This window comes from Terrapene carolina, unplaced genomic scaffold (assembly GCF_002925995.2).
Source record: "Terrapene carolina triunguis isolate 2854851 unplaced genomic scaffold, T_m_triunguis-2.0 Scaffold68, whole genome shotgun sequence".
Classification (NCBI taxonomy): domain Eukaryota; kingdom Metazoa; phylum Chordata; order Testudines; family Emydidae; genus Terrapene; species Terrapene triunguis.
Window position 1 is genome coordinate 64,966 of NW_020664419.1, and position 70,332 is coordinate 135,297.

At 53.0% G+C, this 70,332-nt stretch overlaps 1 protein-coding gene across 3 annotated transcripts; it reads left to right on the plus strand.

Annotated features, from left to right (window-relative positions):
- The first annotated feature begins 32,809 nt into the window (after window positions 1-32,809).
- On the plus strand, window positions 32,810-60,580 carry TSPAN33 (tetraspanin 33). 3 transcript variants are annotated; one of them, XM_024193106.2, is made up of 8 exons: window positions 32,810-32,973; window positions 50,316-50,373; window positions 51,013-51,140; window positions 52,238-52,312; window positions 53,025-53,120; window positions 54,202-54,330; window positions 56,978-57,139; window positions 57,931-60,580. In XM_024193106.2, the coding sequence occupies exons 1-8, from the start codon at window positions 32,866-32,868 to the stop codon at window positions 58,030-58,032; spliced, it is 858 nt and encodes a 285-aa protein (XP_024048874.1). In that variant the 5' UTR covers window positions 32,810-32,865; the 3' UTR covers window positions 58,033-60,580. The 3 variants fall into 3 exon arrangements, with proteins under 3 accessions (XP_024048874.1, XP_024048875.1, XP_024048876.1); XM_024193107.2 differs by lacking the exon at window positions 32,810-32,973 and adding an exon at window positions 45,009-45,058; XM_024193108.2 differs by lacking the exon at window positions 32,810-32,973 and adding an exon at window positions 45,277-45,340.
- Window positions 60,581-70,332: the final 9,752 nt, after the last annotated feature.

Consider the following 70,332-nt stretch of genomic DNA (forward strand, 5'->3'; position numbering starts at 1 on the left):
TGCAGTTTCTTAAGTGCTAGTTTCTCTGCTCCACCCTGAATTGTAGCTCTGCCTCAGGGTTTATAATTTAACCTCCCCCGCCCCCTCACTTCTTATCTTGCTTTTTGTAGTTTAGCATTGACTTAGGAAATATTTAGTACCGGTCTTTGCTCTAGCCAGCGATGACTGACCCCACTCTGATCCTCAAGAGGCCTGATCCTGTATCAGCAGGACTGGCGTATCTAGGCCAATGGTCTGACCCTGCACCTAGACCAGTGAACGTTCTTCCACATGTGACAAGGTGTGCAAACCTCGCATTGGAAAGGAAGAGGTTAACGAGCTACTTCAGGCCCAGGCAGCCCCACCCTGCTATCCCTGGAGTTTAAGGGAAGAGCAAACAGAATAGAGCGGAGGGGAACTGACCTATCCCCTCAGCTCCTCCTGTGAGAGGTTCAGCTGCCTGGGCCACTGGCTTTGGGACTCTTGGAGCAGGGGACTGGCAGGCAGCAATCCAGGGAAGGAGAAGTACAGCACCTTTGGGTGCAAACCTTCGCTGCTTACCGCAGGGCCCTGGATTGGAACGCAGTGGAGAGGGTGGGCTCGGGTTCCCCTACTAACCCCTAGGGGGTGCCGAGGGTCACAAGCCTACCCTGGTATGAGAGAACCTGGATGGAATCAAAGCCCCAAAACCAAGAGAGTAGAGACCTCAAAACATAGACTCAGGGGAGGCCTAGAGACTCTTGGGGCTGATCCTAGGATTATCAGCTGCTGGACTCTTTGCATATCCCAAGAGGAGCAAGGCACTAGCTAACTGTGGTCGAGCCTCAATAACTAGCATCCCATAAGCAGGGACTGAAGCCAGTGGAGGGTGAACAACTAGAGGCAGACTCGCCATGATGCCATGCCCAGACACAAGAGGGCGCCCTGGTGGTGAACTGCCTACTACACCACACAACAGGTAATTAAGCTGTGGAACTCCTTGCCACAGGATGTTGTCAAGACTGAAAATACAGGATGGTTCAAAAAGGGATTGGACGTTTGTATGGCTAGCAAGAATGTCTGGAGTTGTTACAGTTAATGCTAATGTACATTTTGGGAGATTAAACCTCATGCTTCAGGGTTTAAGACCAACTCTAACTAAAGAGATTAGGAGAAGATCTAATATGGGGGGGGGCCTATTGCCCCACAGCTGCCCAATATGGGGTTCCATGGACCGTCCTCTGAAACAGCTGGTGCTGGCCTCAGTCAGAGACAGGCTACTGCTCCTCTGCTTTGCTGTGGTGTTGCCGTGACATGTGCTGATGTTGGCTCAGGGTGAGGGAACACCGCAATGCCAGCAGGGCCATAGGGGTTTGTCGCACTGTGTTTACCGCATGACTTTTGGGGACACCATCAACGACTTAGATATTGGCATAGAAAGTACGCTTATTAAGTTTGCGGATGATACCAAACTGGGGGGGATTGCAACTGCTTTGGAGGACAGGGTCATAATTCAAAATGATCTGGACAAATTGGAGAAATGGTCTGAGGTAAACAGAATGAAGTTTAACAAAGACAAATGCAAAGTGCTCCACTTAGGAAGAAAAAATCAGTTTCACACATACAGAATGGGAAGAGACTGTCTAGGAAGGAGTATGGCAGAAAGGGATCTAGGGGTTATAGTGGACCACAAGCTAAATATGAGTCAACAGTGTGATGCTGTTGCAAGAAAAGCAAGCATGATTCTGGGATGTATTAACAGGTGTGTTGTGAGCAAGACACGAGAAGTCATTCTTCCGCTCTACTCTGCTCTGGTTAGGCCTCAGCTGGAGTATTGCGTCCAGTTCTGGACACCTCATTTCAAGAAAGCTGTGGAGAAATTGGAAAGGGTCCAGAGAAGAGCAACAAGAATGATTAAAGGTCTTGAGAACATGACCTATGAAGGAAGGCTGAAAGAATTGGGTTTGTTTAGTTTGGAAAAGAGAAGACTGAGAGGGGACATGATAGCAGTTTTCAGGTATCTAAAAGAGTGTCATAAGGAGGAGGGAGAAAACTTGTTCACCTTAGCCTCTAAGGATAGAACAAGAAGCAATGGGCTTAAACTGCAGCAAGGGAGGTCTAGGTTGGCCATTAGGAAAAAGTTCCTAACTGTCAGGGTGGTTAAACACTGGAATAAATTGCCTAGGGAGGTTGTGGAATCTCCATCTCTGGAGATATTTAAGAGTAGGTTAGATAAATGTCTATCAGGGATGGTCTAGACAGTATTTGGTCCTGCCATGCGGGCAGGGGACTGGACTCGGTAACCTCTCGAGGTCCCTTCCAGTCCTAGAATCTATGAATCTATGAATCTATTCATTGAGAAGGTCTTTGCTCAGCAGTGGGATTCCAGATGCTATTGTTTCTTACTTGCACCTGCTAAGGCTCTGGCATGTTAACTTCTTGCTTCCCATCCAGTATAAGATGTTTACTCAGCAGGGATCAACAGTGATAAACAAATGCATTTCTCTTCTCTCCCCCGTCTCCAGCAGCGCTGTTACCTGTGCCGATCATCCTCATCAGATTTCTTTTTGGAGGAGCTGTGGTTCTTTGGCTTATGTTCCTGCTAGGCTGCTTCATGAAAAGTAAGTATCCAGGAAATGGAGGCATTCGACGCTGATCAAGGTAGCGTTCAACAAAACATCTCAGGCTCGGCAAATGCTCTGACATTTCTCAGGGTGGCCTCCAGGCTGCCGGAGCTGGGTATAGGTGTACTCCTCAGTGCAGGGATCACTGGGTGGAATGTTCTGCGCGATGCAAAGCAGACTAGGGCCGGCTCAGAGCTACACAGTTTGATTGAGGTCCGTTACGTTGGTGTACAGCTGCGGATTTTTGTATGTTGCTTGGGCGCATGCACGCTTGGGTGCTTGTGTCACTGCTCTGCTTACTCACCACGTATGGTGGCATCGATGGAAAATGCTGTGCACACCGGGTAGGTGTCCCGGTACGTCCCACACTGCTGTCTGGCGCAGTGCCTTGTGGGACATTAGTGTAGTGCTTTGTGACCATAATGCTCCCCTCTGCAAGGGAATGCTAAACGTTCCACCATTAGCGGGCCTGGTGTGTAAAATACCTTGTTTACGCCAGGGGATCTCAAAGTTTTTCTTGCTGAGTCCCCCCCCCGTCCCCGCCCCGCCCCAACATGCTATAAAAACTCCATGGCCCACCTTTGCCACAACATCTGTTCTTCTTCGAGTGCTTGCTCATATCCATTCCAATTAGGTGTGTGCACGATCGTCGGCGAATTTTTACCCTAGCAACACCCGGTGGGTCGGCTGTGGAGCCCCCTGGAGTGGCGCCTTCATGGCGCTGGATGTATACCCCAGCCGACCCAGCGCCCTCTCAGTTCCTTCTTACCGCCCGGGACGGTGGTTGGAACTGTGGAGCGCGGCTTCGCTGTTCTCCACCTTCCCTAGCGTTTTCTTTTCCCGTAGTTTGTATAGTTTTATTATAGTTACTCTAGTTATAGTTGTAGTTATAGTTGTTGTGTATATAGAGTTAGGTTAGTGGGTTGGAAGGGGTCCTCCCCCTTCCTCCCCACCCGCCGCTTGGGCTCATGCCCAAGGCTCTGGGCTTTAAGCCTTGTTGGGCCTGCTCTAAGCCTATGCCAACGGGCAACCCCCACGACTCCTGCTTGAAGTGCCTGGGGCATTTCACCAGGCCAAAAAGTGGAAGATTTGTAAAGTTTTACGACCCTGGACTAACAAAGATAAATAAATTTATGGAGATATCCTATCTCCTAGAGCTGGAAGGGACCTTGAAAGGTCATTGAGTTCAGCCCCCTGCCTTCACTAGCAGGAACAAGTACTGAATTTGCCCCAGATCCCTAAGTGGCCCCCTCAAGGATTGAACTCACAACCCTGGGTTTAGCAGCCCAATGCTCAAACCTCTGAGCTATCCCTCCTCCCCCTAAGAGTGGGACTTTCGTTTAAAGCAGCTCTTAATGGACCCGGCACTGGGCGCTTCGGTGCACAGTGCTCCGGCGTCAGCAGCAGGTACTGCGCCACGGACGGACTCTATCAGAGACCCATGGCACTGGGCTTCCCCGGCACCACCAGCACAATCGGTCCGGCGCCGATCTCTCTCGCCTGGCCAGAAGCGGCCAGAGACGACGGATCCGCCTCAGCAGTCGGCGGCACCCTGGAGGCCAGCCTTGGAGTCGTGTCCAGCTACGGAGCGACCGAGGGTACAAGCGCCGACACTGGCACCGTCGACTCCGGCACCGAGGGAAGAGCTGTTGAGTCCTGTGTGCACAGGCTCCCCGACACGTACCGTGGTTGAGCGCCAGCTTCCATCGACGCCGGAAACTTTTGCAGCAGCGCGAGACCTCATTGCCCTGATGGAACCGGCATCGCCGCAGACTGTGGTACCACCTCCGATTCGTGCGGTACCGTCTAGGGGCAAGCCAGCCCTGGTACGTCCAGTAACTCCTCCGGCAGAAGCATGGCACCGGTCCCAGTTCCAGATTCGAGCCCGCTCCCGGTGCCATTCTCAGTCCCGACGCCACTCTCCCTCACGTCGGTCGTACTCACGGCACCGCTCCAGCTCACAACACGGCTCCGACTCACGTTACCGATCGGATTCCCAATGTCGATCCCGGCACCACTTAGAGCGCCGAGCGCCCTCCCTGAGCCAATCACAGCACTGTTCTCGCGGACGGTCGTCATCGCGGTCAAGATCCGGATCCCAGTACCAACCCAGACCTCGGCACTGGTCTCAGTCCCGGCACCGCTCCCCAACATCTCGGTGGCACCACTCACCGGCGACTCAGTACTGGTCTCCACCACATCCTGGAGAATCGACGCAGTCACGTTCGCCACCATCTTGGCCCTCACGTTCTGCCTCGCACTCGTCACAGTCCGAAGGGGACTCATGCTCAGGCTTCTCTGCTCCTGACCAGGGCGAGGGTGATGCTGGAGGACCAGGATCCTGGTCAAGGGCCACCTCAATGGGCCTTTTGGACCCTGTGGGCGTACCACCAAGCCCAGGGGGTACCATCAGGGGCCTCCCGCTCAGCCCACTCAGAGCCTCGGGTGCCAGAGGCCACCAGCACCTGTCCTGCACCAGGAAGTATGGAAACTGCAGCCCCGGCTACTGGGCAAGCTCCAGACCCCGGCAGCAGGACCCATCACAACAAGCAGAGGCGGTGGTGGAGCTGGAGGACCCAGTGGTGGACATCCCGAGTGGCTTTGCCCCTTATACACACCATCCACACCACTGCAAAAACAATCTGGCAGATGCCTGCTTCCATCCCTCCAACAGCTAGAGGAGTGGAGAGGAAATATTTTGTTCCCTCCAAGGAGTGTGAGTAGCTATACACTCACCCTCAGCCGTGCTCACTAGCAGTGGCCTCGGTAAATGAAAAGGAGCGGCATGGGCAACAGGCTCCAGCGCCCAAATCGAAGGACGCTAGGTGCCTCGATCTGTTGGGGCGGAAAATTTACTCTGCCGGGGGGCTACAGCTCAGGGTTGCGAACCAACAGGCACTCCTGAGCCGCTACAACTATCATTCATGGAACTCCATGTTAAAATTTAAAGAGCTAGTGCCCCCAGCAGGAGCGGCGCCAGGGTTTTTGGCGCCCTAGGCAGGGGTCCTTCCGCGCTCCTGGTCGTCGTCGGCAATTCTGCGGTGGGGGGGGGGTCCTTCCGCGCTCCGGGTCTTCGGGGCACTTCGGCGGCGGGTCCCGGAGCGAGTGAAGGACCCGCCGCAGAATTGCCGCCGAAGACCCAGAGCGCGGAAGGACCCCCCACCGCCGAATTGCCGCCCCCCCAAATCCTGGCGCCCTAGGCAACCGCCTAGGTCACCTAAATGGAAGCACCGGCCCTGGCCCCCAGAGTCCAGCGACAAATTTGGGGCCCTAGTGGAGGAAGGCAAAAAGGTGGCTAGGACCTCCTTGCAGGCCTCCCTGGATGCTGCAGACTCCGCTGCCAGGACCCTTGCATTGGGCATAGCCATGCGCCATTTATCGTGGCTTCAGGTGTCAGGGCTACCTCCAGAACTGCAGCAAACCCTGCAGGATCTTCCATTTGAAGGGCAAGGCCTGTTCTCGGACAAAACAGACTCTAGGCTCCAGAGCCTCACAGATTCCAGGGCTATAATGCGTTCCTTAGGGATGCACACGTCGGTCACCCAGCGAAGACCCTTCAAGCCACAGCCTCAACGGCCCTACCCACCTCCTTGGCCGAGGCAGGATTTCTATAGAAGGCGCGGGAGAGGGGGCAGGAAAAAATCCACCGGCCACCAGCCTGGTCAGAACCAAGGCCCACCTAAACCACCGGCGGGGCCCAAACAAAACTTTTGAAGGTGCGCCCGAGGACGGCGTACCAGTCATCAACCAGAATCTTTCCCCTCCATTCTGGAATCGTCTCTCTCTTTTCCACCGTGCGTGGTCCCTCATAACTACAGACAGTTGGGTTCTTCGCACGGTAGAAAAAGGGATATTCTCTCCAATTTTCTTGCTTCCCTCCTTCCCATCCTCCCTCCTCGTCCCTCTTCAGGGACCCCTCTCACGATCATCTTCTTATACAGGAGGTCCAAATGCTATGAGCCATGGGAGTGATCGAGGAGGTTCCATGGGAGTGATCGAGGAGGTTCCATGGGAGCGATCGAGGAGGTTCCAAGGGAGCTAAGGGGCAGGGGTTTTTACTCCCGTTATTTCTTAATCCCCAAGGCCAAGAGTGGGCTTCAACCTATCCTGGACTTGCGTGGACTCAACAAATTCATGGTAAAGTTGAAGTTCCATATGGTATCACTGGGGACCATTATTCCTTCCCTAGATCCTGGAGACTGGTACGCCGCCCTCGACATGAAGGACGCGTACTTCCACATAGCAATCCATCCGGCATACAGACGCTTCCTTCGCTTTGTGGTCAACCGCGAACATTATCAGTTCACGGTCCTTCCCTTCGGCCTTTCCATGGTCCCCAGAGTATTCACCAAATGTATGGCTGTCGTGGCAGCCTCCCTTCGTCGGCAGCGGATCCAACTATTTCCGTATCTCGAAGATTGGCTTATCCGTGGTCATACCAAGGAACAAGTGCAGTCCCACATTCAAGTTGCCATAGCCATGTTTCGTCAGCTGGGCCTCCTGCTCAACATCGAAAAGTCAACACTGGTGCCAACCCAGAGAATAGAGTTCATTGGGGCAGTCTTCGATTCCAGACGGGCCCGAGTTCTCCTTCTGGAGGCCCGCTTCCAGTCATTGGCGAACCTCATCCGCAGCCTTCAAAGTTTCCCAACCTCAACGGTGAAAGCATGCCTGAGCCTTCTAGGGCACATGACCTCTTGCATGGACGTGACCAGGCATGCCAGACTGCGGCTCCGCCCACTTCAGGACTGGCTATCAACAGTATATCGCCCAGGTTGGGACAGTTTGAGTATAGTGGTCACCGTCCCAGAAGCGGTCCTATCCTCTCCGCTGGTGGATGGTTCCCGAGTCAGTATGCGAAGGGGTCCCCTTTCATGCCCCTCAACCATCCTTGTCCCTGGTCACAGATGCGTCGTCCCTAGGATGGGGCACCCACCTGGGGGACCTCCGAACACAGGGTCTATGGACCGCAACCGAATTATCTCTACACATCAATATACGAGAACTGATGGCAGTGCGCCTGGCATGTCAGACTTTCAGGTAGCGTCTACACGGTCGTTGCGTTTCGGTCCTCACAGACAACACCACAGTCATGTTCTATATCAACAAGCAAGGGGGAGCCCGATCGTCCCCCCTCTGTCGGGAAGCCATTCACCTGTGGGAGTTCTGTATAGCCCCCTCTATCCATCTGGTGGCGTCCTTTCTCCTGGGGGTCCAGAACACGCTGGCGGATCACCTCAGCAGGTCCTTCTGGTCTCAAGAGTGGTCGGTTCGCTCAGATGTCATCCACTCCGTCTTCCTGAGGTGGGGGTTTCCCCAGGTCGACCTGTTCGCCTCACGCAGCAATCAGAAGTGCCAAATGTTTTGTTCTCTCCAGGGGAGATCCCTGGATTCGCTGTCAGACGCCTTCCTGATCCGGTGGAAGGACCAGCTGTTCTACGCCTTCCCTCTGTTCCTGCTAGTCCACAAGGTCCTGCTCAAGGTACGCAGCGACAGAACACGTCTGATTCTGGTCGCCCCAGCGTGGCCCAGGCAGCACTGGTACACCACGCTGCTGGAACTATCGGTAGACGCTCCGATTCCACTCCCGCTCTGGCCAGACCTGATCTCACAGGACCACGGCCGCCTCTGTCACCCCGACCTGCAATCCCTGGTTCCATCTCACGGCGTGGATGCTGCATGGCTGACTCGATCGGAGTACTCTGCTCACACTCAGTGCAGCAGGCTCTGCTAGGCAGCAGGAAACCCTCCACTCAGGCCACGTACTTGGCCAAATGGAAGCGCTTCTCCTGCTGGTGCTCTCAGCACAACACAATCGGTGCCTCTCATCCTAGACTATCTCCTATTCCTAAAACAGCAGGGCCTGGCGATATCATCTGTCAGGGTGCACTTAACTGCCATCTCGGCTTTCCACCCAAGGGAACATGGTCGCTCTGTCTTCTCCAACCCGCTGGTTGTTAGATTTCTGAAGGGTTTGGACCACCTCTACCCACAAATCTGACAACCGGTCCCGGCGTGGGACCTTAACCTGGTCCTTTCCAGACTCACAAGGCCCCTGTTCGAGCCGATGGCCACCTGCTCGCTCCTCTACCTCTCTTGGAAGACAGTCTTCCTTGTAGCCATCACTTCAGCGAGGCGCGTATCTGAGATCAGAGCCCTCACATCGGAACCGCCATATACGGTTTTCCACAAAGACAAGGTGCAGCTTCACCCCTCACCCTGCCTTTCTTCCCAAGGTGGTGTCAACTTTTCATGTGAACCAGGACATTTTCCTCCCGGTCTTCTATCCGAAGCCGCACGCTACACGGCGGGAACAACGGCTGCACTCCCTTGATGTTCGTAGGGCTCTCGCCTTCTATATTGAGCGTACAAAACCGTTCAGGAAGACGACCCAAGTATTTGTTGCAGTGGCTGACCAGATGAAAGGCCTCCTGGGCTCCTCGCAGCGTATTTCCTCCTGGATCACGTCCTGTATCCATTCTTGTTACGACCTGGCTGGCGTCCCAACCACGCATCTCACTGCCCATTCCACAAGGGCCCAAGCTTCTTCGGCTGCTTTCCTGGCGCAGGTTCCAATTCAAGAGATTTGTAGAGCTGCTACTTGGTCGTCAGTGCATACTTTTGCCTCCCACTATGCAATAGTCCAGCAGTCCAGAGACGATGCTGCATTTGGCTCAGCAGTTCTGCACTCAGCGATATCTCAATCCGACCCTACCTCTTAGGTAAGGCTTGGGAGTCACCTAATTGGAATCGATATGAGCAAGCACTCGAAGAAGAAAAGACGGTTACTCACCTTTGTAACTATTGTTCTTTGAGATGTGTTGCTCATATCCATTCCAAACTCGCCCTCCTTCCCCTCTGTCGGAGTAGCCGGCAAGAAGGAACTGAGAGGGCGCTGGGTCGGCTGGGGTATATATCCAGCGCCATAAAGGCACCACTCCAGGGGGCTCCACAGCCGACCCACCGGGTGTTGCTAGGGTAAAAATTCTCCGACGATTGTGCACGCGGCGCATGCACACCTAATTGGAATGGATATGAGCAACACATCTCGAAGAACAAGTTACAAAGGTGAGTAACTGTCTTTTTTTTCTGCACACAAAAGCCAGGGCAGCATTAGGGGGTAGCAAGCAGGGCAATTGCCCAGGTTCCCACACCACAGGGGTCCCGGCAAAGCTAAGTTGCTCAGTCTCCGGCTTCAGCCCCGGGTGGCAGGTTTTGGGGCCCCGGGTTTCAGCCCTGTGCAGCAGGGCTTCAGCTTTTTGCCCTGGGCCTCAGTGAGTCTAACGCCGGCCCTGCTTGGTGGACCCCCTGAAACCTGCTTGTGGCCCCCCAGAGCGCCCTGGACCCTGGTTGAGAACTGCTGATTTAAGCTAACCTCAGCCAGACCTGGAAGAGTGTTAAAGGATTTTATGATGAACACATCTGGGGTATATAAGCAAGCTTGGTAACCAGTACAGATCTGGTATGGAAGTACAAGACATGGTGTCAGGAGTAAACTAAGAACAGAGACAAGAAGGAACAAAGCACCAAAGGTTGCAGTATCTCATCAACATGCCTCTGTTCAATGCTCCAGAGCACTTCAGCTTTGACAAACCTTCAGAACGGACAGACTGGAAGCAGGATTTTGCAAGATTTTGCATTGCCATCAAGCTGCACGAAGAAACTGGAGATATCTAGGTATTGTCTTTAAGTTATGCTATGGGAAAGCAAGTAGAGCATATCTTTAAATCTTTTGACTTTACTGAAGACAGTTACAAAGATGGCTATGAAAGGGTTCTGGCTATGTTTGCTGCATACTTTACACCTCAGAGAAATGTGGTGTATGAAAGAGCACGTTTTCTCCAGAAAATTCAAGAACTGGGGTGGGAATGGGGGGGAATGTTGAATGTTTTATAAGAGTTCTGCATGTATTGGCTGAAAACTATGATGTTGGGGAATGCAAAACATGAAAATATCAGCGACAGGCTGGTTATTGGGTTAACAGATAAAACCCTTTCACAGCAGCTACAACTGTAGAGAGATTTAACTCTAGCCTCGGCTATACAGAGAGCAGAGTAGTCTGAGATGATGAGACTGCAAAACCTAGAGCAAACTTGACAAACATTGAAAAACCTGAAACTAGCTTAGAAACTGTAAACAGCCACTTGAGTGATAAAAGTAATTATTATGAACCCCCTGAGGCAAGGAGGGAGCACTCCCAGGCTAAGAGGGACCAATTCCAGCCTGTGTGCACAAGGTGTGAAAAAAGTCATATCCCAAGAGATGATGCATGTCCAGCCAGAGACGCAAGGCATAATACATGCATGAAATATGGACATTTTACAGCTGTTCGCTGCACCAAAGCAGTCAGGAAGTTGACTCATATTACAGACAACTAAGGGTCATTTTTTCTGGGATCTATCACGTGTGATGACATACAGCCTGCCTGGAGAGTGAAACTGAATATTCCTGGCAAGACTATTGACTTTAAAATTGACTCAAGGGTTGATGTGACAGTCATCTCAGAAAGGATTTACAGTCACCTTCAACCCCTCCCCGAGCTGAAGTCACCTGACACAGCTCTGACCAGCCCTGGAGGTATACAGAACTGCCTGGGCCAGTGCATCACAGAAATGACTTACAATGCATAGCTTTTGTCTTTCTGTGCAGGGTTGTAGTAGCCATGTTGGTCCCAGGATATTAGAGAGACAAGGTGGGAGGGGTAATAGCTTTTATTGGACCAACTTTTGTTGGTGAGCGAGACAAGCTTTTGAGCTTACACAGAGCTCCTCTTCAGGCCTGGGAAACATACTCAGAGCATCTCAGCTAAATACAAGGTAGAACAGATTGTTTAGCATAAGTAGTTAAAATATTTCAAGGGACCAGACAAGGTGAGGTGGCCTGTTAACACCCCTCCAGTCATTGGGGAAAGGAAGGGGGGAACGGTAGTTGCAGGGGGTTGTTAGTGGGTTACAAATTGTTGTAATAAGCCATAAATCCAGTGTCTCTATTCAGTCCATGATTTTTAGTATCTGGCAAAATGAATTTGCTCCCAGGCTCATCTTTTGAAAGTGTTGTGCAGGTTTCCTTGGAGGATGAGGACTGAGAGGTCAGATATAGAGTGATCACTTATAGGGTGATCAGATATAGGGTGTTTTTGACTTTTATCATTTTCCTGTGTGAGTTCATGCAAGAGCATAGTGATTGTCTGGCTTCACCCACATAGTTCTCTTCGTAGCAGGCCTGCCCGGACCAGCTGTGGCACTGAGTTCCTTGCACACCGCTTCCCAGCCCGTCGACCCCCAGGCCGGAGGAGGCGGAGCAGATGTCCCAGAACTGGAGTAAGCAGCTGCCCAGCTGAGCAGGAGCTCATGGAGCGGTTCTCTGCACAGCCGCCACTGGGCTACCACTGCGACTAATTGGACCTGTGAGATGGGTTGTGCTCGGACTATGAGATCTGAGCCTCAAGAAGCCGGCCAGTTATTACTTGGAACTATGGGGTTGAGGACAGGCCAGATTTTAAAGGTATTTAGGCACCTGACTCCCATTGAAATCAAATTCCTAATGCAGTGATCTGGCTCACTCGGTTTCTTGTATGTAAAATATTTATCTGTAGGGTTTTCCTGTTTCTTTTGACTTCCCTTTTCGCTAAAGCAAAAGATCCATCCAGTTCCCTATTCCCAAGGCCCTCGAGGGCTGACGAGTGGAGAAGACCCACCTGCAACGGTGCCCTGCCAGGGTTTATTTTAATTTCCCCGAGCCAGAAATAGGAGCCCAGCGTGTATTCGGTGTATTTTAGAGAAGGGCCCTCGGACAGGCTGAACCCAGCCCTTGTTGTGGCCCTTGGTACCTGGCAGGTGGGTTGCACATAGGTTGGTTCTCCTGTCAGATGTTAACGGCAAAGCATTTCATGCCGTTGTCCCTGTGCTTTGGTGGGTAGCTGGGAAAACTGTCTGATGGGGGTTTCCCAGCTTATTTCTGAGATGCAAAGTGTGCCGTACTAAAGGCCAAATGCAGGTCGGGGGTAAAAGGCCCAGGCAGCTCCCACGGGATTGTACCTATTGCTCCCTGAATATTGGCCTGCAAGCTTGGTTCTTGAATCAGCTTTTGCATTTGGCTGTGTTTGGAGCTGGTAAACGTCTGCGTTCTCGTTGCTTCTGTTGGCAGCGTTTGTTTTGAGTTAATAATCCCTTGCCTGGCTCTTCCTTCCAAGGATCTCACAGCACTTTACAAACACAAATTTGATTTCCCTACGTGCCGGTGAGCTACAGATGGGGAGGCAGTGCTCTTCGGTGTTGGATGGTTTGTAGGACTCCTGAACTTGATGAGCAGCAAGGGACGTCATCACTAACACAAAGGACTATTGCCATCTTCCGGCAGAAGGTAGCCCAGCCAAGCGCAAGCCAGTATGAGGCAGTGAGAGTGTCTGAGTGGGATGCTAAAACGGGGGAGCTGCCATCTTTCTAACTAGACTCAAAGAGCTGCAGTGAACCAGAGGGCTGTTAACGCAGTGGTCCACTGAGATAGAGAATGAGCAGAGAATGCTCCCTCTGAACTCCGACTTGTAAGGTCTATGTGATGACTGGAACCTCCAGGAGAATCCAGCCTGGTTCCTGGTTATACCCAAAGAGGAGACCTTGAGGGCGTCGGGGTCACCAGGCCTATGGAAGGAGGATTGAACCAAGACAAGGGAAAAGAGCATGCAGGGCCTGAGCCCCCAGGTGGACTGCCATTAACGTCTCAAGAGAAAATCTCATGAGAGCAAATCTTAGGACAAACTAAGTCATTGCACCGTAATGGTGCAGAGATCTACCCGGCACAGCTGGGAAAGGGCACCAGAGCTGCCTAGGGGTTGCTCAGACTTCTGAAGTCACGGGAGACACGCGGAGTTACACCGAGCTGAAAATCTGGCCTCATGTTGTCCTTCCTTTGCCTAAAATGGGGCTGAATTCATCCGGTGGTTGCAAGGGGTGTTCTGCCGCTAGCCAGACACACTCCAGGATCTGTAAGCCCTGGTCCCATGCTAATTAAGGATCATGTTTCGAACCGGCTTGGTCCGCTCTTGTGCACTAAAAACTAGTGCGGTTCTAAGGCTGTGGCTACACTACGTGGGTTTTAGCGGCACGGCGCTGCAACGGTAACACTTCCACTAGGCCACCGGATGTGACAGTTCTTTCTCTTCCAGCGATAGCCCCGGTCATGGGCAGTCTTGTCACCGAACAACACGGAGAACAGCCATTTGTGGCTGTGGCATTTAATATCGCTTGGCAATTTGGCTGAAATACGGTATCGCCATGATGCATACGCAGTCAAGCCTCCAAATCGTCCACAGGTAGCCAAATGTAGTAAACGCTTGCCCACACTGGCCTGTCCATTACATTGTGCACTTCATACTATTCCAGGGTCAGTAATTGCCAGCATGAAAATTCAAACGTATCAACACTCAGTACAGTACAACATTTGCACTATGACAAGCCTGCAGAAATCAGCTGTAAATTGGAACCCACAGTACGGGATACAGTTGATCGAATAAAAGATATGACCTCATATTCCCATGTAGTTAGGGGAAACCAGAATTATACCTTGGATTAGTCCAACCAGGCTGCAGGTTTTCTTTTGTGATGATGACAAATCTGGACCGGGGATGGGAGATCAATTTTCACTGGAGATCATATTGCGTGATTGGATCAAGGCGACCTGAGAGACTGGAATGTGTGGTCCAAATCAATTCCACCTGACCAAGAATGGACAAAGCAGAGCAGAAACCAGAGACGGATGGCAAGAACCAGGAAGAATGAAACCCTGTGGAACATGAGCCAAAGTGCTACATGGAAACCGATGCCAGGCTCATAACAGGAGTAGGGAAAATGAATCCCCGTTGTTATGGAGTCATCACAGACGAATTACCTCAGCCATTTGGTTCTGCGTGTGTGAACTCCATCACACGCTACTCTGAGTTATTTATAGACGGCGGCTGGATTGGGGGATTTCTCCCTTGCCCCTCTGCACTGATTCTAAAGGAGACAGTGATGAAATGAGAACTGAAGCCAGGTCTACACTACAGACCTACCTCAGTATAACTAAGTCACTCAGGGGTGTGAAAAATCCATACCCCCGAGTGACATAGTAATACCAACCTAACCCACAATGTGGACAGCGCTGTCAATGGGAGAGCTTCTCCCCTTGACACAGCTACCGCCTCTCGGGGAGGTGGATTAACGATGCTGACAGGACAGCCCTCTCCCATCGGCGTAGGAGCATCTTCAGTACAGCGATCCAGCGGCACCACTGGATCGGTGCAGAGTGGTTTTAGTGTAGACCTGCCCTGAGCAGAATTCCTGTTTTGTTCCAAGCGCCACCTGCTGATCAAGAAATAGAACTGAAAATATTTCCACTAATCTGACCCAAAAAGAAGTATTTCTTCACACAACGCACAGTCAAACTGTGGAACTCCTTGCCAGAGGATGTTGTGAAGGCCAAGATTATAACAGGGTTCAAAAAAGAACTAGATAAGTTCATGGAGGATAGGTCCATGAATGGCTATTAGCCAGGAAGGGCAGTGATGGTGTCCCTAGCCTGTTTGCCAGAAGCTGGAAATGGGCGACAGGGGATGGATCACTTGATGATTGCCTGTTCTGTTCATTCCCTCTGAATCACCTGGAATTGGCCACTGTCAGAAGAGAGGGTACGGGGGTAGATGGACCTTTGGTCTGACCTACTATGGCCGTTCTTATGTTCCTATGTAATCTGCATATTCCCCAATAAAGGCATGATGAGAAGAAATAGCTAATAGTTATTGCTCTGTTTGTTTTAATTTGTTTCCTATTACAGTTCTGGTATAACTATGGTTCTATGTTGGAACTTCATATTTTGGTTAAAAGATAAGCTTTAAAACAAGTAACCATAACATGCAAAGAAGTCAGGGAAAGAGATACAGATTTAAAAGGCCAACCCAAAGAGTCATGGTAAACTTCATCTTGGGATGGACACTGCGGTTGATTTGATGTCTGCCTTGTATGAGACAAGTTGGAAAGGAGGTGCATGTTGAGAGCTGTTGATTCTAGCCACACAGAGTATGGGAGTTTTCAGTGAAAATCTCGGAGAAAGCACGTCCTGCCTGAAATGACTTGTTTGGAATCCAAGACAAAGGCTCCCTCCTGAGTTCTATGTTGTCCCCCAAATGCTGCTTATTCCAGTCTGAAGCTTCCTATTATCATGAGTTCATGGACATCTCATTCTGACTAGTGATCCCTCAGAGTCCTGAATCCATGCACGTATTCTGATTGCACTCTGGTCTTGCCGGCTGCCTAGGTATTCCCACGTATTTTGCTGAGGTTCTCTGGAATCTGCACTGGAAGGTAACAACTGCGCATTGATTGACTATTAAGAAGTTGGTCAAATACCAGAGAAAATATTTGTTGGAGAAGTTATTGTGTAAATATGGGTCCCAATCCTGCAAAGACCATTTGAGTAGAATCTGATTGGCTTCAGCGAAGCTCCTTGCAGGGTCCACCTGTGTGACGCTCATTGCAGGATTGGGGCCGTGTTTGAGCCGCTCCAGAGTTGGATGAATACCAGAAAAATTGAATTCTCAAATAAATTCAGCCCCCAAACTGGCAAAAATTTGTCACCTCCTGGACTGGACAAGGACTCTTCAGCCAGGTCTAGTGAAAAGGTCTGTGGCCTAGTGGAAAGAGCACTGAACTGGGACTCAGGAGAACTGGAGTCTGTTCCTGGCTCAGCTTCCTGAGTGAGCCTGGGCAAGTCACATCACTTCACCGCCCCGTGCCTCGGTTTCTCCATGTATAAGAAAGGTATAAAGCTATTGGGCTCCTTGGCAAAGCACTTTGCGACCTACTGATGAAAAGCTCTACCTAAGAGCTAGGTATTGTCTATATAGGATATAACACACACCCCTTGTGACGGGGTGTACAAACCTCACACTGGGCAACAAGCTGTTAAGGAACTACTCTGGGCCCCACCCCTCCACCCCTGGAGCAAATGCTCCATCTGGAGGAGGCATTAGAAGGCAGGGGAATTGCTCATTTGGGGGCAGACCAGGGAAGAGAGCAGACCTGCAGCTCCAGCAGAGGAGAACGAAGGGAAGGCAGAATCTCTCCCTAAGACACCTGCCCGGAGGTCCCTCCAAGGAAGGACCTGCCTCAGAGACAGCCAGAGAGGGACGCACACCCCTCTCCTGCTCCTAGGAACTCTGGACTTTGGGAATCCCCCTTATTTGTTGTTTGGACTATCCCAGCAGGGGAAGCCTTTGGCCTGAGCTGGTCCAGGAGAGGCGGGGCCATACCCTGGAAGGAGAAAAAGAGCTACCAGTGCACGACAGCACCAGAAAGTGCCTTGTGGTGAGCAGACACCTTGCACAGATGGTGACTTTGGGACAATTGCGGGGGCGGGGAGAAGAGATAAGAAGTGAGCCAGGGGGCACCCTTGAGCAGCCTCAGCCATCAGATCACAGATAGCCCTCAAAGGGCTCTGGGTGGGGGCCCAGTGGAGTGGGAGGTGGCAGCCTTAGCCTTGACCACTAGGTGCCACTACCCGACCAACCAACCCCTGCGTGAGGACCGTCAGACCCCTACATATACACCTATTGCAACGACGCTGGGCTGGGGCTGGAGGGAACTGAACAGGCCAGTTGTTAAAATCTGATACATTTAAAACACCAGAACAGGTGCACAAAATGTTAGAAACCACTACAGGGGCTGAAGGGCCGGCTGCGGTCAGGACTCAACACCGCTGATGGCGTGAGTGGGTCGCTTTGCCGAAGTTCGTTTTGCTCCCTGTAAAGGTGCTTTCGCCACCAGAGCGGCACAGAACAGCTGTACCAGGGCTGAGAATGTGGCCCATCATCTCTACCAGTAGCACTAGAAGGGGATTTTGCATGTGTCCAGCTTCTGTTGATGGTCGCTCACCATTTCAGCCATCAACAGCAGCCGTCCTTCTGAACAACACGGCAACTCCTTTAGGGCCTGATCCAAGCCCAGTGAAGTCAATAGGAGTCTTTCCATTTCTGGAAAGCCATAAAGCCAAATGGCATTGGCTGGCCCCACAGGGATCCTGTGTTATTTAACATCTGTATCAGTGACCTGGAAGAAAACATAAAATCATCACTGAAGTTGATCCAATAAAAGATGTTCCCTCACCCGCCTTGTCTCCCTAATATCCTGGGACCAACCCAGCTATGACTACACTGCATCCTGATCCATTTGGCAGATGCCACAGACATTGGGGGAGCGGTAAATAACGAAGACGACTGGTCAGTGATACAGAGCGATGTGCCTTGCTAGGTAAACTGGGCCCTGTGACGAAGTGGGAATGTTCTTAATGTTTTCTCTGACTGCTGGGTGGGTGCCTCAGTTTCCCCTATGCATTTCTTGAGTGTCTAGGGGTGTGTGATTGTTGCAGAGCCCTAGGGGGCCAGTGTGATGGTGTCTGCAAAGAGAATGGCTGACACCCTGTCTCCTGGCAACTGATGGCCTGGGCCCCTCCTCCGCAAAGGTGCCAACTGAAGGTATTGGAGAACAAAGAGATCAGGTGACCTCCTGGCCCGGGAAAGAGACAAAGGGAGAGGAGGGGCTGGAGAGTTTTCAGTTTGGAGCTGGCTGGGAAAACGGAGGGGAGCCCAGACAGGGCTCGGGCCCCCCAAGATGGACCTGACTGAGGGGGTCCTGTTGTCTGTACCTGCAAGACCTATCTTGGACTATGTTCCTGTCGTCTAAATAAACCTTCTGTTTTACTGGCTGGCTGAGAGTCATGGTGAGTCACAGGAAGCCGGGGGTGCAGGGCCTTGTCTCCCCCAAACTCCGTGATAGGCCCAAGCAAACAATATGAGTTTTAATACGGCTAAATGTAAACATCTACATCTAGGAACAAAGAATGCAGGCCATCCTTACAGGATGAGGACTCTATCCTGGGAAGCAGCGACTCTGAAAAAGCTTTGGGGGTTATTGTAGATAATCAGCTGAGCGTGAGCTCCCAGTGTGACCCTGTGGTCAAAAGAGCTAATGAGATCCTGGGAGGCATAAACAGGGGGATCTGGAGTAGGAGCAGAGAGGTTATTTTACCCCTGTATTTGGCACTGGTGCAACCGCTGCTGGGATCCTGGGTCCAGTTCTGGTGCCCACAATTCAAGAAGGATGTTGCTAAACTGGAGAGAGTTCGAAGAAGAGCCAGGAGAACAATTAAAGGATAGATTCACGGCGCTCAATCTATTTCGCTGAACAAAGAGAAGGTTAAGCTGGAATCAAGGGGTGACATGATTACAGTCTGTCAACCTACCTGAGGAACAAATATTGAATAATGGGCTGTGGAGTCTAGCAGAGAAAGGTCTAACGTGAACCAATGGCTGGAAGTTGAAGCTGGACACTCAAACAGGAAATAAGGTGTAAATTTTTAATAGTGAGAGTAATTAACCACTGGAACAATTTACCAGGGGTCGTGGTGGATTCTCCATCACTGACAATTTTAAAATCCCGACTGGACGTTTCTCTAGAAGATCTGCTCTGGGAATTATTTTGGGGAAGTTCTATGGCCTGTGTCATGCAGGAGGTCAGAAGAGGATCACAATTATCTCTTCTGCCTTAGAATCGATGAATCTCTGAAACCCGACAGACATAGGCTGTGATCCTGGCACTGGCTCTACTCGGGTTTGGGACAGTAGTCTGGAAATCTCAGCCCATATGAAAGTTATGTTTTAAATGTGGCATAGAAAGAACTTTCTCCCAGCAGGCAGCTGACCCACCAGGAAATACCTGTACCTTCTGCGGGCGGATCTGTGGTTCCAGGATCGGAATCCTGAGCTATTTCAGGACCCATATGTAAATCCATGGTAGAGATCACCCTCGAATCAAGGGATTGCCAATTATGATGATTTTTCTAACTAAGGGACAGTCAGTAAATGTAAAAAGCAACAGAGAGTCCTGTGGCACCTTTAAGACTAACAGATGTATTGGAGCATAAGCTTTCATGGGTGAATACCCACTTCTTGGTGCCTCATCCTCTGTAAGTTTCTACCCTATGATACTGTCAGGGTTCCCTTCCCACTCTGAACTCTAGGGTACAGACATGGGGTCCCGCATGAAGACCCCCTAAGTTTATTTCTACTAGTTTAGGTTAAAAACTCCCCAAGGCACAAATTCTCCCTTGTACCTTGGATTAGGTAACGCTGCCACCACCAAGTGATTAGACAAAACTCAGGGAAAGGACCACGAGTTTCTGCTCCCTCCTAATATCTCCCCCAAGCCCTACAACCCCTTTCCTGGGGAGGCTTGAGAATAAACAAGATGAGCACAGGCCAACCTTGGGTTTTTTTTAGGACACTGAAAAAACCAATCAGATTCAGATTCTGTCTCCGGCAAGCACCCAGAACAGACAAACAAAGCCGTCACCCCCCCGATTTGAAAGTATCTTGTCCCCTTATTGGTCCTTTTGGTCAGGTGCCAGCCAGGTTACCTGAGCTTTTTAACCCTTTACAGGTAAAAGGATTTTGTGCCTCTGGCCAGGAGGGATTTTATAGTACTGTATACAGGAGGGCTGTTACCCTTCCCTTTATATTGATGACAGAGACAGTTACTATCGAGTTAGTAGAAAGCAACCTTGGGAGTGTAGCTATGTAACTGCTCCTTTAAATTTCAAATAGTCTGCTGGGGGTGTGACGGAGCAGGGAGCGGGGCAGATTTGACTTGGGAAGGTTGCAGGGGGGGCTTGCATTGGGGACGGGAGGCTTCCCTTGAAGGAAGCTACCTGAGCTGTAACCTGAGCCAGGAGGGGGTTGGGAAAAGTAACACCTTCTGCCCGGGAGACTGAACAAAGGAGGGAGGGGCTGCTAGGGGAGGAGTTAGTTAGTTCTTCGGAGGGCTAGGCTGGGTGGTGCAACGCAGGGAACCCCGAGCTGGGGTCTAAGCTCCCTGAATCTCCCAGAAGGGCCTAGTCGAGGGGTCCTGGTCGTACCTACACGCTCTGCTGGAGACTGTATTCCTGTCATCCAATAAACCTTCTGTTTTACTGGCTGGTTGAGAGTCACAGTCAATCTCAGGAAGAGGGGTGCAGGGCCCTGAGTCCCCCCATACTCCGTGACAACTGGTGGCAGCGGTGGGATCTACTGCACCCCGTGGACGGCGCTTCCTGCAGTAAGTGACTGGGGAGAAGTAAAACGAAGGGGGATTGACGGGGACCAGGCGTGCTGAGGAGTCAGAGAGAGACGGTTATTACCCCTGGGAGTGTGTGACCAGCGAGAAGGACGTTTGCAGTAACAGGGTCCCCCGGGGGATCGCAGCGAGTGGTCCCAGGGGCGGAGGAGTCTGCAGCTCGACCCTGGCAGAGAGGTGGTGACCTCGAGAAGGGCTGGCACACTAGGGGTCTCCCTGGAAACTGTGGGGAGCGGTGAGCGCACAGGCCTGTGACTGGCCAGCAGGAAGATGTATGCCAAGCGGCTTAAGAGCGACCTGGTGGAGCTGTGCAAGCAGAGGGGGGTGCGCATTGGGAAGCTCACCAAAGAACAGCTCATTGCCCAGCTGGAGAAGCAAGATCGCGCGAATGAACTGATCCCTGTCTCTGAGGGAAGCAGCCTGGCAGATGCAGCGCAGGCCCCAGTGTCTGTCCCAGCTGGGAGTGGTCAGCCGGCTGCTGAGGGCTTCCCGAGACCCCTCCTTCCTATGCCTAGGGGAAGGGTGGGGAGGAGCCCAGCAAATACCGAGGGCGCCGTGACCCCCCCGGCCAGCAGGGGATCCTCCCGGCCCCGCTCGCCGGCCAGCAGGGGATCCTCCCGGCCACGCTCGCCGGCCAGCAGGGGATCCTCCCGGCCGCGCGCGGCATCCGTGGAGCGGAATGAGCTGGAATGGGAGATGGAGCTAAAACTGAGGGAGCTGAAGGATCGTGAACAACAGAGACAGCATGAAGAGAGACAGAGGCGTCATGAACGGGAGGAAAATGAGAGACAGAGGCGTCATGAACGGGAGGAGAATGAGAGACAGCGTCAGCAGGAACTGGAGCTGGCGAGGCTGAAGGACCGCGCGACCCCGGCTGCGGTGAGTGAGGGGGGACCCAGGACTGCACGGAGCTTTGATAAGTGCATCCTGGCCCCACGTAAGGAGGGGGAGGACATGGATGACTTCCTGGATGCATTTGAGACGGCCTGCGAGCTGCACCAGGTTGATCCTGCGGACAGACTCCGGGTTCTCACCCCCTTACTGGACCCCAAATCCGTGGCATTGTACCGCCAACTGGACGAGGCGAAGAAAGGGGACTATGAACTCTTCAAAAAGGCCCTGCTACGTGAGTTTGGGCTGACTCCTGAGATGTACCGGGAAAGGTTCCGGAGTCAGGATAAAACCCCTGAGATCTCATATCTGCAACTAGCCGTACGCATGGAGGGATACGCCAGCAAGTGGGCTGATGGGGCCCAGACGAAGGAGGACCTGGTTAAACTGCTGGTATTGGAGCAACTGTATGAGCGGTGCCCATCCGACCTGAGGCTGTGGTTGAGGGACAAAAAACCAGAGAACCCGCGACATGCCGGCCGGCTGGCCGATGAGTTTGTGAAGAGCCGGGCAGGGGCTGGCAGGGAGGAGCCCCAAAGGAGCAGGCCCGCCGCGATGCAGAGAGAGAGTCACCCGGGTACCTCCCAAAGGGGGAATATGGGGAATCCCCTCCCAAGGGGAATGCCCAGCGTCAGGGACAACCGACCGGCTCGAGGGGACCCACGGGACATGAGCTGCTATTACTGCGGCCGAAGAGGCCACATTCGGGCCCAGTGCCCCAAGTTCAAGGACAGACTGAGCAGACCGAACCCACACCGGGTTAACTTGGTAGAGGCCCAGACGGACGAGGGGCCGGCTTCCCAGGCAGGGGGGGCTGGCAGCTTATCAACTGCTCGAGAGAGAGAAGGGCCCCAGGCCAGCTTCTCTGGGGGGCTGGATGCTCCGGACTCAAAGTTCTCCGTTTATAGGGTGGGCGCGGGGCTGCCCCTGCGGAGCGAGTGCCTTGTTCCCCTGGAGGTGGATGGGAAGGAAGTTTATGGATACTGGGACACGGGCGCAGAGGTGACACTGGCCCGGCCCGAGGTGGTGGCCCCAGATCGGGTGGTACCCAACGCCTTCCTGACCCTGACAGGGGTGGGCGGGACCCCATTCAAGGTTCCCGTGGCGAGGGTACACCTGAGATGGGGGGCCAAGGAGGGCCCCAAGGACGTGGGAGTACACCACCATTTGCCCACTGAGGTGTTGATGGGGGGGGACCTAGAGGACTGGCCAAGCAACCCCCAGACCGCCTTAGTCGTGACCCGTAGCCAGAGCCGGCGAGGGGCACTACGCCCTGACCTTGGGAAGGATGTCACATCGGAGGCACAGAACCCTACCCTGGGGGGGAGGGAACACCCAAGGACAAGGCTCGGGGTGGCTGTGGCTCCTGACCCCGCCGACGAGAGGGAGCAGGTTCCCGTCCCTTCCCCAGCTGCCGAGTTCCAGGCCGAGTTGCAGAAGGACCCCTCCCTGCGGAAGCTAAGGGACCTGGCTGACCTCAGTGTGGTACAGACCATGAGGAGAGGTTGCAGGGAGAGGTTCCTGTGGGAGAAGGGATTCCTATACCGAGAGTGGGCTCCCCCAGGGGAAGTGGAGTCCTGGGGGGTCAGGAGGCAGCTGGTGGTTCCCCAGAAGTTTCGCCACAAGCTACTGTACCTGGCCCATGACATCCCTCTCGCAGGGCACCAGGGAATCCGGCGCACCAGGCAGAGGCTGCTACAGAACTTTTACTGGCCTGGGGTCTTTACCAACGTCCGACAGTACTGCCGATCCTGTGACCCCTGTCAGAGGGTGGGGAAGGCCCGGGACAAGGGGAAAGCGGCGTTGAGACCTTTGCCCATCATAGAGGAGCCTTTCCAGAAGGTGGCCATGGACATAGTGGGACCTCTCAGCAAGACGACCCGGTCAGGGAAGAAATACATTCTGGTGGTGGTAGATTTCGCCACCCGCTACCCCGAGGCAGTGCCCTTATCGTCCATCGAGGCAGACACTGTGGCAGATGCGCTGCTGACCATTTTCAGCCGAGTGGGGTTCCCCAAGGAAGTCTTGACGGACCAAGGGTCCAACTTCATGTCGGCCCTACTCCGGTGCTTGTGGGAGAAATGTGGGGTCCGGCACAACTGGGCCTCGGCGTATCACCCCCAATCCAACGGGCTGGTGGAGAGGTTCAATGGGACGCTAAAAATGATGCTGAAAACATTTATGAACCAGCACCCGCAGGACTGGGACAAGTACTTACCTCACCTGCTGTTCGCATACAGGGAGGTACCCCAGGAGTCTACCGGCTTTTCACCTTTCGAACTGTTATATGGAAGGCGGGTAAGGGGGCCCCTAGACCTGATGAGAGCCGAATGGGAGGGGAAGGCCACTTCCGATGGAGAGTCGGTGGTGGAGTATGTCCTGACCTTCCGGGAAAGACTTGCCGAGCTCATGGGCCTGGCCAGGGAGAATCTGGCCCGAGCCCAGAGAAAGCAGAAGGTCTGGTATGACCGCACAGCGCGGGCCCGCGCCTTCGCCACCGGGGATCAGGTGATGGTCCTCATCCCAGTGAGGAAAAACAAACTCCAGGCCGCCTGGGAAGGGCCCTTCAAGGTTGTCAAGCAACTAAACGAGGTAAACTATGTGGTGGAGCTGTCGAACCGGGCACACCACCACCGGGTGTACCATGTGAACATGATGAAGCCATATCACGACAGAGGGAATGTGGTGTTGGCTGTGTGTGGACATTGGGAGGGGCAGGGAGATGACCCTTTAGTAGATCTATTCCCTGGGACAAGAGCTGGCTCCCCCCTGGAAGCAATTCCCCTCTCTGATCAGCTGAGCCCGGCCCAGCAAGCTGAGATCGGAGGGGTGCTGCATCGGTACCGACAGCTGTTTTCCAACCAGCCTGGACGCACTAATCTGACTGTCCACCGGGTGCAGACAGGATCGCACCCGCCTATAAAATGCCCCCCCTTCCGGGTCACAGGGAAAACTGCTCAGGACCTGGAAAGAGAGGTCGATGACATGCTGGCTTTGGGGGTGATCCAGCCATCTTCCAGCCCCTGGGCCTCGCCGGTGGTGCTGGTCCCCAAAAAGGACGGGTCGATCCGGTTCTGTGTGGACTATCGCAAGCTCAATGCCATCACTGTAGCCGATGCCTACCCCATGCCCAGGCCTGACGAGCTCCTAGACAAGCTGGGAGGCGCTCGGTACCTTACCACCATGGATCTTACAAAGGGCTACTGGCAAGTGCCGCTGGATGCCGATGCCAGGCTGAAATCGGCCTTTATCACCCCTCTGGGGCTCTATGAGTTCCTGACCCTGCCTTTCGGCCTCAAGGGAGCGCCGGCCACCTTCCAGCGCCTGGTGGATCAGCTACTGAGGGGGATGGAGAGTTTTGCTGTGGCGTATATTGACGACATCTGTGTCTTTAGCCAGACCTGGGAGGACCATGTGTCCCAGGTTAGACAAGTGCTGGACCGACTCCAGGAGGCTGGGCTGACCGTAAAACCGGAGAAGTGCAAGGTGGGGATGGCTGAGGTATCCTACCTAGGCCACCGGGTGGGGAGCGGCTGCCTAAAGCCGGAACCAGCCAAAGTGGAGGGGATCAGAGACTGGCCCACCCCGCAAACCAAAAAGCAGGTCCAAGCCTTTATTGGGATGGCGGGGTACTATCGAAGGTTCGTACCCCACTTTAGCTCCATAGCCGCCCCCATCACTGAGCTGTGCAAGAAGGGGAAGCCAGACAAGGTGGTCTGGACCGAGGAGTGCCAGGGGGCTCTCCAGGAGCTGAAGGAGGCTCTGGTCAGTGGCCCAGTTCTAGCAAACCCAGACTTTGACAAGCCCTTTATGGTGTTCACTGACGCCTCAGACACTGGACTGGGGGCGGTGTTAATGCAGGAGGATGAAAAGGGGGAGAGACACCCCATCGTGTACCTGAGCAGGAAGTTGCTACCTCGGGAGCAGAACTACGCGGCCATCGAGAAGGAATGCCTGGCCATGGTGTGGGCCCTCAAGAAACTAGAGCCATATCTCTTTGGGCGACACTTCACCGTGTACACCGACCACTCTCCCCTGACCTGGCTGCACCAGATGAAAGGAGCCAACGCCAAGCTCCTGAGGTGGAGCCTGCTCCTGCAGGATTATGACATGGACGTGGTCCATGTGAAGGGAAGTGCCAACCTGATAGCGGATGCGTTGTCCCGGAGAGGGGGCCCTGAACTTCCCCAGGTCACTGGGCAGAGTGACCCCGCTCAGTTCAGTCTCGAAGGGGGGAGAGATGTGACGGAGCAGGGAGCGGGGCAGATTTGACTTGGGAAGGTTGCAGGGGGGGCTTGCATTGGGGATGGGAGGCTTCCCTTGAAGGAAGCTACCTGAGCTGTAACCTGAGCCAGGAGGGGGTTGGGAAAAGTAACACCTTCTGCCCCGGAGACTGAACAAAGGAGGGAGGGGCTGCTAGGGGAGGAGTTAGTTAGTTCTTCGGAGGGCTAGGCTGGGTGGTGCAACGCAGGGAACCCCGAGCTGGGGTCTAAGCTCCCTGAACCTCCCAGAAGGGCCTAGTCGAGGGGTCCTGGTCGTACCTACACGCTCTGCTGGAGACTGTATTCCTGTCATCCAATAAACCTTCTGTTTTACTGGCTGGTTGAGAGTCACAGTCAATCTCAGGAAGAGGGGTGCAGGGCCCTGAGTCCCCCCATACTCCGTGACAGGGGGCATCTGCCATTTTGTGTTCTGTTCCCATGCAGCCTGTTGGCCGGAGGATAATAAACACACTGTGCTCTCTCTCACAGAGGCTGTGCATTTGGTCTTTCTTCTTTTGTTGTTTTCCCCTTTAATCTAAAGTAAATCATGCAGGCTCTTCTCCCATTTCCAGCCTGGATTTTCCACTGCCTTACACCTTGTGTTGTCAACCCCACCATTGCAAACGATGGGCCCAGTGAGTATAAAGTGCTATAAAATCCACACTGTCCATTCGTGCCCAGGTATAAATGACAACACAAGATGCAGGACAATGAAGACTCAGGCCCCCTAGCACTGAGTGGCTGACCTGACCCAAGACACGAGTCCAGTGTTGGGTGGGTTTCTCTGGAAATAATTGTTGCTATGACTACAACTTAAAGCAATGTAAAGAATTTAGCTCTGGCCCTGCTCTACATGTCAGTTGTGTTGTCATTAGTGAATGTATGGGAAACCCAGAATCCTGAAATCGGGCATTGGTTAGCAGGAAGCTTTCAGTTCTTATAGCCCGTTGAACTTTTGGGGGGTAATTCTAGGGTGGACAGTCTAGCCTGATGGAGACGAGCTGTTTCTCTCCCACCCACTGGAATCTGTAATGAATGCTGGGTTAACAGTCCCACGTGACAGCGGACAAGAGGCTGAAATATGGATGATCTGCAGCCTTTAGTCACGGATTTATGGCCCAAAATGTGAGACAAAAGATCAAATGAGGAGTTATCGTTTTGCACCAGAGCAGAGCCATAAACCATCCTCGGAGACTTTCTTTCGCTGACTCAGGTTGGTTCAACTTCATGCCTCATCCTTCTCTCCCCAAGAAGCTGTCGAATCAGCGGCGCCCGGATTCACTTGGCCCTGTGCGAAAATACACCAGCCTGATGTTATGCTGACAGCAATGGAGAAATTTTTAGCTCTAAGCACTTAGAAAGGTAATTAAAGAAAACCATTAATGCAGCTCTGTGCAAGGTTTAATTTTACTCCAGGTACAGTAATGGGAATGACTCAGCCATGTATAGCCTGGAACAGCGTTTTCAGGTGGTGAGGTAACCAGTCCGTGTCATCAGGAGAAGTTGGAGTGAGAGCCTGTTTAATACGTACTGAGACACTTTTTGGTATAATAATAAACAATGAGCCAAAGTTCCTAGATTTAATCCCCAACTGACCTTACCCCAACTCTCCACCTATCTTTTTAAAGTGATCCTCACAAGGTAAAAATGATAGCCTAAAACCTCCAAATTCCTTGTCTGTTACTAATAACACCCCAGCTTGTTCAAACGGAGTGTTTTTTAAAACCTAATTTACTTTGCAGCATGCCTCTGCAGTATTGCTAACTCCAAATCATCAGTCAGACCCCGGACATCTTCAGATGGGCTCAAAAATCCTGAGATTTCAGAAAATAATAAATGTGGGGTTCTTTTTATTTGTCTTCTGATGTTGGAGACTTCAGGGTTCACGCCCCCTGTGGTTTTTCTCTGAAGCCAGGAGGGCTGGAAATTTACTTTTTTTGTTTAATGAAAGCTGAGATTTTCAGATAGCAACATGATTCCAGCAATCGAGGGCTTTAAGAAATACACAGTCCCCGAGCCCCCACCCTAATTGCAAGACTCTTAATAACACTGCAAGAGTTGGCAATGCTGCATCTGCAGTTTCTTTACTCTTTTGCTTTTTCTCAGCTGGGATACTGAGTCCAGAATGGTAAATTTCATGTTCTTTCTCAGACCAGTTTCACATCCTGATTCTCAGGCACTGGCATAATGCTGATCCATTTCAGTGCCCAGCCCCGCCGGGGACGGTTGACACATAAATGTACTTTACATTAAAAGGAATATAAAAACATTTCTCTTCACAATGAGCTTTGTGCCAGTTGGACAACATCCATGTTTAGGCCACTTCTCCTTTATTAAAGAAAAGGCTAAACAGGATTTCAGATTACAACAAAGCAGAAGTCGTCCCAGCCAAACGCAGCCCTGATACAGCAAAAATCCCTGTCATAAAACTGTTAGTCTTAAAGGTGCCACAGGACCCTCTGTTACTTTTGTCATAAAACTGCCTCCCAGAAGTCTCTGCAGCAGGGACTTCTAGTAAAAAATTCCCACTGGAGCAGCTGACCTGGCGATGACATCATCGGGAATATTTTGCTAAAATCCCCAAAAAAGGCCTACGTGACATGGCTGTACAAACAGTGTCCCCAAAAGGAGACTCTCCTTTAGCTCAGGTCAAGGGCACCAAAACAGGGGGACCAGGGGGCCATGCTAGCCATAGGTGTGAGTGATGGGGGGTGAGGGGGCAGAGAGGAGCGAATGGGGGTGGGGCCTCAGGGGGCGGGGCCACGGTTCGGGTGCCTGTGCGCCCACCCTATACCTTTAGGGCGCTTCTGCCACTCCTGGCTCAGGTGCCAGGGCCCTGAGATTTTGGAGCAGGACAGTCTGTGGCCAGCATCGTGGCAACTGTGAAGCCCCAGACAGCAATGGAGGTGTCTGATTCCAACTATATTCATAATAAAGAATGATGGAAGAGAAAGACAGAGAGTATGGAATTACATTTATTTTAAAAGTTTCCTAACCCTTAAAAAATCCCCTTGGGTGCTTTGTCTTAGGCTCTCAATGGCTCGAGCCCAAGAATTGCTGAAGTCAGCAGCCTCATAGCCCTGTTGTGATTCTCTCATTAACACAGTTCAATTAAAAAATAAAGTTCTACGTCTCAGATCACTTTCCAGGCCCTGCGTGAAGCGTTGGCCTTGCAGTGAAATGAAGATCTCAGACTTATTTGTACCAATTTTGTATGACATATCCTTCTGCTACATCCTAAATGCGGCTGTGTCTTAGACGTGGGAATGTACACATCACAACCTGCAGCATGTTGCAACAGGTTTGCTTAAAAATCTGTTGTTGATTCTTTACTGATTTTCTAACCCGTTTCAAGGCGCAGTGTCCAGTGCTTGTCTTTATCCTGTTGCAGAAACTCTTTCCCTGATTTTGGAAAGTTCAGAGGTACAGTTTGCCAAGAAACGCTCACGTGTCCCACTCCCTTACCCCAGTTTTACACCCGTGTCACCCCATTGACTTCACCGGAGTTCCTCTGCTGTAGACTGGTGTATATTGAGAGGAGACTCAGGCTCTGTTTGTGGGTTTCCTCCATGGCAGTGACGGACAGGGACATGTAGGTTAGAGGAGTTGTAATAATTTGCGGCCACAACAGACCTCATGGCTGTCAGGTGCTGTGCACACCACCACCATGTGGACTTTGCAGTTGTCGGCAGGCATGAAATTCAAGTTATTCTGCTCCATTAACAAGGGAGGCTAATCGTTAGCAGCAATATGCACAGCAAACGTGCCTAAATTGGAGCAGAATCATCATCTGCGATGTAGAGATGCAGATGGCAGAGACAGCGGGGCTAGAACACCAGACTGGAACCTGTATTCTTTGCACACTGTTACTCCACATTTAAGATGATGGTAGCTTTGGTCCCCATGTAAAACTTCCAGGAGAGGAATTTGGCTCACGGGTCTCTTAGGGTACGTCTACACTACCCGCCGGATCGGCGGGTAGCGATCGATCTATCGGGGATCAATTTATTGCGTGTAGTGTAGACGTGATAAATCGATCCCCAATCGCTCTCCCGTCGACTGCTGAACTCCAGCTCGGCGAGAGGCGGAAGCAAAGTCGACGAGGGAGCCGCGGCCGTCAATCCCGCGCCGCGAGGACGCAAAGTAAGTGATTCTAAGTCAGTCTAAGATACGTCGACTTCAGCTACGCTATTCTCCCCCCCCCACAGTGTAGACCAGGCTCCAGTGGCCAATCTCTTGTGTAGAAGAGCACTCTAAATAGCAGATTATCCTGGGGATGGCCGGTGGCTCTCTGGCAGCTTAAATGAATGGGCAATCTGTGGAAGCATGTGAGGATCAAAAGAGGGCGATCTCTTACTCCGGGCATCACCAGGAGTTGCCATTTATTGCCAGTCATGGTGAAGTTTGATGTTCTTAAAGCCCTAGCTCCTAGAGGCCTGTGATTATGTGAGAATCTCATCTGTTGTTCTTTTTTCTTTTAAGTACATTTCTCACCTTGGTCATGATTGGAGAGAAAATCTTGCAGACATGACCCCCAGAAGCTCAGAAGAATAAAAAGACCCCAAACTGTATTATTTGTAATGATTTTTAAGCCAACCTCGTGACTTTTTGGAGCCTGAGGCGTGATTTTTTGAACACTGAGGATTGGGGATACCAAGGCAATTCCATAGCACCCTCACTGTATCGGGGTGACCACTGCTTCTGTTAGACTGTAGGTGTCGCAGCACAGGGATGGTCTCTGCCTGTGTCCTGTACAGCAATGGTTCTCAACCAGGGGTACACATAGTGACTGGCAGGGACATGTAGGGCCGAAGAGGAGAAGCAGAAGGAGGGGGAGAGAGAAGAAGCAGAGAGGGAGGCAAACGAAGGGGGAGAGATCTTCCAGTGGGTACATCAGCTTATCCAGATATTTGCCTAGTTTTACAACGGGCTACATAAAATGCACTGGCGAAGTCAGTACAAACTAAATTTCATACAGACAGTGACTTGTTTCTCCTGCTCTATCTACCATACACTGAAATGTAAGTACAGTATTTATATTCAAATCCATTTATTTTACAACAGGGTGGATTTGATTTAAATCATGATTTACATCACTAGTCAGGAAGACTCGATTTAATCTTGGTTTTCTACATAAAAGGGCATTCTTGTTGGTTGTTATAACCTTAATACATATTCTTCACAACTCAGAGATAGATGTAGGTTTCATTTTTAGAAGGTACACACTATACATTTTTAAACAGTGATTTATTTTGAAAACTTTTCAGATTAGTTTTACAGCTATATCAGAAAATGAATGATTGTTTGGTTATTTCATTTACCAAAGGTAATTGAAGCAGATATTTATGAAGTCATTGGGAGGTGAACTATCTCCAATTCAACAGGTTAATCATTAATATTTGGAGGATTTTCTTGCCATGCTGTATTAGGAGGAGAACATCACCAGACAGATATTTAAATTGTTTTATTTAACTAAAACAACAACATTAAGTATTCTGGATTTTTTCTTCAACAGCAAACATATAATATTTTAACAAAACAAGCATATGTCCCTCACTTCTCACATTTATCTCCAGACCTCTTCTCCTTGTCCAGATCTATTCCACCCGCAACAATCTTCTATTCATTGAACTTTTTGAAACTTTGCACGTTTAGAGAGAGGTAAGGGATTGACTCTGTGTACACAGATTTTCTGAGGGACAATAGGGTTGAGGTCTGTTGTTTCTCACCTCTATATATTATTTATTTATTTTAAAAGATTTTTGCTGTTAACAAGCTCTGGAGACACAAATGCACAGTTTGAGAACTGCAAAACTAAGCATCTTTGATGGTATCTTCTAGACTGAGCACTGAGTCCCATTGGGTAGATAGAAAGATTAACCTAAATAATCTATACAGAGGCCCCTGGACCCCCATAAGATTGAGTCCCTAATCCATGAACTATTGGAACTCATTTACAAAACTTTTCTTAAACATGACATGAATATGTTGTCTCATATCATAGAATTAGAATTTATAATCCCTATTCCATGATGAGATATCTTTGAGCTATAATGTATCTTAATTAAAACTATCTTTAGCTAGGTTTTTTCCTTAAAAAGCATTTTATCAAAAAATCCGATTTAAATAAAAAAATCGGATTTTTTTTTAAATCATTGATTTTTATCCACCCTGTTTTACAATTATATGGTAAAAATGAGAAAGTCAGCACGTTTTCAGCAAGGGTGTGCTGTGACACTTTTGTATTTTATGTCTGATTTTGTAAGCAAGTCGTTTTTAAGTGAGGTGAAACTTGGGGTACGCAATCAGACTCCTGAAAGGGGGACAGTAGCCTGGAAAGCTTGAGAACCATTGCTGTCCAGCACCAGACACCCTGGCAGCGAATGTGAGCATGCTCCTTTGTGGGTATTGCAGTCACATCTTGCACAGTGGCAGGTGCCCCGAGATCCCAGTGCAGATAGGCAGAATTCTGGACAAAGGGGATTCACAGACTCCAGTGGGGTTCCCCTGTTCCAGCTGAGCTGGTCTGGCACGGGCACCCCTTCTCCTGGGCCTGTAGAGCTGGGACATGTTGCTTCTTTAAGAATTTTCCCCACCCCCACCCTCACCCTCACCCTTCTGAGTCCATGCCCTTCCCCTGCCCTCCCCCACCGGGGAGGCAGACGCTGCCCCTTTAAGACCTGCCCCTCCCCACGGGTCAGGGGCGGGACGCGGCTCGTCTCGCAGGTGTTGCCAGACGTGATTGATACAGAGCGTTCTGAGCAGGGAGGGGCCGCGGCGGGAGTGGAGTGACGGGGAGAGAGCGACCAATAGGGAGGCAGGCGACGGGGTCAGCCGGGCCAATGGGCGGGCGAAGTGGGCGGGACAAGGCTGGGGTCTGCCAGCTGGCGCTGGTGTTCGGGATCGATCGGTGGCTGCGGCTGGCCAGGGCGGCCCCGGCTCCCATGGGCCGGCAGTGAGTGAGTGAGCGGGCGGGGCGCGCCCGGGGCCATGCCCAGGCGGCTGCCGGGGCCCCCTGCGGGCCCCCACGGGGAGGATTTCTCCTTCGTGAGCCCGCTGGTGAAGTACCTGCTCTTCTTCTTCAACCTGCTCTTCTGGGTGCGTGGGGGCGAGAACTGGGGCGGGCAGCTGGGGGGCACCTGGGGCAGGGGGTGGGCAGCTGGGGGGCACAGGGGAAGGGAGCGGGCAGCTGGGGGGCACAGGGGCAGCCAGCTCCCTCCCTTGGCAGAGTGTGGGGGGCATGGTGCGTGTTGGGGGGTGATTCCCCTGTGTGGAGCAACGGGGGTCCAGCAGGGCATGGGGCTCCCAGGGTACTGCCATGCCTGGGGGGCCTGGCAGGGATGATCCCTCAGGGCAGAGGTGTGGGGGGATCTGGAGGGGAGGGCGGTGAGACGTTCCGTGGGCGGAGAAAAATGACCCCATAAAATCCAACCCAGTTAATGTTCTCTTCATCCCAGCTCTGTGCAGGGCTCACCTCTCTTTAAGGAGCACGGTCAGTTTCTTTTTATCCAGGTACTGGAGGAAGCACTCTGTTTTTTTTCCCTCTTTCTCCCCACTCGCTCTTTGCCTGCTCATTAATTTTGGCTGGGGGGGGGGGGGGAGTTGATATTTTTATTCCGAACAAAACCAGTAGCCGAGATACTGTCCAGACCAAAATTGTACATGTAAAAAACTTTTCCCTGAGCTTCTGAAAGGAAAACCGAAAGAAGGGGAAAATTCTCATTTACTTCACCTGCACCTGAAAGGGGACTGGCTTCACTTTTGCCAGTGCCCTTCAGGGCTGGCCTTTTGCACCCCAGCATAAAGCTGTTGCGTTCAAATGTTAAAATCCAGGAAACCAGAAACAAAAGGTGTCACAAGTACTCCTGTTCTAGAAACAAAATGCATTTCTAGTCTCAGTAGGTTTCGTAAAACTGTCCGTCTCCCCCACTCCCTCCAACACAGGTGCACGTATGGGAAAGGTTGTCTCTACCCTGCATTGTGAGATGTATCCCTTTAAGAAGGGAGTGGTGCTTAGAATAATATCTAAAAGGTCACTGAATAGTGATCACATCAGTTCGTTCAGCCTGGATACAGTTATAAAGACAGCAACTCTAACCTGGTATGAACTTGGCTGAGAATTGGGGAACAGCAAATAACGCTACACTTAAAGGGGCCTATTTGTATTTTTGGTGGTTGTTTAGACTTAGACTTTGATTATTGTGTGAAATCAGTCAAAAGCGGTGGGGGGGACATGCAAAGGACGTGTCTCACATGCTATGAGTAGTTGGAAAGAGCTGTGCTTCATGGACCTTCAGCCACTATCAGCAGTGGTGTCGTGTGAGGATCTGCTGTCCCTTTGGAGAACCAGCTGAACGTAAATTTGGACACCTGTTGTCTCTGGTGGTGTTCGTTGCTCTATGCATTTCTATTACACAGGGACCGATGTGGTGCTGCATTATTTGAGACTGTGGAATGGGGTGGCCAGTCAGCTATTGGGTGACTTCTTCCCATATCTCATATACTTGTCTGGTTTCTTTTTCTTTTTTCTTTTCCTTTTTCTTCAAAAAAGACCCTTTGAATTAAGGGAGTTAAGAAAAAGCTGGTTCTCCTTGCCCTTCAAAGCCTGTAGAATTTACAGGGACATTGACTTTAAAAATCACACATCCCTCTGGGGGTTTTTAAACCCACTTTGGAGCTTTGTTCCTGTCTTTTACAGTCAGTTGCCACTTTTGCTTTGTGTGGGTTTTCTTGGGACCGACAGGCCAGAGACGGAGAGAGATTCTTTATTTTTAAAGGAAAAGGTGATTGCTACGATGCAACATTGGGGACACTACTTTGAATATTTTTAAATCGACTGTCTTTCCAGCTGATGTTGCCTGTTTAATATTCGTAGTAACTTCACTTCACTGTACTAACTGGAGTAATGTCTTGGGGTAAAAAGAAGGTGCTTTTAGAGCTCAGAATGACTACACATTAGGACTGTATGCCCAGACCTACCCTGTAGGCACCGTCAGGTTGGCTGGTGGTTTCTAGTGCTGCTGAGTGAATTTGTTGCCATGTAGAAAATATCCTTTGCAGTTCAGCTGCTTTGCTCTTTTTCCCAGGTTCGTGTCGTTCAGACAAGTGTTCAGAGCTCACTGGAGTTGCCATAGTCAGAATATCTTTGCTAGGGGACCACAGCGTCTGAGAAGGGATAGACGCAGGCCAGAGGACAAATCAGAGCAGATCTTTCTATCTGGTCAGCCCTGTAAACAGCTCCCTGGTCAGATGTGCCTTCCCCAATGAACTTATGAACCTTACAGCTGTGCCCAGCATATGTGGGGGGCGGTTGCTGGTTGTCTCTAGCACTGTCCTTCCTCTTAACTGGCGGGTCTTTGTTCCCTGAACTGAACATCAGGTTTTCAGTCTCCACAGGTAGCGTTGTGTACAGAAGACTCGGAGATAAAAGAATTCCTGTAAACTGGTGGGGGCTTCAGAGGAACTCCTTTGATCCGCTTGCCAGTGGGGGTCTTGTGCTAGCAATGCACGCGTGTGCACGTACTGTGGTGCTAGTGAAAAGGGTTTGCCTAGCTGCCGAACAGGGACCGCGTGGACAATGGCAGCCTTCCCACAGCCTCCTGCTCATGTTTTCCAACCATGTCCATGGCCACCTTGGAGTAAAAGCAGTTCAGTCTCCATGGCACGTTCGTTCCTTGTCACCTCTGCTGAGAATGTGGGTTAGGAAGGTGACTTTTTGTGGGGTGGCCGCCTGCCCCCGGAAATGGGGCTGAGATCCCATCTCCTTTCCCAGTGGCCTCCCAAATCCATTGGTGGCTGGCTTTCTCTGGCTGTCTTCATTCTGCACTGCCCTCTGCAGTCCTGGTGCAGTGCCTGTTCCCTCTGAACACTATGGTGTTCTCTCCCTGTAAAATCCCAAGAAGAGGAAGCATCAAATATGGTAGTTTCACAAGATGATTTCATGCCTCTGAATGGACTTGGGCCAGCTCAGTGTAAAAGTGAAATTGACTGACTTCTAGCATAGAATAAACGTACAGCTGGAAATACCTACTGGATCACCCATTTATCTCTCCCGACGCACTTTGAACCCGCCCTTGGCCAATGGTGTTTTCTTTAATAGCTGAGATCCTTAGAGTGGCCCTCTGTGAGGTCTTGCTTCCCAGTCAGGGTTGTCACTTGTAGCTTGCCAGGAACTGCCCCAAAGCCCCCTGTACTTCCAGTCTAGCAGAATCCTCTGCTTCTAGCTTTCTTGCCTTGATATGTTTGTATTGGCCCCCTCTTCAGTGAGCATCTACATCGCTGTCTAGTGGTCAGAGCTGGGGACCGGTGAGTCGGGTGATAGTCCTGGCTTTGCTACTGGACTCCCAGGCCTTGCTACACAAGAAGGGGTTTGCTGGTATACCAGCAAAAGGGCTTACACCCCCCAATATAACTGCATCTACACTGGGGTTTTGCCAGCATGACTGTATTCTGTAGAGGTGTATTTATTATTTTGTTCACACTCCGAACCAACACAGCTATTCCAGCAAAACTTAAGTGTAGCTGTAAATACACCTGGCACAGGCCACAGTAGGTCACTTTCCCTGCCTGTAAAACAGGGATTTGACTCTGAGGAGTTGAGGATTAACTAATTGTCCCTTGCAAAGAACACAGAGTTCTTCTGCCAGAAGGTGCAGCGAGGTCAAATGAGGCTCGCTCTGATAGATGTCCCCCCGGCTAGGAGCCAATACAGCTGGGGCTGGAGCCTCTGTCACCCTCGTGGGTGCAGCTTTGGCGTGATCGGGGCCAGAGGGAACCGAACCTGCCGCCCGAGAGAAGAGTGCGTGGAGGAGGACAAGCTCTGGGCAGTTTCTTGCCTCTTCTTGTTACAAGGCACATCCCTGTGCGGTGCTTATTTCTTTGTCCTTCGTCTGGTCTGGTGGGCTTTCACCCCGATGCTTCTCTCCGGCCTGATCGCACTCTGATCTAGAGACAGGGATGGTGGCGGCAAAACGTCCAGGCTCAGTATTGTAGTGGGAGGAGGGAGCCAGCAACTTGGTTGTACTTCCCCTTTGCAAAGGGGAACCAGTGTCCCTCAGAACAGCCTTGGGCGCAGGGGGGCTCCTTTCAGAGCCCACCAGCCCTGCCCCTTGGTTAGCTGGCACTGCTGCTGTAGATGGGCACAGCAATTCCTGGTCAAAAGTACAAACGAATTCCAAGTGTGTGTGTGCAGGAGTGTCTCCCTCTCCTCCACGCCCCCCGCCCCCCCCCCCCGTCTGCCCTCTTGTAATGCTGCAGAAATGCCGGGGGCTGGAGTGGTGCGGAGCGGGCCCATGGGCCAGGATGAGCATTGCAACCTCGCCACCGGCCTTCCGAATTCATGCAACCCCGTGGAGTCTGTCCTCGCTGCGTACCCCAAGAGAACGATGGGAATTCGGGGGCCGTTGGCCAATGGGGATGGAAAATGTGTGATTCAGGGGATGGCAAAAACCAAAGCGGGGGGGGGGGAGTGGCCCCCCTACTTTGTAACCCCCACCCCAAAAGAAATGCTGTCAGCGTGTGTCTAAGCAGAGACCTGCCAGGCTGAGCCAGGCAGGCCAGGGCTTCCTGTGCCGCTTGCGCGCACCATAATTACTGCTGCCGGCGTTATCCAATTACCTGCCTGGCACTTTCCTTTGCAGCTCATCTAACCCGGTCAGTTGTCGGCGTGATTGTTTTTATTTGGCTTGCCTGGGGAGGAGGGGGAACAGACACGTCCCCCCCCACTCCCCTGCACGCCCATGGCAAATAGCACAGGTGGGAAGTAAAGAGTTAAATCAGGCTGGGTGGGTTTAGAGGTTAAGCCAAGGGGCACGGCAGGGGGATACGTTCATTGGGGGAAGCCGTCCCATACCGGCTGAACTGCCCCATGGAGCAGGGCTCTGGTGTGTAACAACTCCTCGGTTCTCAGCAGGGGCGGGCAGAGCCCTGTCCTTGAGTGGAAACCCTGGCTTGTGTTCCCTGCCTGGCCACTGATTGAATTATAGTCCCTCCGGCCGCCCAAGGGAGAGGGCGCGCCCCAGCCTCGGGATGCAGATTACAGCACTTTATATAGCTAATGAGCAGCACTGGCAGCTGAACAGAGGAGCGTAATGAGCTCGGGGCAGAGACGGGGCCCCTGGAGGAACGTGGCGGGGATGGGCTGACTCCCACGGGTGTGACTCGCTTTCCGCTGACTTTGTAATGAGATGCGCTGACTGGGTGGCTTTGATTATTTTAACTTCCACGGGAAGGAGCTTTGCTTGTGGTGCAGTGAATATTAATGCAGCTGAACACCCCCCCCCCCCCGTAACCCCCCCGCATTCCTGCCCAATCCTGGGCCCTTGACCCCCAGTGCAGTCCCATCCAGGCACTACTGGTAGTTTGAGGAAGAAGGACCCGCTGTCCTGTGACCAGGCCCCTTTGGGGAAGTGCTGCCACCTGAATGCAGTTAAAGAAATGCAGAAGCAGGAGAGGGAAGCATCTGTATAGAATTCCCCTTGCAAAATCTAGCTGTAGAGTCTTCCGTATGTTGGGGGGAAGTGCAGGGACTTGGATGCAGTTTGTAAAACTTAGGGGCCTGTGTTAAATAGGAAAAATTCCCAGTTTCTTTGGCCCTAACCCACGCCAAGCCCTGTGTGTAGAGATGTGGCTCTGCTCTCAGCAGAGTATCGGGGGTAGCCTTGTTGTTTTTGTGGATACGGACTAACACAGAGTCCGGTGGCACCTTAAAGACTAAGGGTATGTCTACACTACCGCGGTAGTTCGACGGCTGGCAATCGAACTTCCGGGTTCGATTTATCGCGTCTGGTCTGGACGCGATAATTCGAACCAGGAAGTGCTCGCCGTCGACTGCGGTACTCCACCTCAGCGAGAGGAGTACCGCGGAGTCGACGGGGGAGCCTGCCTGCCGCGTGTGGACCGCGTCTGAACCGCGGTAAATTCGAACTAAGGTATGTCGACTTCAGCTACGTTATTCACGTAGCTGAAGTTGCGTACCTTAGATCGAATTGGGGTGTTAGTGTAGACCAGGCCTAACAGATTTATTTGGGCATAAGCTTTCGTGGGTAAAAAAAACCCACTTCAGATGCATGGAGTGAAAGTTACAGATGCAGGCATTATATACTGACACATGACGAGAAGGGAGTTACCTCACAAGTGCAGAACCAGTGTGGACAGGGCCAATTCGATCAGGGTGGATATAGTCCACTCCCAATAATAGATGAGGAGGTGTCAGTTCCAAGAGAGGCAAAGCTGCTTCTGTAATGAGCCAGCCACTCCCAGTCCCTATTCAAGCCCAGATTGATGGTGTTAAATTTGCAAATGAATTTTAGTTCTGCTGTTTCTCTTTGAAGTCTGTTTCTGAAGTTTTTTTTTTTATTCACGAATAGTTACTTTTAAATCTGTTCTAGAATGTCCAGGGAGGTTGAAGTGTTCACCTACTGGCTTTTGTATGTTGCCATTCCTGATGTAGCTAATCAGAGTCACCATCTGCCTTACAGATTTAGGTGCTTGGAAGAGCAAACCCAGGCGAGAGAATTGCATGCGAAGGATTGACCCCGGCTTAGCGCCGAGTTACAGCAGTGAGGGGGAAGTTAGGGGCTGATTCCCAGACAGTGCCCCCACCTCCTATGGACTTCAGCTCTTGTGACCTGCCTTTGGTCATTGCTTTCTGAGCAGGTCACGATGGGCCTGTCTGCAGTGCCATAAAAGATCAGCGGAAGCGAAGCTCAGAGCCGGGTCACCTGACTTGGCCTCACAGGGCTCAGGCTTCAGGGCTAAAACAGCAATGTAGAAGGTGGGGCTTGCGCTGGAGCCCGGGCCGAGAAACCCTGTGAGGGTGGAGGGTCTCGGATCCCGGGCTCCAGCCTGAGCCCGAATCTCTACTCTGCTTTTTTAGCCCTGGAAACCTGAGTCAGTTGACCCAGGGTCTGAGTCGCCGTGGGGGTTTTTCTTTGCAGTGTAGACATACCCTGTGGTCCATGCATCCCCGTGTGGGCGGGCAGGAGACCGAGAAGTGTGTGAAATTATCTCATCCAGCGGCTGGGGCTTCGCGTAGAAGAACGAACCCACCCGAACTCTAAGAGTGGCTGTATTTTGTATATTGCAGATAACAAAACTTTCTCACCAAATGCTCTGAATGTTTAATTGTCTATTGTTTCCTGCGATCCTAGATGTCCGCCTTGGGATTGTATTTTTCCAGCGTGTTAGCACGTCAGAGTCCTTGGGGCTGTACAGACACCTAGGAAGACACCGTGCCTGCCCCCATGAGCTTACGAGCTTAACTAGACAAAACAGACTTGCAGAAATAGGCAGGCAACATACACACGCGTTGTCTGAGGGAGTGTTAAGGCATGTCTAGCCTGTGGGGGTTGGTTTTTGTGTGTCACTTCCCTGCTCCCTTTACCAGCCATTAACATCCATAGATTAGGATGGGGAGCAGGGCGGGGAAGAGGAGCAAAATCATACAAGTCACTTTCGAAAATGTTTGCCTGGGTGTCCTTGATGTCTGTGTTTGCACGTCCAACTCCTAACTTCCTAAAGGGACTTGATTTTTTTCTGAGCACTTCCCTCTGAAAATCAGACCCTGTAAAGGGATGTTCACGCTGCAGCTGGCAGCGAGCTTCCTGGCCCAACTAAACAGACTCGCGTTTCTGGGGTTCGAAATAGCCGTACGGATGTTGGAGCTCCAGCCCACCCAACCCCTTAAGCTGAGCTCAGTGGCTCCACTGGAGCTGCAGCGTCCACGCAGCTATTTTTTAGTGTGTTAACGCAAGTGGGGCTGAGGTTACAGACGTGTCCTCAGGTGTCTTAAACTTCCCAATCTTCCACAATCACTAGCTCGCTTGAAAATCTCGGCCACTGACTTATTTTTCTTTAGATAAACTTCCCCATGACACGCTACCAGAAGGTGACGTTTTAGAATTGTAAACCCCAGGTCAGCTGACAGTACCACGGCTCTCCTGATTGCAGGTGGGGGGCAGTGGGGCATGCCTGTCCCCTAAAAATAATTACAGATAGAGCCGTGTTGCTGAAGAGCCCACGTTCAGCACTGGCTTTACCGAAGCTGCTGCTGCTCCCAGATGATGACAGGCCCCCCCGCTCTTTTGGGACGACTTTAAGCACCGGCAAGAGGCTGCGTGTGTAACTTGCATTACTGCCTCCATGGAAAACGTCTTTGTAACCCCTGTATTTCAGTCTGTTCAAAATATTGGAAAAGAAAACGAATCCGCTAAGGCAGCGGTTCTCAAACTTTAGCAACCTGAGGACCCCCATTTTGATTTAAAATTTTTCGTGGACCCCCAACCCGACTTCTAATTTTCCCCGGGGGTGCTGAACCCCCGCTCGGCTCCAGACCCTGCCCCCACTCTGCCCCTTCTCCCAAGGCCCCCACTCCACCTCTTCCTGCACCTGCTCCACCCCTGACCCTCCCCTTCCCGCCCCCTCCCCCAAGCACGCCCCATCCCCGCTCCTCCCACTCCCTCCCAGCACCTCCTGCACACCCCTGAACAGCTGTTCTGTGGCATGCAGGAGGCACTGGGAGGGAGGTGAAGGAGTTGATCAGTGGGGCCGGCGGCCTCGGACATGGCTCATGGACCCCCTGGAGCCGGATATGACTCGCAGACCCCTTGGTGTACCCTCATGGACCCCAGTTTGAGAACCACTGTGCTAAGGAGATGCTTTAGAAAATAGAACGGTGGTTTTTGGGGGAGATGGTGAAGGGGGCTGTCAGTAGCATAATGCCCAGCACGTTAAAATCTTGTAAAGGATTTTACCAAAAAATGCTGAGTGAATTTCAGTCCCTGCAGAAGACCAGCATACGGTGTCTATATATCCCTTAAGCCCCTTATTGTTTGCAAAAAGAACGAGGAGTACTTGTGGCATCAGGCTTTGCTAAAATGTTTTAATAATCTAACCAAGGGAAGGACACACTGTGAAATGATTCGTATTTAGGCTGTCACTTTAAAATCGAAAGCGTGGCCTGCCCCGAGCGCTCACGCCACAATGTTCTCTTTCTCCTGCTGTGCGAAGGCTGCTGTTGGATGTCTCTCCCCCAGCACAGATCTCTTTCCTCTTCTGAGAGCCATTATGCTGGCTGAATCGCTCTGACTGCCTTTTGCAAAGCCCTGGCGTGCTTGTTTGCCTGCTGCGCCCCCTCCACCACCTCCAGACGAGTTCCTTGCGTTTTCGGCTTCTCTCTGGCTTATAAACGCCCCCTGTGTCGGGGCCGCCTGATATTCCCCGGCAGCTGCAGCGGCCTGCACCTGGGTTGTGGTGTTCACGGGTGCGGTGGGGGAGGGAAGGGGTGCCCCACAGAGGTGCTGGGCCCTCAGGCAGCGCCGGGGTTCCTTTGGTCCGAGAGAATTGTATCCCGGGCGTGCTCTGAGTGTGAGGCGGGCGTGCAGCGTGTCCGCACTAGTGAGCCAGGGAGCACGTAGTGCAAAACGCGGCGGCCCGGGGGGATAAAATTGGTCTGAATGGGACGAAGGAAGATTGCCACCAGAAAAAGAAAAGCTTGGTTCACGCGGGATGAAATGAAACTGCAGCTGGAATTCCTGCTGCAGCTCGGATGCTGTCCTGGCCTTCCCCTGGCTGTTCTTCTGGCCCTTCCAAGCTCCCTGCTAGGCCTGGAGATGCTCATAGCCTAGGAAGGGGTCAAATCCCATTGGGTATAGGGCCCTGCCTGCCGATGCACACGCACCCTTTAAACAGGGACAGGCTCCTTTCAGCCCCGCGAGCAGGGACAGCTCTAAACTCAAGCTGTGTGGGCCTGTTTCCTTCTCAGCTCTTGCGTTTCTCTCCTGCCCACTCTTCTCTGGCCGAGAGACTCTAGCCTGGGGCCGCTGTGCCTTGGGGGGCAGACTGTGCCCCTTTGGAGGTCTCCCAAGGGGAGTAGGGCCCCGTCCCATGGTCTCCAAGGATGCAGCCGGGCCATCACTGCTTCTGAGCTGTGAGCCTTTTGCGGTGTGCAGTGCACCTGGGCGTCAGACCCTGCGGACCCTTCGGGGGAAGCGGAGGGGACTGCGCCACAAGCTGCCTACGCATCCCACCTCGCTTGTCTCCCCTGGGAGAGTTCGTGCAGTGCCTCCGAGTTGCTGCTGCAAGCTCCATTCACGTCACTGGCCCTCGCTTGGGTGTGATCTGCCCTATGATTCCTGGGCCAGCACCTGGGGTCTCGTGGCTTATCCCTCTCGTGGCCTGTCGGCCCATCTGGGGCCGGAAACATACGTGGGTTTCTGTACCAAAGTCAGCAAGGGCCATCGGCGGCTCTGAGCCGTGTTGCTTTGTTAGCGGGTTTGGCTGGAGGTGGCCGGCGAGAATGGACGATAAAGGGTGCCAGGGTGTGCTGGCATCGCAGCAGGCTGGCAGAAGCATCTGCAGTTCAGGCTGGGTAGCTGAGCCCTCGGTCCCAGTTGCTGCTTGCTTGGTGCCCGTGATCCGTCACTCAGCCATGTCTGTATTGGAGCGTTAAAGCAGGCACCATGTGCAGTTCTCCAGAACTCAGTGCGTGAATGGCTGGGGGGGGCTGAGTCATTTACATACATTAAAATGTTGTCACTCGTCCCGTAACTTTGCATCACTCCAGTGGAGTTGGGATTTCTTCTGACCTGGGTTCAGATAGCTGCACTGCTGCGGGGGGGGGGGGGGGGGGGGCGTCTGGTGCAGGGTAGGCGCGGAACGGCCTTCCCTGGCATTTTAACCACCATGTGCCCCAGGCCTGCTCTGTGCAGGGTTAGTTGCCGAAGGCGGCTGAGGCGCCGGTGGATGCGGATGCAGATGAAGGCAGTAGGGGATTTTTCGGGAGGGGAATGGCCTGGCGCAGACACCGCCTACAGTGTGACTTGCGTGTGAAGTGACTGGCAGTCTGGAGGCATGGGGAGCTCTCAGCATCTGTGGGTCTGTGTAAAGGGCTCTAATGATCAAGAAAAGGGGGCACCGTGGGGCTCTGCATTTTTTTCTATCAGGAAACTGCTTCCACTTGGAGGTCTCCAACTGATTCTTTTTTCCCCCATTGCCTCCCCTGTCGTGTGTGAAAACCCAGCCGTTCTCTTTGCCTTGCACACGATCCCAAGTAACCTGCCGTCTGAACCTAGCTAACTAACGCTTCAATTGATTTGATTATTCACTTCTGTTTAATAGCCCAACATACTGCATTGCATCCTAGTGCTGTACAAACGTGCTGTACAAAGCCAGCTCTGGCTGCTGTCCTGGCAGCCCAGCTACGCGGCTGCTGGATAAGTCGTTGGCAGCAGAGATCGAACCAAAGACCTCTGGATCTAAAGACCCCAGGTCTGTACGCTAAGGCTGTAACAAGCTCGTCAATGTCTATATATGGCCCAGCCACCAGCAGAGGGGAGCAGACCACCGCACTGAGTAGGTGTGGATAACGCTAACACTAATTCAGGTGGAGCTGAACCAGTGGGAGCAATGCTGAGAAAGTTGTGCAAAAATCTCTCTAGTGTAGCACAGACTCCGGGGTGCCGCCGTACTGAACAGGTGGGGTTTGTGTGGCAATTGAAAGGAGCAGAGAGCTTGATCTAAACTGTGTGTGTTCCGGGCATACAGGCCATAGGGGTGCAAGTGGGGAAAACCTGCTGGGGTAGGAGGCAGAACAGATTTCCTCCTCTAGCTGTCTGGGTTCTGCAGGGCTGACTGGGATAAATGCGTGTATGAGAACCAATACAGCTGAGAGAGGCTGTGTGAAAAAGGTCCCTTTTCTCTCCTGCCTGTAGCTGCACTTCAGATCAGACTTAAGCCAAAATTTAGACTCTGTAACTGTGTGTGTGTGTGTGTGTGTGTGTGTATTATTTTCCTAATTGCCTAGTGGCCCCAACCAAGATCAAGGCCGCGTTATGGTAGGAGACAGCCTTCGTGCGGAAGAGCTTGCAAGCTAAATCGACATAACGGGTGGGAGGGGAAATGGAGGCACGGGGCGGGGTTGTGTTGCACCCGTGGCTGCACAGAGGCTCTGGGGCAGAGCTGGGGGGTGGTAGGATTTTTTTAGAGTCTACGCTCCTCCGGGCAGCGACTCTGTCCGTCTTGCTACGGGGCCGAGTGCTTGGATGGTGCTCGGATAATAAAGGGTGTTTAAAACGCCTAGATTAATGTTTAACATGGGGCTGTCCTGTTTGAAATGTAAATGCTGGAGGCTGTTTTTTTACTTCCGTGTTGCACTCCGAAGAAGCAGCAAAGCATCGCCCCTGGGGTGAGGGTGCTCTTAACCCCCAGAACCTGTTAGCCTCCTAACTCCTGTCCCACGTGCCCGAGGGCTGGGTCGGCTATTTCTCACGGCTCAGGCGGCTGGGAGGTGTGTCTGAGTGACGCAGAGAGCAGCTCTGGCCTTGGGCCCAGCCCGTCCTCTGGTGAAATGCTAACAGCAGAGTATAAACCAGAGAGTGAACTCCCCTCTGTGTGTCTGGGGCTGGTATGGAGCAGCTGGACAAGGAGCCAGGGATGCCTGCTCTGAGACTGCCGCTCCCCATCCCAGGTACAAGGCAAGGGAGCCGTCGCTGTGCTGTGGCAGCAGACTGGCTCTGCGCCCTGCTGGGGCTGGGTCGGATTGTTATGGCCCCCAGGAGACCTCTGCTAGGGACTCGGGCTGGTTTGGTGACCCGCCGAGCGCCTCCTGCAGGAAAGGGGCTGCTGCCCCTCCAGCCGTGCAGGTGAAGTGAGCCCAGGTAAGTGGAGGATGGGGAGAGGCCACAGCTGTGGGTGGGTGGGTGGGTAGATGGGGCAGAGATGCGACCAGCCCCAGAGGGATGGGTGGTCACTGCTTGAGCAGGTGGGGCAGGGGGTAACCTCATGACTTCAGGAGTGAGCGAGCGATTTGCTGCTGTTACAGTGCAGGTCTCCCCTCCTCTCTGCCCTGAGGGCTCAACTCCTGCCTGGGCTAGCAGGAGCCTCCCGCATCCAGGCTGGTGAGGCAGAGGAGACGTGATGTGTCCCATGTCTGGCTCTGGTGCTTTTCCAAACCCCACAGAGTCTTTGGGGGGGGTGGGAGGTGCTGGAAGGGGGTGGACTGACTCCCATCTCTGGAGGGAAGCGAACACCCCCCTGGTGCTGAGCAGTTCCCCAGCAGAAGGGGAAGCCGCAGTAGCTGCGATTTCCCTCTGCCCCTCCAGGTACAGGCTAAGGTGGCGTTTTGTGCAAGGCCCAGTGGGCACCCAGCCCATGGACGCGGGCACCGTGGGGTCAGGGAGAACGTCCCGTCTGGGCGTGCCATGCCAGTGTGGGCGTTGGCCTGTCTCAGTAAGTGGCTGGTCCCTGCCGGGGTGGTGGGCGTGTGGATCTCCCATCCCTGGATGGCCTGGAGAATGGGTCACTGTGCACGGTACGGCCTGGCCCTACGCAATCTGGGAGAGCTGCTTCAGCTTGGGGGGCTGACTGGACAGCTTGGGAGATTTCTCCCCTTTTCCTGCCCCCGGTGCTTTAGCTGTGGGTGAGGGAGGCAGGGAGCTGACCCTCCGCCCAACCCCTCCCAAGAGTTGGTGCCTCCCTGTCCGCCATCTTGTGGCAGTCTCTGTTTCTGAGGCTGGTGCCCAGGGCTCCATCAGGCTGAGCAGCCGTCACGTCGCCTCCCACCCCTGCTCGCAGCCTCCCTTCCATCGGGAGAGGTCCCTGATGCTGAGGTTCCTCGTGGGAAGCCCGAGCTGCCGCAGGGTGTGGCCAGGCGTCCATCTTCCCCTCTCCCCATGGCGGTCGGGGCTGGGCAGGGCGAGGCGCGTCTCCCATCCCTTGCTTTGTGGTGCGTGAAGGACAAGTGCCTCCTGCTCCGTGCGCCTGGCATCTCTCATGTCTCGGCTCGGTGAGCCTGGCTAGCGCGCTCCGCATGTGGGGGTTATAACGGGCGGTTAGCTGCCGGGGGGGCTCTCCTTGCACCCCTTACCCAAGCCAGAGCACAGAGGGGACAGCTGTGCTCTACTTTTAGCCTCTAGGGGGCAGTGGAGACTGGACTGCACCTGGCCCCTCCAAGTCAGAATGAGACCTGTTAGCCAGGCAAGGGATGTGCCGCATCCCCTGCACCTGCTCTGCGTGATGAGAGGCCTCCCTGCCTGCGTAGGGGTGGCCCTGTCCTCCGGGGAGACCAAGCTGCTTTCTGCCTGGGAGAACGGGCAGGAAGGGACATGCGTAATCTGCTTGACTCTGCTTCCCCAACCTTTGTGGTCCTGATAGACTTTCCTGTAAGCCTCCATCCCACTCCCAGTCCCTTGGTTCAGAGCTGCGGGGGAGCAGTGAGCGGTGTCTTATCGGGGCAGAGATGCAGGGGCCACAAACACGAGAGAGTTCTCTTGAAACTGCCTGAGTTCACCGGCCTCCGTCTGCCTTCACCCTACGGGCTCCGGGAAAGGATGGCCGCGGTCTGCGCAGGCCCTGCAGCGACGCGTGGCTCTTGGGAGCAGTGCAAAAGGCCCTTGAGGGGTGTTGTATTAATTTAGATGGAATAAAGGGGATATCCTAACCCACTGAACAGTGTTAAACAAGGTTCGCTGTGCAGAGCCCTCAGCCGGCTTAGCACCATGGCAAACGCACCATGTACAAACCATTGTATTTAGTAAAGGTCAAGAAAAGAAGGAAAGCCAGCTAAAGCATTTGAAATGTAAAGTATGGAGTCAGCCTTCGTTTTAACCGCCTCCCTTGTTCCCTTGCCCTTGAGCTGCAGAGCGTTTTAGACGGAAACCCTCCTCGTTAGACAGTTTCTTTGATGGTGTCTCAGAGGGTGATAACCTTCCTTTTGGAGAACAGAGAAGTCAGTCGAGATGCTGCTGTTAAAGTCCGATCCTGTTTCATCCCAGTGGGTGTTTGGGATTCAGCTGTAGCCAGCAGAGGTGGTATGCCCTCTGGGGGGGGGGGGGTCCTCTCCCTGGCCTGGTCTGGTCAGGATGTCCCTCAGGGTTAGGAAAGAAGGAATCGGGGTATGTGGCTGACACTGGAACTCGGCCTTGTCATTGGTGCCTCCTGTAATGAGAGACCAATACAGAGAATCCAGCCCGAGGGGAAGCCTTGAGGGACTCCGTTACCTTCCAGCCGGCCGGGGTAGGTCTAGCCTGCAATTAGACGCCTGCGGCTGGCCCATGCCAGCTGATTCAAGCTAAGGGGCAGTTGAGTTGCTGTGTGGAGGCTCAACCCTTCCACCTTGCAGGGTCCTAGAGCCCAGACTCTGGACCAAACCCAAATGGCTAAACAGCCCCTTAGCCCAAGCCCAAGCCAGCTGGCCACGGGTTTTTAACGGCAGCGTGGACGTACCATGCGAGGCCCAAGTGAAGGACGTGGCGAGCAGAGGCTGCTCAGTCTGGTGGACGCAGCACTGCGCAGGGACTCCTGGGCTCTATTCGCAGCTCTGCCCCAGGCACGGGCCAGCGGCTTCACTTCTGAGCCTCGGTTTCCTCCATCGACAAAAAGCGGGCTAGTGTTTGGGCAGCGCTGTATAAATGAAGGCCGCTTGGTAACAGGTTTTAACAAGGCTTCTCCCCCAGGGGCTGGAGGGGGCCAGCCTTGGTTTTAAGCCTCCTTTTGCAGTGGCATTTAGTGAGGGGGCGCTAAGGCAAGCCACCTGCCTGCTGCCAGCTTCCCCTTTACCTCCCGTGGCTGGCGCCAGCTTCCCCACTGCCTTGCTAGGAGCCTGGTTAGACGCAGGAATCAGACGACCTCTTCCCCTGGGCATTGATACTCGTCTGCCAGTGCAAAGCACCCGGAAGCCTTTTACAGAGCAGTAGGCAAGGGGGCTGTAGGGTCTGCGGATCACAACTGCCGCCTGCCTGTGGAACAGAAGGAATCCACTTCCACTCCGACCGGCTAGTTCCTGACTATGGCGGTTGGCTGTTCCAGGATGAACAATGCTGCGGGAGAGCAGCGTTGCTTGAAATGCTGCTGCTTTATTCAGCCAGCCCGGCATGGTGTCCCTGGGCGGGAGGGGGAAGTGTGTGTGTGTGTGTGTGTGTGTGTGTGAACCTGGAAAGTATATGGCACCCCCCACACACACACACACGTGGATTGGCTGCAAAGCATCACTCCAGGCGTTAATTCCGTGTGTGGGTGGGAATCCAGGGTTGGTGAAAGGAGCTGGCTGACAGCTCTGCAGAGTGAAGTCCCTGCCCGCAGAGAAGAGGATAACGCGTCCCCGGTGCTTGGATCCCCCGTCGGGGTGAGAGGGGCGTGCGTTCTGTAGGGCCCATCCAGTCCTTGCCGTCCGCCTGCCGTGGGGGCGTGTTCTGTGCATACTTGTCCCCTAGGGACTGGGCACCGTGATACTCGGCATTCTGAGCCCTGTGGCTGATGGGTGCTTTACGAAGCTCGGTCAGTACCTGCTGACAAAGGGAAACTGAGGCATAAAGTGACTCATTCAAGGACACCCAGCAGACTAATAGCGGCTGTGGGTAGAGAGCTTTCCCGTCACCCTCTCCCCCGGTTCTTGTCACGCACACAGCAAGCCTGATCCCAATTTCCTATTCTTCCATTTCCTGTTTGACCCCAGTTTATATAGTAATATTCTCAGCTAGACCTTAACCCCATCATTTTACTGAAATTTAACTAACTAATCCCAACATATGGTAACACAATTCTCTAACCAGTTATATCCCACTCCCCTAATTAACTTACACCTAGCAAACTTAATTATACAGCAGACAGAAACAATTAGAGAACCAGACAGATTAACAATAGAAAAGTGGGGGCCATAGAGATAAAACAATACAGAAATGAGGGTTTCACAACCATTGATGAGTGATTTCTTGCAGGCAGGATGCTACCGAACTACGTTTTCTTTAACCATCTTAAGATCTGTTTCTTTATCTGGTGGGGATGGGCACTATCAGGACAGGATCGTCTTCCTAACAGCCCAGTAGCACCTTATTTCCATGTGACTGGTTTGGGATGGGAGCATGTGACCATTCGCTTCCCAGCGTATGGCTGCCCCTGCCGCTTAGCCGAAGGCCTTAGCCTAAGAACAAGGCCTCAGACTCTCCTAGTGAGCGAAGGCCCAGACACAGGCAGACTGTGATTTTGATTCTTTGTTTGTATACCCCTGTAACTAGCTAAGGGATAAAAATACACCTAAGTTCTTAAAGTACAGGCCTTTACTGACCTGCCTGTAATAGGGTGACCAGATGTCCCGATTTTATAGGGACAGTCCCGATTTTGGGGTCTTTTTCTTATATAGGATCCTGTTACCCCCACCCCCTGTCCCCATTTTTCACACTTGCTGTCTGGTCACCCTAGCCTGTAATCTATATTCTAACACTTAGCTAGGCCCCAAGCACCCCTCGGACGGTGGTAACTTTCAGCCTTGGCTGGGCTGACCGGGATTTGATCTTGTGCCTATGGGGGGAGGGGTCCTTATCCTATTGCCGATCCCCTGAGCCCTCTGGAGGCCCCCAGTGCCCTCTCCTCATTTAGGGACACTGCATGCGTGGGTTGAAGGCCCGAGCAGGCGGCTGGCTCTGAATCTCCACGTCCTGCCTCCGCAGATGATCTCGATGGTGATGGTGGCCGTGGGCATCTACGCCAGGCTGATGAAGCACGCAGGTGAGCGACTGGCGCCTTCCCCTTGCCCCAGGTCTGTGCTGCGGCTCTGGGATCTCTCCTTCCGGTGGGAGGTGGGGGAGGACCCCGGAGACTGGCTGCCCTGGAAGCAGACGGGTTTGAGGAGGAGAGCGGAGCCTTTCCCTGGGTCTGAGACTGGAACGCAGCTAAGAGGGGGTGAGGTCTCCGTGTGGAGAGCGCGGCCCGCTGTGTGTGGCAGACATTGTCTGGGGTGAGAGGGGAGAAGCTGCCGCTCTTGTCCAGTGAAACAGGGCTTGGACGCGTCCCCACCTCCACCCCCTGCTTGTCCCAGGCCTGCTCAGATCTGGGACCATTGTCCATCGCCAGATAAACCTCTGGTCTCGGCCCGTGTGGAGTTACGGCAGCCTGATCTGGGCTTGTTCCTTCTCGCCCCGGGGCCAGAAGCACTGGAGAGGCCTGGGGAAAGGCGTCGCTAGTGGCTGGCTGGCTCTGGCGGGGCCTGCTGCAGCAGGGATAATGGGAGAGGCTGGGGCCCCAAAGGAGCCTTCCCTCAGCCCCACCCCATAGAGCCGTCTCCTTTGGATTCCTTTAGCGGGCAGGGTGGTGCAGCTGGACTAACAGCGTCCTCTCTCCCCCACCCCCTCTGCTCCCGCCTGGCAGAGGCGGCCATGGCCTGCCTCGCGGTGGATCCCGCCATCCTGCTCATCGTGGTCGGCATCCTGATGTTCCTGATCACCTTCTGCGGCTGCATCGGCTCCCTGCGTGAGAACATCTGCCTGCTGCAGACGGTGAGGGGACGGGAGGCTGCGGGAGCCCAGCCTGGGCCGGGGGGGAGAAGGGGACAGTCGTATGGCGGTTATAGCCAGGACAGGGGATGGGAAGCCTCATGGGGACCCCGCTGTCTACCTGGGCCTGCAGAAACCGCCAGGAGTGGGCTGGGGGTTTCCCCCCTCAATGACTGGCAACTCGGGCAGCCGTCAGGACTGATGGGACCCAGGGTCTCTCTGCTCTGTCTCCCATTTCCTTCCCCCACCCATTGGTGTGAAATCTCAGCTGGTGCCCAGCCATGCTGATGACAGGAAAGCTGGTGGCTCCCTCTAGTGGCCAGAGCTGGGGAACTCCCGCACCCCAGGAGGTACTTAGCCATGCGCCTCCCAGGGAAACTGACCCTTTCCAAAGTGCCTTTAATGGCATTGAGCCGGGTGTCTCGGCTAAAGAGACGGAGGGTTTCTCATTCCTTCACACATCCAGTCAGTTGTTGGTACGAGCTGCTTGCATAGCTGGGGGAGAACAGACGCTGGAGTCTGTACAGATCTCCTGTAGTTACATACAGCTCTCAATGGTGGGTCTGTTTGCTAGCACAGACATGGACAACGCTTTAGAGCAGTGTGGCAAATCCATAGGAGGTGGGTTCTGTCTGATTCAGCCTTGAACCAGCGACCTGGCACGGTCCACTCCGAGAGGTGCCGTCTTTCAGAAGAGATGTAAAACCCAGGCTCTGAGCACTTTGGGATGATCCCAGAGCATATTTTGCAAGAATGAGGTCTTAACTCCACTCTGCCTCTCTGACGTCCCCTGCAGTTTCAAAAAGTGACTGTTTCTCTCTTCCTGTCCCAATCTTCTGTGCATTGTTAAGCGGCTGCTCTGTTCCACCCCAGAGGTGGCTGCATTTCAGTGCTGGGTGAAGTGGTCAGTAGATAGGTTTCGGTAAAAAAGGCACTACAGGACTATAATGTGACGGGCCTGGAGTCCTGCTGCCCTGTGACCTTGCAGCTTCAAGCGTCCCTGCTTGGGTCATGGTGGCGCAACTCTGGCTCCGTAAAAGATGGTGCATTGTTGCCTCTTCGGTGGCAATTTGCTGATGGCTGTTTTCTCTCTCCTGCAGTTCTCAATCTGCCTGACCATAGTCTTCCTGCTGCAGCTGGCAGCTGGAGTGCTGGGCTTTGTCTTCTCTGATAAGGTAAATACACCAGAGAGCTGGGGTGAGCATTGTTCTTTTGAGGTGGTGGGTTGGGGGGGGGAGGAGAAGGATGCCCCATCATAACTGGAGGACCAGTCCTGGATTGGCAGGGAGCTGCCCGAGAAGACAGAATAGATTTCTTCCCTCACTAAGCTGCGATTCTCTGGGGAAAGGTGGTTCTACGTGGGGACAGAGGGCCAAAGAGGCCGAACCGCAAATGGGAGGCGAGGTGTCTGGGGGTGAACAGAGACTGTTCTCTCTTTTTAAAATCTTATTTAAATGAAAAAGTTTGTTTTGATCCAAGGCTTCCCCAGCAGACTTGGTGACCCAAACGCATCAGCCTCTGCTGGGGCGTGGGCACCAGAGTGCAGCTGGCTGGGTGGGTCTGCCCCAGGGTTTGGTCCCTGACCTCGTTGTCTTTCAGTGGCCAGTGTTTTGGTTTCCAGTATGTCCCCCGCCTCACCCCAAACAAGTGGAGGGGGCAGGGATGGATGGGCTGGGGTGAGACCACTGGCCTGCGATGCAGGGAACCTGGGTTCAGGTCCCTGGCTCCACATGTGATCTAGAAACTGGGGGTGACGCCCGCCCGTCAGGCAGCTGTGAGGTTAAATTGTAGGGGAGGAGGCGCTCGGACGCTGCAGTGGCGAGGGGCGTGCAAGCACCTAGGTAGGAGGGAAATCTCCCTGGCGACCTCTCGGCGTTCCTCCCCCAGGCACGCGGGAAGGTGAGCGAGATCATCAACAACGCCGTCGTGCATTACCGGGACGACCTGGACCTGCAGAACCTCATCGACTATGGGCAGAAGGAGGTGGGTCCCGTTAAAGAGCCAGCACGCGTAGCCCTCGGCCGGGTCTCCTGCCTCCTATGGGGTGACTGGCCCTGGGTGAGCTCTCTGGCCTCCTCCGTGATGGGGATGGCTGGGTCTCCCCGCCCCGTAGCAGGGACGGCTGGGCCTCGGCCAGGCCTGGGGTACAGTCCGGGCCCTCCAAACTCTCTCGCGCGCTGTTCCCCTCTCTTTAAAACATCCCTGAAATTATCTCTCCTGCCTTGACCTGAGTTCCCTTTCAAAGCACGTAACACGGTCGGACTCTCCTCGCCGAGGCTGCAGGGCCAGGATCTGCTCCCCTTCGTCCCTTCTTGGAGCAGTGGGCGTGGCTGTCCACGGTTCTCTGGTTCCCTTTCGTTGTCCATCAGACCCCATTCCACTAGTCCCGCATCCATCTGCTTCTTTGTGGGCCCCCATCTTCCGGCGGGAGGGCGGTGCCATCGCAGACCACACCCCTCCCAGTTTGAGTCCAATCGTGCCAGTCACAAGTACCCGCCGAACTCTCTCGTGTACGCACACGTGCTTCTTTGTTCTCCTGCCGCGGGCTTGGTCCCAGGACGGTCGTGCAGCTGGCGTTGCACATCTGGAGTCTAAATATACTCCCACCCCTCTGCTCAGAGACCCTTTGTCCCCCAGAGCCCTGTTCTCCCATTTCCATTGCTGTCTATAGGCCATGAGAAATGTTGGATTGGAGATGGAGGCTGGAGGGAATGTGGCTAGCGCTAGAGAAATACAATCATGTTTCCTTTAGAGTTCCCTGTCTTTTGCTTTCACCCATAGTCTCACCCTGGCAAAGCATGAAGCCACGTTACAAACAAGTTTAAATTTGATCCAAACTGACCGTCTCTGGTTCTTATGGTTTCTTCTCCATGGGGAGTGATGTACGTATTTAAGTCTTTCTTTCCCCTGCTACATCTGTTTTTAAGCTGTTGTTTACGTAGGACCTACTAAAACATTAAAAACCCATTCAAATTGACCTGGCCTCTCTTTAAAGACACGCCCTTTGAGATCTGCCCAGTTTCTCCTTCCCTGGCCCTCTTTGACCTGTGCTGTCTCGTTACAGTTCAGTTGCTGTGGGGGTGTCTCCTACAAGGACTGGTCCCAAAACATGTATTTCAACTGCACTGCTGACAACCCCAGCAGGGAGCGCTGTTCTGTGCCTTATTCTTGCTGCCTGCATGCAGCTGACCAGGTAAGACCAGCCGCACTGTTCTGCTGGGAACAGGACTTCTCCTTGCCACCCTCAAATTCTGGTGACTGCCCTGCACTCAGGGCCAAGGAAGTCTCTTAGCTGGGTAGCTGAGTAGCATTGGACGACTCCTCCATGTGCCCTCTGCCATTCTTAAAAAGGGGAATGAGGACAACCTGGGGAATTACAGACCAATCAGCTTAACTTCAGTACCCGAAAGATAATGGAGTAAATAATGAAGCAATCAATTTGCAAACATCTAGAAGATAATAAGGGGATAAGTAACAGCATGGATTTGTCAAGAACAAATCGTCTCAAACCAACCTGATAGCTTTCTTTGACAGGGTAACAAGCCTTATGGATAGGCGGGAAGCGGTACATGTGGTATATCTTGACTTTAGTAAAGCTTTTGATACTGTCTCGCATGATCTTCTCATAAACAAACTAGGGAAATACAACCTAGATGGAGCTACTATAAAGTGGGCGCAGAACTGATTGGAAAATTGTCCCCAGAGAGTAGTTATCAGTGGTTCATAGTCATGCTGGAAGGGCATAACAAGTGGGGTCCTGCAGGGATCGGTTCTGGGTCCGGTTCTGTTCAGTATCTTCATCAATGATTTAGATGATGGCATTGAGAGTACACTTGCAGAGTTTGCGGACGATACCAAGCTGGGAGGGGTTGCAAGTGCTTTGGAGAATAAGATTAAAACTCAAAATGATCTGCACAAACTGGAGAAATGGTCTGAAGTAAATAGGATGAAATTCAATAAAGGCAATCGGCTGCACACACACAAAATGGGAAATGACTGCCTAGGAAGGAGTACTGAGGAAAGGGATCTGGGGGTCATAGTGGATCACAAGCTAAATATGAGTCAACAGTGTAACGCTGGTGCAAAGAAAGCAAACCTCATTCTGGGATGTATTCGCAGAAGTATTGTAAGCAAGACACGAGAAGTACTACTTCTGCTCTACTCCGCGCTGATACCACCTCAACTGGAGCATTGTGTCCAGTTCTGGGCACCACGTTTCAGGAAAGATGTGGACAAATTGGAGAAAGTCCAGAGAAGAGCCACAAAAATGAATAAAAGTCTAAAAAACATGACCTCTAAGGGAAGATTGAAAAAATTGGGTTTGTTTAAACTGGAGAAGAGAAGCCTGAGAAACTGATGTAACAGTTTTTCAAGTATGTAAAATGTTGGTACAAGGAGGAGGGAGAAAAATTGTTCTCCTTAACTTCTGCGGCTAGGACAAGAAGCAATGGGCTTTAAATTGCAGCAAGGAAGGTTTAGGTTGGACATTAGGAAAAGCTTCCTAACTGTCAGGGTGGTTAAACACTGGAATAAATTGCCTGGGGAGGTTGTGGAATCTCCATCATTGGAGGTTTAAGAGCGGGTTAGACCAACACCTGTCAGGGATGGTCTAGTTATTACATAGTCCTGCCCTGAGTGCAGGGGACTGGACTAGATCTCTCGAGGTCCCTTCCAGTCCTACGATTCTGAGTCGTGATCCCTGTGCCGCCACCTCTTTAGTGACCTTTGCAGCTGGACAAACCCTCATGCCACTAGGGGGCGCTGGTAGCCGCGTGGCTCCTACAGCTCCAGCTGACCAGGCTGTAGCCATGGCTGGCTGTAGACCCCTCTCCATGCCACGGCCTGGCTGGGTGTGGAAGAAGCTCCCTCAGCTGAGTGACAAGACCGTGGTAGGAGGAGAGGGCTGGGGACGCTGTATAGGAATCGGTGTAGTCCCTGCTAATTCTGCTCCCTCTGGAGGCAGGGTGTCCGGGGGAGCCAGTTCAGATGGCCGGTGCTGCCCTGCCCCAATCGCGGCTGGGAATGGCTATTGTTTCTGAGCCCTAGGGAAATGGGGGATCCCATCACTGATCTTGGGTGATAAACAAGGGGCCTGATTCTGGGGTTTCCCAGGCTCTCACCAGGCACAGGCAGGCTGGGACCTGCAAGGTGCTGGCCCTGTGGTCTCCGAGTGGGTCAGGGAGACCGAGGCTGTGCGAGGGATGCATACCCTCTCCCTCCCCCCCAGCCCCAGCAGCTCCTACGAGGGGGAGACCCTCGCTGTAGATGCTGGGTGGAAAAGGAGTCCCGTGAAACTTGCATGGCTTGTCGGTAAATGCCCCCGCACATGCCGCGGGATAGGAAAGCAGCTCACGTGGGTTCCCGTACGTCATGGCACTTCTTGGCTGCCTCGTCCGTAAGGGATGGGATCCCCTCTAGTCCGCCCGTCCCACAGCCAGACAAGGTGATGCCCTGCAGCCTAATCTCCCGAAAAGTCACAAGTAACGGAGCTTCTGCCCTTTCCCTAGGAGGCAGCACTGGAGCATTCTGCGGAGCCCAGACACTCCAGCGATGGGGGAACTGGGGAGGGCTGGGGCTTGGGCTTGTGGGAGAGAGAGCGTACAGGGAAACCTGATGTTAACAGGGACGTGTTGGCTAAGGAAGTCGGGCCTGTCCCGCGTGCCATTAGGCAGTGGTTCGGGAAAGCCCGACACCCCCCCCCCCCCCCCAAATCCCACAGGCGTGAGAGGGAGCCGGAGCGACTTGCACAGCCCGTGGCGGTGTGTGAGGCGTGGCCGCACCAGGCTATCCGTCCCCTGGCGCCCTGGTTCGCTGTCACCTGCCCCGGTGCTTCCCCGCAGGCTGTCATCAACACCATGTGTGGCCAGGGGATGCAAGCCATGAACTACCTGGAGGCCAGCGAGTTCATCTACACCAACGGCTGCATCGACAAGCTGGTGAACTGGATCCACAGCAACCTCTTCCTGCTGGGGGGCATCGCGCTCGGCTTGGCCATTCCACAGGTAGCCCCCCCCTCCCCGGGGTGCGCTCTGCTGGGGCCAGAGGGTCTGGTGTTTGCACTCAAACTTTGGGGTGGGGGGGAGTTTCTGCCCCCCATTAGCTCTGGCAGAAGGGAGCATTGGACAGGCCCAACCTACTCAGCATAGCCCCCACGCCCCTGCAGGATAATGAGAGCCAGGGGTCGTCATCTGGATGAAAAGGGAATGGCCCCTTAGATCTGAAGCCAGGGTATTGGGCACTCCTAGATCTGAGGGGTGTAGCCTGTAATTTGTGCGCACGCATGAATTCACGCCCCCCCCGCATCAGTGGTGGGGCTGGGATGCTAGAAGCATTCAGACTGGGAAGGACTGTTCCCCACCCCCCCAGGTCACGTTTTGACTTTGTGCGTGTAACCGGGGGGAATCCTGAGGAAGCCTCGGATTGCATGGTGCCTTGGGCTGAGGAGCGTGGCAGAGCTGTGTGTGGGGAGCCCGGGGCTGGAACAGGCTGTGGGTCGGGATCGGCAGAGTTACTGGGCGTGGAGGGAGCCCTCGCCTGGCCCACTCACCCCTTTACTGGCTCCAGCCTGGGCCATCTCTCTCTCTCCCAAGCACCCAACATAAACGACGGATATTCTCGTCAATAGCCGTGCGTTTGTCCCTTGGCGAGAGCTTTCTAATTGGCTGAGCCGCAGGCAGGGAGCACACCGATTGGCCAGCGAGGATGCCGGCCGTCCCCGGTTGCAGCAGCGAGCTCGCCTGTGCCTGAGCCCTCCCAGGTCTGTTCAGCCTGTGGCGCTCTCCTCTCCTTGCAGCTGGTGGGAATCCTGCTCTCCCAGATCCTCATCAACCAGATCAAAGACCAGATCAAGCTGCAGCTCTACAATCAGCAGCACCGAGCAGATCCTTGGTACTGAAACCCCCCCCAGAAGAGCCAGTGCTTCCTTGCTGGGGAAGTGCCTCTCGTCCCGTGGCAGGGAACGGCGTGGGGAGGGACACGCACCCCAGGAGGAAGAAGAGACCTGCATTTTCCCCTGCTATTGCTCGCCCTGCCCTGCAGGGGACTGGACCACGGGATAGCCCCCAGGAGAGACCCCAGGGAGCCAGCGAGAGGCTGCTGCGTCTCCGGCATCATCCGTAGCATCCCCGCCCAAGGAACTGACAGCTTGGTCCCTTTTTTGGCAGCTTGCTTCTCTTTTCTTTTTTTTAAAGAGGGAAAATTTCCCAGCTGCCCCAGCCCTGTCTGGGAATTGCCTTGAGAGCTGCGTCTTCCCCTAGAAGGCTGGCGCATTGGAGCGGGGCTGGGCTGGCTGGTACGGAAGGGAGGTAAGTGGAGGGGGTTTGGCGGTATAATGCAGGTACAAGCTTCTTTCTTCCTGTGTGGTCTTGGAGCACGGGGAGGGGGGCCTAGCCAGCTTCCTCCCTCCCAGGCCTGGACCAGCTGGGAGTGACACCAGACGGGAGAATGATCAGCCCCCACCCTGCACTGATCTTTACGGATGCTCCTCTGGCTTCAGTGTATCAGGAGGGGGCTGCTAAGGGGAGAGGGCTAGAGGATGTAACTAGTTGCCAAAAACCAGACTCGGGAGGGGGGGCTGGGAATGGGATCTGGAGCCCAGCCCTCCAGGGCGCTGACTCCAGTCTGGGGACACCATCTGACTCTGAAGTGGGTCTTGGACACGGGATATGAAGCCTTTCACCGCTAGGGCCTCCAGGCCATGCCCAGGCTGACATGACAGCCCCGCCGGGGCAGACTTGCCGCATTCCCTGGCGGGCTGGCATCCCCACGGCACACAGCTGGGTCACCTCGAAGATGTTTTGGGCTCTTGAAACCTCACGAGAGGCAGAGTTTCTCCCAGCTGATCCCTGTGGCAGGCAGCAGCTCTGGGAAGCCCTTGGTCTGTGGGGTTGTAGTCTAGCCGGAGGCCCGCGTGGGTCTTGGCTCTGGACTCTCGAGTTCAGTGGATACGGCCAAAGATCGGAGGGTGCGTTGGCTATCCCAGGTCTGGCCGATGTGCCCACAGCCCCGGGTGCTTGGCTGCGGGAAGCGGCCGAAGCGGCAGATCCTCAAGCGTAGAGCAGAGACAGCGGTGGAGTAGCGTGTCCCGTTCTGGGCACGGAAGAGTCCAGTTGTCAGGGCCATTAATGTAACGGCTTCTACCAGTCTGGCTACACTGAATTCAGTTCCCCCAAGCCTCGAATTTAAGGATCTTTAAACCCTCAGAGCAGCCGCTCTCTTGCTGAGCTCTCTAAGCTGTATGTATAACAATGCTCCTGGATGGGTCCGTCGGCAGGGATTGAACCTGCGATCTCTGGCTCGAGAAACGTGGGCTGCTACTGTTTGAGCTAAAGGACCAAGTCTGTTAGCTCAGCCAGTAACACTCCTAAACCTGTGTACATGGTGTCACCACTAAGGGGGACGAAGTCGCACTGTTAGCACAGGTTACACAGTTTTGTATCCAAACGCTCTATGCCTATCCAACGTTGTTTGCGAGAGATGCCCACCCCATTATGTAAGGCGGCGATGAGGGGCCGCGTGGCAGGAAACAATCGAGGAAACAGGTGTTTGCAGTCATCAGCCTGGCGTGGGTGAACCAGGCAGGGTATGACTAAGAGAACATGAATGAAAAGCAGCACAGCGTCTCTCCCTATAGGGTTTGCTGCATCCGAGCCAGTGGCTGATCCATCTAGTTAGTTACCTGCACAGGCAGAAGATATTTGAAACTGGAGGGCTCCTTAATCTAGCAGGCAAAGGTGGAACCAGATCCAGGAGCTGGGAGTTGGCAAAGTTAAAACTGGAAATATGGTGAAAATTGTTACCAGTGCTGGTAATGGACCACTAGAATAGCTTCTCCAGGGATGGGGCGGCTTCTCCATCAGGTGGGCTTTTTGCATCAAGGCGGGGTGGCTTTCTAAAAGATGCCCCAATTCAACCACACGTTATGGGCCTGATGCAGGCATCACTTGGTGGAATTCTCCGGCCTGTGCTCTACAGGAAGTCAGACGAGATGTCCGTAACAGTCCCTTGTGGCCCTAATGCCTGTGGGTAGCTTATCTTGGCCAGGGGCTGGTGCCGGGTGGGTCAGAGGAAGGTATAACCATCCTTCCCCCTCCGCCAGTAACGCTCAGTCAGTGTGCGCCCTGCAAACACCACCAGCTGCACCAAGGTGGAAGATGAGACCACATGATCTGTGTGTTACCTCTGTGGATGGACATCTGCCCATGTGCTCTCCTGCCCCTTAGAGGCAGCATCTCCTCCTAGCATGGAGAGGCTGTAACAGTCGTCTTGGAACATGCACAGATATCTATTTTGAACACTGTACAAAGGGAGGGATCGGCAGAGACTTCTCTCTTTTGGGATGTTTGTAAGTAACACATGGGTTCTGTATTTATCTGTGAAATTAACTCCTCTGTGATGTGTTCCCTTTGCTTGTGTGGAGAATAAAATCAAAATCGGGTTCTGACTGAAGTTATAGTTTGGTTTTCTCTGTACTGCACCTGACCTGAAATAATGTGTGCCTGTGTTTGCGCACACTACTGCCCCCTGCTGGATGGAATCCTAACAGCTCAGTTGGGTCATAAGCACTATATTGCTCATGCAGATTCTCCTTCAGTTCAAGGAGTAGAGTGCTCTGTTTTGGGGGGCAGGCGCATCCGAGGTCTTCATAGTCGACAGGAGCCTGCTCCGTTACTTGGGTCAGTGCATATAACAGAACCGCTGTCTATCAAGCTCGTGGGGTGGCGCTTGTCCCAAGTGTGTGTTGCCCCCGTGTGTAGGGGCCTGGTGTAGAAGCTGCTCAGGCGCCCCCTGGTCTGACTGAACAGTACTCTGGGAAAGGGAATTGGTTGCTAGCCTGGAGCTGTGCGTGTTGGGGACTCTCTCCTTTCCTAACGCATCAGTCTGTTCTGTTTGTACAGCAGCGAATACAACAGGGGCCTGGTCGGTCACTGGGGCTCCTAGGTGCTATGGGAATGCAACTTGGTAATAGTGCTGGGGACAAGACGGCAGCTCCTGCCCTGCGGTGATGCTGAGCTGCTGCTCTCAGTGCAGGAATGGCTGGGTGAAATTCGAGGCCGGCGTGATGCGTGTCATGCTAAATCTGCGTGATGGTCCCTTTCAAGGCCATGAATCCATCCTGCCGTGCTCCTTGACCTGTGCACCTAGGTGCTGCCCCCTCCTCCCCCCTCGGCTTGAAGTGGTTTCCATTCTATTCTATGCAGGGTTTACAGGTTGGTTCAGTGGCTCTCAGCACAGATTGTTCCAGCACAGGATTGGGCCATTTACGAGGCTGTCCTGTCTACTTATAAGTGTCCCCAGCCCAGCAGACCCCTCGCTATCAGGAAACTCTTCCTTCTGGTCAGCCAAGCTCTTCCTTCTCATTGTGGCCCATTGCTGCTCGCTGCCCTGCCCTGCTGGGCCGCAGTGGGCCCTTGTCACGGAGTGTGGGGGAGTCAGGGCCCTACACCTGCCACTTCCTGCGATTCACCATGACTCTCAGCCAGCCAGTAAAACAGAAGGCTTATTAGACAACAGGAACACAGTCAAAACAGAGCTTGTAGGTACAGAAAACAGGATCCCTCAGTCAGGTCCATCTAGAGGGGTAGGGAGCCCAGACTCCGGTGCTGGGCCTCCCTCTGTTTCCCCAGACAGCTCCAAACTGAAATCCCCTCCAGCCGTCTCCCCCCCCCCCCCCCACCCCCCCCAGCTCCTCCTCCAGGCTTTGTCCAGATCCCTGGGCTCAGGTTACGTGCTCAAGTATCATCCCTCAAGTGGAGTCACACCCTGAGATCCCACCACCATCAGTATTGATGCAGACAGTAAACTAGTAAAACTCCCACGCAACATTACCAGTTTAATACTCCCTGCTCCATCGCATCTCTTTTCCCCCCTTCGAGACTGAACTGAGCGGGGTCACTCTAACCAGTGAGCTGGGGAAGTTTAGGGCCCCCTCTCTGGGCCAACGCATCAGCTATCACATTGGCACTCCCCTTCACATGGACCACCTCTATATCGTAATCCTGCAGGAGCAGGCTCCACCGCAGGAGCTTGGCATTTGCTCCTTTCATCTGGTGTAGCCAGGCCAGGGGGGAGTGGTCAGTGTACACGGTGAAGTGTCGCCCAAAGAGATATGGCTCTAGTTTCTTAAGGGCCCACACCATGGCTTGGCATTCCTTCTCGATGGCCATGTAGTTTTGCTCCCGAGGTAACTTCTTGCTCAAGTACACGATGAGATATTTCTCCTCCTTTTCATCAGCCTGCATTAACACCGCCCCCAGTCCCGTGTCTGAGGCGTCAGTGAACACCATAAAGGGCTTGTCAAAGTCTGGGGTTCCCAGAACTGGGCCACTGACCAGAGCCTCCTTCACCGCACAGAGAGCCCTCTGGCACTGCTCAGTCCAGACCACCTTGTCTGGCTTCCCCTTCTTACACAGCTCAGTGATGAGGGCGGCTATGGAGCTAAAGTGTGGCAGGCACAAATCTTTGATGATATCCTGCCATCCCAATAAAGGCTTGGACCTGCTTTTTGGTTTGGGTGATTGCCTCCACTTTGGCTAGTTCTGGCTTTAGGCAGCTGCTCCCCACCCAGTGGCCCAGGTAAGATACTTAGGCCATCCCAATCATGCACTTCTCAGCTTTTATAGTCAGTCCAGTTTCCTGGAGTCGGTCCAGCACTTGTTTAACCTGGGAAACGGTCCTCCCAGGTCTGGCTAAAGACACAGATGTCATCACTGTACGCCACGGCAAAACTCTCCATCCCCCTCAGTAGCTGATCCACCAGGTGCTGGAAGGTGGCTGGCGCTCCCTTGAGGCCGAAAGGCAGGGCCAGGAACTCAGTGCCCCAGAGGGGTGATAAAGGTGGATTTCAGCCTGGCATCTGCATCCAGCGGCACTTGCCAGTAGCCCTTTGTAAGATCCATGGTGGTAAGGTAGCGAGCTCCTCCCAGCTTGTCTAGGAGCTCGTCAGGCCTGGGCCTGGGGTAGGCATCAGACACAGTGATGGCATTGAGCTTCCGATAGTCCACACAGAACCGGATCGACTCGTCCTTTCTGGGGACCAGCACCACCGGCGAGGCCCAAGGACTGGAAGATGGCTGGATCACCCCCAAAGCCAGCATGTCATTGACCTCTCTTTCCAGGTCCTGAGCAGTTTTCCCTGTGACTCAGAAGGGGGAGCATCTTGTAGGCGGGTGCGATCCTGTCTGCACCCGGTGGACAGTCAGATTAGTGAGTGGAAAACAGTTGTGGGTACAGATGCAGCACCCCTCTGATCTCCACTTGCTGAGCAGGGGTTAGCTGAGAAGAGAGGGGAATTGTTTCCAGGGGGGAGCCAGCTCCTGTCTCAGGGAATAGATCTACTAAAGGGTCATCTCCCTGCTCCTCCCAATGCCCACACACGGCCAACGCCACATTCCCCCTGTCATAATATGGCTTCATCATATTCACATGGTACACCCGGTGGTGGTGGTGCGCCCGGTTCGACAGCTCCACCACATAGTTTACCTCATTTAGTTGCTTGACAGCCTTGAAAGGGCCTTCCCAGGCGGCCTGGAGTTTTCTTCTCTGAGGGATGAGAACCATCACCCGGTGGCATAGGCGCGGGCCCGCGCCATGCGGTCATACCAGACCTTCTGTTTCCTCTGGGCTCTGGCCAGATTCTGCTTGGCCAGGCCCATGAGCTCAGCAAGTCTTTCTCGGAAGGTCAAGACATATTCCACCACTGACTCTCCATCGGGAGTGGCCTTCCCCTCCCATTCATCTCTCATCAGGTCCAGGGGCCCCCTTGTCCTTCTTCCATATAACAGTTCAAAAGGTGAAAACCCGGTAGACTCCTGGGGCACTTCCCTGTACGCGAACAGCAGGTGAGGTAAGTACCAGGTTAATACTCCTTACTCCGTCACAGCCCTCTCCTCCCTTACTGGTTACATGACGGCAACGTGAGATCACAGAAGTACAACTCTCTCTTCCCACACGGCCCTTCTCCCGCCCCATCCTCTGTGAAAGGGGGATAAGAAGGGGCCCCGGGTCTTGAGCTGAGATTGCTCCTTGGCATCCCAACAAACTGGGCCCTGGGCTGTTTGGAAAAGGGCCAGCAGCTGCCTGGGCTCCATCTCAGCTGCTTCCGACCCCCCCCCCACCCGCACCCCTTGCGAGTCCTGGAGCTGGCCCCAGGCCCCCTCCCTGGAAACAGGCCCCTTGGTGCCTTCCCGGCTCTGACGGCTCCAGCCCTGCTGCAGCTTTTCAGCAGGCCGCGCTCGCTGTGAATGTGGGTGGGTTTTTCTTCTGCTGGCTCCATTCAGCTTGCTGGGAAAGGCAGGGAGGGCTCAGCCCTGGCTGGAGCTGCCAGCATTGGGCTCGGTGTGTGGTCCCCCTGCGTGTCTCCTCTTCCCCCTCCCCAGCTCCTTGGCCAGGTTTCAGCTCCACGGGCTGGGAGAGACTGAGTCAGGGAATCTGCGCTGGTGTCTCCAGGGGGCGAGGGAGACTTAAACTAGTGTAAAAGAGCAGAGTCGGTCCGGCCCGGCCCTACGGCTGGAGGGCCCAGCTGCGAGCAGATTTTCTTGCTGGAGAAAGCTAGATCGTCTCTGTGCAAACGACTCTGGGCTGTGCTTCCCAGGCCACCCCCAAACGCACGGTGTGTGAGTACGGCAAGGAAAGGCCGAGTCGCACTGCACACACCTATCCTGGGGTGCTAATGCAGGGGCCTCTGTTCAGGGCTGGAATGAAGAAACAGAGCCGTGCTTCTCAACGCCCTTTGGAGCCGACAAATTGTCCTGCAATCCTCCATATTCCCACAATCCTTTGCAGCAGGGATTTGCATCCTGGCCGTCTCTTTTCTGCCACTTTGGGGTGTAGGCTTTGTTCCCGGTGAGTATCCCCCCAGCATCACAGCTGAGTCCTGTCCCACCAGATGAGCGGCCCGCGGGTAGAGAATACGGCAGCCTGCATTTCAGACTCCTGCTGGGGTGAGACTTGGCTCAGAAGCCAAGACAGTAGAACGGGGCTGGTTAAAGGACTGTCCTCAGTCAGGGCTGAGCCCTAGAGGGAGCAGCTCTGGCCGATAGCACTGGGCAATCTCCTATAAGGAGGAAAACTTCCTTCAATGGATGTTCTTGTGTTCCCTCAGGGGAGCAGCTGTCTGTCTGTCTCCCCGCATCATCGCCCTTGTCCCTCCAACCTAGCCGGACAGGCGTGGGACTTCCTTCAGAGTCCGCTCCTGAATGGCTGGAGCCAGGGCTGTCATGTGAGGTAAGGGAGGCCGAGTTTAGTGTTACAAGGGGGGTAGCTCCTGACCAGACATGGGAGGCAGCAATACCCACCCGTGAGGCCTGCACCTAGGGTGACCAGACAGCAAGTGTGAAAAATCGGGACAGGGGGTGGGGGGTAATAGGAGCCTCTATAAGAAAAAGACCCAAAAATCAGGACATCTGGCCACCCTACCTGCACATCTCTCATTTGTTAATGTCTCTGTAACTCAAACATGGGACAGGCAGGAGATGAGATCTCTGCTGAAGCTGTACCATTGCTGTCCTGTCAATTAAAGGCAGAGAAAGACCCTGCTCCGCTTATCTGGTTCTCCAAAGAGACCTCCAGCAAAAACTGGGGAAAGCCAGACTGGAGGTTTCTAAGGCAAGCACCAAGTGGGGGCGGGGGGGGCAAGAAATCTTCCACACCCTTATTAGACATCACAAAAGCCACAACCCAGCTGTTGCTCTTTACTAATCACCTGTAAGGAGCAGCTTGATCTGCTGTTTGTATGAATAGTGCCTGGAGAGGCCAACTGTGCTCACAGCCCCATTGTGCTAGGAGCTGTATAAACACACAATAAGACCCCCTTCCACTCCCAAAGAGTTTGTCAAGCAGCTTGGAGTGACTCAAGGGGTGGGGTACCAACCTCAGAGCAGCCTGTTAAGTAGTAAGGTACACACCCCAAATTGGTTGTGAGTTCTATACATAGATTTCACCATGTATTTGGTGTGAACTCCTCAGGCACTACACCAGCCTTAACATGGTGTCACAGTCCCCATGGGAGCTCCAATCTATCACCCCACCCAGGTAAGCTTGCCTTTGTGATAGATGGTCCCTTACACCAAAAATCACAGCTATATTCAGGTTACTGCCAGTCCCAAAGGATCAGTCACTTACCCCAGGTCAATTGCACTTTAGATCCTACACCAATGACAATGTTTGTACCCAATCCTATAATAAACTATCTAAAGATTTATTAACTAAGAGAAAAAGAGAGAGTTATTTACAAGGCTAAAGCAGGTAAATGTACACACATACATGAGTGACAGTCTTAGGTTCGCAAAGGTACTAGAAGCTGTGGTAATATGCAAGCTCTAGATGTCCTCTAGGGCTAACCCAGGCCAAGCAGTTGGGGATCCCTTGCTTATGCTTAGAAATCTTGCCCTTTCTGAAGTCCAAGCAGCACAGAGACCCAGGCCATGTCTGCATTACCACTTATGACGGCAAAACTTATGTCGCTCAAGGGTATGAAAAAAGCAACACCCTGAGCGACGTAAGTTTTGCCAGCACAAGTGGGAGTGTGCACAGCGCTGCCGACGGGAGAGCTTCTTCCACCAATGCCACTCGTTGGGGGTGGTTTAATTATGTTGGCGGGAGAGCTCTCTCCTGTCGGCATAGAGTGGCTGCATTGGTACAGCTGTGCCGCTGTAAGCTCTCTAGTGTAGACGTAGCCCCGGTTTCTTCTTGGCGATTTTTATTCCCTTCCTCCAGGAGTTCAAGTTGCTGGGATGAATTCACATGGAGGTTTCTTCTTCATGGGAGCAGGGGTGGGGAGGAATGCAGTTAAAATCTTTTTGTTCTTTGATGAGTCACAAGGGTTCGTTTGGTTTCAGTGGGCCGCCTTGGTGGGCTGGACTAACACCTTTTGTAGGAAACCAGCATCTTACATTAGTTAATGCTTCTTTCCTGCAGGGTGAGTTACAGAGGTTTACAATGCAAACCCCTTATAACATGGGGTACAGCTGTTATAAGTGGGATTGCTACATGCAGCATCCTACAGGCGTTCCATAAAGACTAAACCCATTCTTCTAAATTTAACATCTATTTTACCAATATGAACACGCAGGTGAGCCAGACTGGTTTCCAGCTATACATTTGTCAGTCTTCAGTTGAGGCCTAGGGGCCTTGGCGCGAGCTGACACCTGGTCTGCTAGTGTCACAGTTAGGGCAAATCTACACTTAAAATGCTGCATCCGCGGAGCTGCACCAATGCAGCTGGGCCCCTGTAGCGCTTAAGCAAAGATGCTCCTTGGCCAATGGGAGAAGCTCTCCTGTCAGTATAGTTAATCCATCTCCGCAAGAGAACATAACATAAGAACGGCCATATTGGGTCAGACCAATGGTCCATCTAGCCCAGTGTGATATCTTCTGACAGTGGCCAATGCCAGATACCCCAGAGGGACTGAACAGAACAGGTAATCACCAAGTGATCCAGCCCCCATAGCTAGTTGCTGTGTTGATGGGAGATGCTCTCCTGTCGATGTAGCACTGTCTCCATCGGGGGTTAGGTCGGTAAATTACATCACTCGTGCGTGGATTTTTCACTCCCCTGAGCGACATAGTTATACCAGTGTAAGTCTGGAGTGTAGAGCCGGCTTCATAGTCTAAACAGACAAGACAGAAGCAAAGTGAAGGTCACACAGGAAGTTGGTGCTTGAGCCAGGAATAGAGCCCGAGTCCCAGTCCAGGGCCTTTTCCAGCACCTTCTGGATCTTTCCCTGCGAATCTCTTTACTACTTTAAAAGCAGATCATCTAAATTCTCAGCTATGAAGTAGTAAGTGACTCTGTGAGGGGGCCAAGTTCTCACCCTTAGCTGGGCAGTACCTAAGCTGAAATTCCTTGGTTTTAAAAAACCATTAAAACCTTGGACAGGTTAGCACAACACATTGTCCTTCTTTCCTATGGTGGTTTAGTGTTTCGGGTTAGCGCAGTGGTGGTTTAGTGTTTCGGGTTAGCGCAATACGTTTGAGAAGGTTAAGAACCTTGGATTGTTATTTAAACAGCTGTGTCTGTATATTTAAATGCAAAACATTTAACAGGCTTAATATTTTTAGGCTTGACCTTAGACCCCCAGCTGTTGCATCACAGCAGCCTCCCCCACTAGCACCATAACTTTTCGCTCCTGTCTATTGTGTAAGACGCTCAGAGCACTTTACCAGCATGCATATTATCTCCATTTTACAGAGGGGGAAACTGAGATAGAGGTGGTTTAAATGGGGTGCCCAGGTGATCCGGCACCATTCCCCTGTCCCCATGCTGCCGCCTCTTCATACAGATGTACACTCACTGTCCTAAAAGTCGACACGAAGCGGGAGCTCTGTCTGGGACTGGGCCAGTAGTCTGCTCTCTGATGCAGGCTAGGACCCACTTCCCCGTCGCCATGCTGAATTCGCTGCCTGGCACTGTAGATTAGCAGGTTGTTGGAGCGCCAGCATGTGTAACCCACACCTCCTGGTCCTGGGTGTGGGGTTCTGTCCCTTCTAGTGGCACCAAGACCACTTAGCGAGAGATTAATGAGTCTACTCGACAGCCTTAGCTAACAGCCAGTTGGCTTTTAGCTCATGCGGTAGAGGCTCATGCACTAAGTTCCAGAGATCCTAGGTTTGATCCTGCCCACTGACGACCGGGGTCTGTGTTGTCGGCGTTACACATGCAGCTGGGCTCGTAGGCTTGTTCCAGGGGTGGCACATTTGGGTCCAACCTCCCTCCCCCCACCTCTAGGTTTTGCGGGTTGCTGAAGGCCCTGGTATTTGTCTACCCTGTCCATGAATAGTGCTCCACAGGCAGCACCCAGGGGAACTAGGGGGGACAGGACCTGCTGGTATTTTTATCCCCATGTTGTCGACAGTTGCTCTGAATTGGAGGCAGTGGTAAAAACATCCATGCCGTCTTCAACATGAGTGCCACCACACGCGGGTCTGCACCACGGGTAGGGCGCTGGTGGGCATGTAGAACAAAAACTGGGGCAACGACAGCCTGGAACCAGAGGGGAAATACAGAGCGTAAATTCTAGAGCGAAGGGACTGTTGGTTTTTTATGTCTACACTGTCCAGCATCTAGCACAATGGGGCTTAAAAGTGGCTTGGACAATCTACCGGAATATAAATGAGCTAATACGTAGCTCTTCTATAGCTAAGTAATAGATAGTTAAATAATAATCTATAGCATTAATGTGTCATATATATTTAAATACATTCTGGAGTGATACAAAATCCACGTAAAGGATTTACTGGAAATGAATGATCACAGAGCTGGGCCGGAGATGGGGAACTTCCAAAAACCTTAGGTTGATGGGGGAGGGGCATTAGCAGCCCCAAACTACTGCCCTAGATCAGTGGTTCTCAACCAGGGCTACACATATCCTGGGGGGTACACAGAGGTCTTCCAGGGGGTACTTAACTCATCTAGATATTTGCCTAGTTTTATAACAGGCTACATAAAAAGCACTAGCAAAGTTAGTACAAACTAAAATTTCATACAATGACTTGTTTATACTGTTCTACCTACGATACACTGAAATGTGAGTACAATATTTATATTCCAATTGATTTATTTTATAATTATATGGTAAAAATGAGAAAGTCGGCACTATTTTCAGTAACTGTGCTGTGACACTTTTGTATTCTTATGTCTGATTTTGAAAGCAAGTAGTTTTTAAGTGAGGGGTGTGGAAGTAGAGAAGGGGGTATGCAAGACAAATCGGACTCCTGAAAGGGGTACGGGAGTCTGGAAAGGTTGAGAGCCACTGCCCTAGATCAGGGGGTTTCAACCTTTTTTCATTTGCAGACCCCTAAAAATTTTCAAATGGAGGAGTGACCCCCTTTGGAAATCTTAGACAGTCTGCGGACCCGCAGGGGTTATCACAGACCACGGCTTGAAAACCGCTGCCCGGGAGGGTCTGAATTCCATGATCCAAAAAAGGGTCCGCAGACAAAGGCGTTGAACGGAGGGCAGATTCGGAGCAAGGATTCAGACGGAGGTTGTGGCTCCCAGCGGCTTTTTACAAATCATGGGTGCCCGTCGTTTTGAAAACCGGGGCGCTTCCAGAACTGGCCCAGATGACCTCCTGAGGTCTCTTCCAACCCTAATAGTCTACGATTGTATGAAGGTGGCTTCCCTGGCAGAGGGCAGCGAGCAGAATCCGGCTCGGATGCCAAAGGGCAGCGCCTGGAAGTGGAACAAACTGGAGTT

Coding starts and splice junctions, on each gene's coding strand:
- TSPAN33 (XM_024193106.2), top strand. CDS start 32,866: ATGCCCAGGCGGCTGCCGGGGCCCCCTGCGGGCCCCCACGGGGAGGAT. Junction 32,974..50,315: donor TCTTCAACCTGCTCTTCTGG/GTGCGTGGGGGC, acceptor CTGCCTCCGCAG/ATGATCTCGATGGTGATGGT. Junction 57,140..57,930: donor TCGGCTTGGCCATTCCACAG/GTAGCCCCCCCC, acceptor CTCTCCTTGCAG/CTGGTGGGAATCCTGCTCTC.